The 72,089-nt window shown below is 38.9% G+C and overlaps 2 long non-coding RNA genes across 2 annotated transcripts; both read right to left on the minus strand.

Moving 5' to 3' along the window:
- Positions 1–31,202: 31,202 nt before the first annotated feature.
- LOC109277896 (uncharacterized) lies at positions 31,203–40,597 on the minus strand. Its single transcript, XR_002085376.2, has 4 exons — positions 40,296–40,597; positions 39,604–39,747; positions 31,833–32,192; positions 31,203–31,684 (listed from the first exon to the last, which is right to left on the minus strand). It is a non-coding gene; the product is annotated as an uncharacterized LOC109277896 (long non-coding RNA).
- A 3,032-nt stretch (positions 40,598–43,629) lies between these two features.
- On the minus strand, positions 43,630–59,886 carry LOC128777404 (uncharacterized). Its single transcript, XR_008422668.1, has 3 exons — positions 59,500–59,886; positions 44,810–45,145; positions 43,630–44,022 (listed from the first exon to the last, which is right to left on the minus strand). It is a non-coding gene; the product is annotated as an uncharacterized LOC128777404 (long non-coding RNA).
- Positions 59,887–72,089: the final 12,203 nt, after the last annotated feature.

The following is a 72,089-nucleotide window of genomic DNA, read 5'->3' on the forward strand; positions in this document are numbered from 1 at the left end:
CTAGGAATAGTGCCCCCTAGGTTTGGCGCTATGTTCATACTGTGAACCCTAGGAAAAAATACTAAAATGCAACAGAAGGATAGGTTACAGTATCATTATTCTTTGATTTGATTTTGCAAACAGTCCTCTTGAATACAGAGAAAAACTAAAACCTGCACCTGGTAAAAAATGAAACAATTTGATAAGGGATGAAAAGAGGTTTCTTCTACTGGATGCAAAAGAAAGGGGCAGAGAACATATAATAAAGGCAGTCACGTCCTGACAGTCTAAGAGAGCGTAATTGACTCCTTGGCACCATGAGACAGACTCTGCCTGTATGTGGTTCACTGCCAGTAAAGGACAAGCCTGGAACCTCTGGCCAAGAAGAATTACAGGCATTTGCTGTTACTTTAAAATATTCATGTTCCAGCTACAACACCACACATTTGCAATTGACAGCTATGGAAAAAAGAAAAAAACAAAACAAAACAAACTTTTTTCCTCCCTTTCCTGGCAAAAGAACCCTATGTAATTAACTCTTTCATTTAACAAAACTGATAGTCCCCTTACAAATATGGATTTTATCTTGATATCAACATATTACATGAGTTGTTTTGTTTTTTTACTCACCTTTGGAGATTGAATTTACCCACTTAAATCTGATTGACACACATTAGTGCATTTTGATTAAAAACTGAACTCTGATGTTTCAGAGATGAAAACCATGGAACTGGCAGAAGGAACAGCCTATCCAGGCTCACTCCCTGCTAGGTTGGAAATAAAAAATGCACAGAAACCAGTGGTCAGAACTTTGAAGGCTCAAGAGACTCGAAACCCAAGCCTGCTGACAGATCTTAAAAACAAAGGATATGATCCGGATGCAAAATAAAGATGACAATATAGAATTTATACACATCTAAGCAAAAACCAGGCTTAGATATGTTCTTCTTTCATTTTTCTTCCTATGGAAAGGAATTTCCTTCCGCTTTTCAATAAAAACTGAAATAGCTTTCATTTCACAAGAGCCAGATGTAATTAATGCACCTCTAAGACTCAGCATTAAGGAAGAAAAGGAAAAAATTGGGGCTCCTGGGTGGCTCAGTCGGTTAAGTGTCCGACTTCAGCTCAGGTCACGATCTCGCAGTCTGTGAGTTCGAGCCCCGCGTCGGGCTCTGGACTGACGGCTCAGAGCCTGGAGCCTGCTTCCGATTCTGTGTCTCCCTCTCTCTCTCTCTGCCCCTCCCCCGTTCATGCTCTGTCTCTCTCTGTCTCAAAAATCAATAAACGTTGAAAAAAAAAAAAAAGGAAAGGAAAAAGTTATGTAATGGGAGTTTTTGGTTAGGTTACTAGTTCATCACTATTGATACCAGGTGCTTTGGGGATCAAGACTCAAGGAACAAAAAATCTCTGTTTGCTTCATGAACTCTGCATTTGAAGAGTGGGCTTATAATTGGCAACATTGTCTCTGGAGTGGGCATATAAGGATGATATTCCACTATTTTCTAATAAGGCTCTCCATCTCAGTCTCTGAATTCATTCCCTTTATCTTCAGCTTCAGGTTAATCACTTGGGCTCTTTCATCTGCAGGCCCCTACAAACAAAACCGGTATTTCTTATGGATGCCTTTGTCATGACACCATACTTAATGATATGTTCTATTGTTAAAAATACTAGGCATAAACATTCAGGAAATGTTGGTTTTGTTTTTTTTAACTTACGTGGTTATTACTTCCTTTCAATGAACTGCACATGATTTAAAGTCAAAATGTTATCGGTCACTTAGAGTAGACAACAATAATAACAATTGACTTAGAAAAAAGTAATAATTGACTTAGCATTTTGGTAGAACTCGAAAGTTTTCAAGGTTTCATGGAGATTACCTCCTTTGATGTTCCTAAAAGCCACTTATAATATATGTAACACCAACATGATCTCCATTTAAAGAGGAAATCAGATATTCTAGTGGATTATACAATAACTATTATAATGGACTATACATTAGCTATACATTCTAGTGGACTATCTAATAACTATATACCTTAATTTATTTGTGCAAAATGAAAGGGAAATTTACACTTTAAAAATTGTTATCTGGGGGACCCCTGGGTGACTCAGTCGTTTAAGTGTCCAACCTCGACTCAGGTCATGATCTCGCGGTTCGGGACCTGGAGCCCTGCGTCGGGCTTTGTGCTGACGGCTCGGAGCCTGGAGCCTGCTTCGGATTCTGTGTCTCCCTCTCTGCCCTTCCCCCGCTCATGCTGTGTCTCTCTCACTCTCAAAAATGAATAAATGTTAAATTTTTTTTAAAAAAAATTGTTATCTGGGAGTACCTGGATGGGTCAGTCGGTTAAGTGGCCGACTTCATCGCAGGTCATGATCTCACGGTTTGTGAGTTCAAGCCACGCATCAGGGTGCTTGTGGTGGCGGAGCCTGCTCCAGATTCTGTCTCCCTCTGTCTCTGCCCCTCCCGTGCTCACACTCTGTCTCTTTCTCTAAAAACTAAATAAACATTAAAAAATTTTGTTTAATTGGTATCTGAATTTACCTGTATTTTAACGAAACGTGATACTCTCCACTCCTCACAAAAACTTTGTGATTTTTTTTTTTAAGAGAAGAGGTCTCGACCTCAAACAAGACAAAGTTTCGGGTAATGGTTAGCCTATGCTTTCTCCTATGGAAGATCACAAACACTGGGAAACAAGGGCATATATTCTAAGGGGAAGGGGAGGGGTAATAAGTTCTATGAAGTTTGTATTTTATTTTTTCCAAGTTTTATTTAAATTCTAGTTAGTTAACATACAGTGTACTATTGGCTTCAGGTGCACAATTTAGTGGTTCAACACTTACATACGACGCCCAGTGCTCATCACAGCAAGTGCACTCCTTAACGCCCATCACCTGTTTAATCCATTCCCCCTCTGGTAACCATCAGTTTGTTCTCTATAGTTAAGAGTCTGTTTCTTGGTTTACCTCTCTTTTTACCCCCATGTTCATTTGTTTTGTTTCTTAACTTCCACATATGAGTGAAATAATATGGTGTTTGTCTTTCTCTGACAGACTTATTTCACTTAGCATAACGCACTCTAGTTCTATCCATGTCGTTGCAAATGGCAAGATTTCATTCTTTTTGATGGATGAGTAATACTCCACCGTGTATATATACCTATCCATTCATCAGTCGATGGACATTTGGGCTCTTTCCACTTTGGAAAAGAGTATGGGTTTTCCTCAAAAAGTCAAAAATAGAACTACCCTACGACCTAGCAATTCCAGTCCTAGGTATTTACCCAAAGGATACAAAAGTATTGACGTGAAGGGATACATATACCCTGGTGTTTACAACAGCATTATCAACGATAGTCAAATTATGAAGTTTTTAATTCCAGATTTTCATTTCACTGGCTATCTCTCACAATCATTTTGCAGGTTATAAACACATAACCTTCCTCGTTTGAAGGAAGAATTTACAATTTAAAGCTTCTGTTTTTGTCAGCTCCTCTGCCATAACAAAGTACCCTAAACTTGGCTTAAACAACAGAAAGTAATTTTCTCGCTGTTCTGAAGGCTACATGTCCAAGATTAAGGTGCAGACCTATTGAATTCCTAGTAAGAGTTCTCTTTAGTTGCCAATGACCATGTTCTCCCTATTTTCCCATGGCCTTCTCTCAGTGCTTCTACACAGAGAAGGAGTTCTCTGGTGTTTCTTCTTATAAGGACAGTAATCCTATGAGATGAGGGCCCCACCTTTATGACCACACTTAGCTTTATTATTTTCTTAGTGGCCCCATCTCCAAATACAGCCACGCTGGGGGTAGGAACTTCAATATATGAATTTGGTGGAAGACACAACCATTCAGTCCATAAAAGCTTCTTTCGTAGAATGTGACTTTAGGTTTTGAAGTAATTGTTTTTCAAAATGAGGACTTAAAACAATTTTTATGTTGTTCCAAAATAAAACAATTTTTCCTCTAATAAGTTTTTGTATATTATTTAAATGTGATAAAAAAGGGGTTATTTTATTGATGTTTTCACGGTATGAACTATAGCATAGTGGCTAAGAGTATAGATACTTAGAGTCTGCCTATCTGATTTTAAACCCTAGCTCCATCAGTTCCCGTGTGTTGTGGGCAACTTACCTAATTATCTTAGTTTTCTCATCTATAAAATAAAAACAATAGAAATAATCTGTATTAAGGTAATTGTAATAATTAAATGAAATAATACTTAAAAAGGATTTAGCAAAGTGCCTTGGCATATTCTAAAGCACATAATACACATTATTAATAATATTTTTATCAAAATGATCCTAACATTTACCCTAAAAGCATAGCAACAGGTTTGTAGCACACAAGCATGGTCACCTCAATTAGCCAAAATTTCATTTTTACTTTCCCTAACTAATGTGTTCACTCTCCATTGATTCTCCATTGGAAATTATTCTTCATCAATCCCATTTATAGGCTTGTTCTCTTAAGTAATGACTGCTTTTGGTAGATGAAGTTGTTTCTTATCTAAGTAACTATATTATGCCCCTAAATATTCTTGTTTTGATATCTGGCTTTTCAAATATATCTACATCAAGATGATTGGACATACTCCCAAGAATTTATGGAATGACTTGAAATTTTCCCAATCTATGACTAAGTAGCAAAAATAGGCTAAAACATATGAAAACCCCCTGAGTTTGGCATCATGTGAGTAACATTACTATTTGGGGGTCTTAGTGCAACACTGTAGACATTCAGTAAGAATATTCAAACACTAGCTACTTTAAAAGATTACTAAGCACATTCTTCCAATTAAGCGTTGAGAATGATTTTGTATAGTAGCCATACTTTAGTCTAAATATTTTAATCAGGGCTTTGTTTAGTGTGTGGATATTAAGAATATTCTTTAGCATATCACATTCTTAGCAAATCAAAGGCATCTGTCATACAATTATTTGACGTTTGAGTCGCCTTTCTCTAAGCATGGAAATACCTATCTACTACCTATCTACTCACTTATCTTAGAGTTTCCTTCTGTCTCCTATCTCTATTGTAAGAAGACAAGTGGATTAGATCTGACAGAATAGCTTTGAGGTAGTTGTATAAAAGAGTCCAGTGGGTTTATGTGGTCCATATGCTAATGTTTATCCAGTGTTGAATTTTATCTTCTCTCTAGGATACTGTTATTACCTAGGAGATAGAAAGATGCGTGATTCTCCTTTATGCACTACATACCTAACATTCATGGTCATTTTTTTTTTCCTAACACTGTCTCCAATTTTCATGCCAAAATCTCATAGGAAATGCTGTCAAATAATTTATCCTCTGACAAAGCTTTCCATATGTGCTTCGTTCTTTGCAGTCTGGCATGCCAAGTGTACAATGAGGTATGTACCCCAAGTCTCTATCAGGTGAAAGAATGTGACCTGGAGACTATAAAGCATGGAGACATATCTTAGGCATGTCTAGTTATTATGCATGGATTCACATGGTTAAAATAAGAAGAACTTCTTTATTTATCTAATATTTGAATTTTCTTCAATTTGGTGGAAATTACCCCTTAGGCTCTCTGCAACCGTAATAGACCAAGGGCGTCCATCATAAATTTCTCTTGAATTTCTCTTCATGAATCTCCTCTCTGCTGTCCTCTTCTATTGGCCCTTCTCTCGCTTGTTAAGAATTCCCCAATCTTTTTAGAATTCTGCTTTGTAGACACTGCTGAATGCCGGAGACCTGAGTTCCAGTTTCCTCTATATCCTTTATTAGCATATGAGCCTAGGTAAATTATTCAATATCATCAGAGCTTGGTGGTCTCATCCACGAAAGGAGACTACTTTATTTGCCTAAAAATAGCACCAAATAATTATTGGTCTCTCTTTGATCTAACATATTTCAGTTATCTGTTCCCCACATAGCGATTCTCTATCTTCAGGCATCTTTGCTCTAGTGGATTTATATCTCTATTTGCATCATCTGCTTCTCCAAATTATCTAGTGATCTCATCTCTGACAAAATTGCATTGAAAACCTATATACCAAGATTAAGTATTCAAAGACATATGAGAAATCATTTCTTCCCCCAGAGGACCATGAATTCTACTTAAAGGTAAACTATAAATAGTTTTAAAAAGATAAATATCAGTACTAAGTGGCATGTGTTTTGTCCCAGTTAGTGACAGAGCATTTTATGCCTTAAGACTTCAGAGGGCTGGGCTGATATTAGAAAGCTTCCAGAGGAGGTGCGATATGAGCTAGGCATATGCGATATGGAATGACCTAGAGAAATGGACAAACTATAAGTGCATGTCTGACTTCTGGGAGAACAGTCACAACAGAGTTCAGAAGCAGAAAGGTAGTTCTTTGCTAGTTTGACTAGAGTGTCATGTAAGAAAAGTGATACAGATATAGACTTAACGGTTTAGAACTGGGCTGTCCATTATAGTATCTCCTGGCTCCATTTGGCTATATAAATTTAAATGTTAAATAATTAAAATGAAATAAAACTTAAAATTTACTTCTTCAATCATGTTAGCCACATTTAAATTACTCAATAGCTACATGTGACTAGTGGCTACCCTATTGGATAATGCAGATAAAGAACATTTGCATCACCCCAGAAAGTTCCGTTGGACAGTGCCATAGTAGACTTTTAAAACACCTGAACTTTTATTTGTGCACAGACAACTTTTCTTCCCATTGAGGGAGAATAACTATCTCTTTATATCTGTAAGACTAAGGAATTTTCAAATTGCTTTAAAGACCCTAAACCTATATTTGTAAAATTTCCTTTTGGGATGCCTGTCTTATACATATCCTATCTTTGGAAATCTCTTTCTCCTTGTTCTCCAAAAGAGTAGGTCAAGGGTGTTCTCGCTTTAGAGGATCTTTTGCATTCCTTCTATTTTTGGGGGGGAATAGAAATGGATACCTGGACCCTGGCCAATCAGACTAACTCTCCTAGGTATTTTGCATGGGGACACTTAGACATGTGACAGTTGTTGGGGCTCTGCATGTGGGATTTTGCAACCTAAAGCTAGTCTACCACTTTCCAATTTATACAGAAATAAAAAGGAGGGGAGTAAATAATAGCACTTCTTAACCTGACGCCAGGTATCTGGATTCAGGAATAGAATTCAGGGTGCTCATGAACTTGGAAGGGAAAAAATTACATTGATATTCACAACCTCTAACTATATTATAAATTTAGACAAAACTATAGCAGAATTAGCATTACCTATGATTTTATTTCCAGTAGAAATTACAGAGATTTTTAGATTAGAATCCTCAAAAAAGTTATACCTATTTTGGAATTATGGTACTTACTGACATACTGCCAGATCTTCTAATTGACTGTATTTTAAAGAAGCACAGATATTAATAAATTGCAAAAAATTAAATTAAGAAATCAAATCATATTCAATATCAATATTTTGTAATTGTGTTCTAATATATTTGGTTTCCTTTTTTTTCCCTTTTTTTTCTTTTACTTTTTAATCTTTATTTATTTTGAGAGAGCTAGAGAGCAAGCAGGGGAGGGGCAGAGAGAAGGAGACAGAGAATCCCCAGCAGGCTATGCACTGCCAGCACAGAGCCTGATGTGGGGCTAGAACTCATGAACCCTGAGATCATGACCTGAGCCCAAATCAAGAGTTGGAGGCTCAACCAACTGAACCACCCAGGCACCCCATATATTTGGTTTCCGTTCTTTCTTTCACATTTTTTTTAATGTTTACGTAGTTTTGAAGGAGAGAGAGACAGAGCGTGAATGGGGGAAGGACAGAGAGAGAGGGAGACACAGAATCCGAAGCAGGCTCCAGGCTCTGAGCTGTCAGCACAGAGCCCCAGGTGGGGCTGGAACCCATGAGCCATGTGATCATGACCTGAGGTGAAGGCGGACACTTAACCGACTGAGCCACCCAGGCATCCCTATTTGGTTTCCTTTCTAATCCTACATAAGGTTTTTTTTATAAATTGAAAACATTTTCTGAGAAGGCTCCCCTAGGTGTCCTCAAAGGGCCAAGGGCATCCATAGCACAAAAAAGGCTAGTAACCCTTGGTTCACATAGAGAAGAAAGATGAGATAGACATAAAGAGGCAGAGATGAAAGATTGTACCTCAGGGGAAAAAAGCTTCTGGTGAATTTCTACTTTCCATTTTCAATATGGTCCTCATTTTGCTGTAGCTAGGCTGAATCCATCTTTGAGATGCCTTTATACCACCAGTGTCAGTAACGTCATAATTAGCCCAGTCCTTTCATTGTTGTTCAGTGAACATGTTTATCAAGCAAAAGAAATGAATTCATTCAGATAAAGCCAGGTACAGATTCGACTACCACGCCATTACAGTTCTGCCAGACTAAGTAGTAAATCATCACTTCTTAAGTAACCCCAACTCTTTTTAGACCAGTTCCTTGGGCTATAAAAACAACCCCCAAGAGAAAAATAAACGCAATGGAGTAGGCGGAAGGCCAATATCTATTATGTTTGCTGAAATGCAGAGCTACTCCGAGCTTCCCTGTTTTGTTTGGTTTGTTTGGTTTGTTGTTTTTTTTTGTTTTTTTTTTTTTTTGTATCACACAAGCCCATAGAACTTGATTGACTTTTATAGACTCCCTTCTTTGTTACATATGCATCATTATCCTCTGTCTTCTAATACTATGACTGTTGAGTTTTCTCTTTAGACTAGTACAGAATCTTACCTCCCTTTTTAAGAACAAAAATTGTTTGTGATGTTTTTCTATTCAGTCATAAATATTCTCCTAAATTTCTGTTTTTCATCTAACACAGCCGAGTCATCGGTTGCTCAACACCTATGCTACAATCCAAAAGGCATTTGACTTTACAATGAGTCAGAGTTGACTACCTACACCTCCAGACAAAAATCATCTTTGGAAAATTAGGAGAGAAGAAAGACAAGAGGGTAGAGGCAATTCACTTTTTCATTTTGACACATTTAAATACTGAATTCCACTTTCCTGTATTAGCGCCTACTTCCCAGTAATGTGTGTGCTGGTCTAAATTAATCTGTCACATACCTTCTGTTTGAGCTGGCACAGCAAGGTAAGCCTTGAACTGCCTGTACCTCCCATAATAAGCACTTCTGCTCTTTTTTCTCTTTTTCCAGAAAACTGAAAACACTACCAGGGTCTCTCCTTATTCAAGATTCAGCTTAATTTCTACTGAGCCTGGAGAAGAGGAATTTGATCCCTGATCAAAGAGGCAAAGTGGAGATGCACACTGATCATACCAGCGGCAGTAGAATTTGGGCTCGCGAGCTTCCCTTTTAAACAAGAAAATCTGTCTCGTTCATACCATGGTGTTAATACATTTAACTTGTTAAGGTCAAGACTCTAAAAACATTGTCTTGGTGTTGAAAAGATCAGGAAGATTTTGTGGGAGGGAGGGATATGGAGAAGGAAGATGGAAAAGACAGAGGAGGGAAGGACTCTCAGCAACAGAGCAAAGGCACTGACTATCTGGGGGTGAGAGATAAGGCACAAGATAAGATTGAGAAGGGAATGTGGATAGGCAAACTTTGTTTAGTTTGCAAGTTTACCAAGAGCTTTACCTGGCAGAGCGCGTATACTGTTGCAAAAGAAGTAGGTTACTAATTTGGAATATTGCCATGTGATGAGATAGTACTGTTCTTCCTCTGAAAGAAAGAAGGGAAGCAGCATGAATCCAGAATCCAAGTCTGAGTTAATCACCACTAAATCCACAGCAAGGGGCATAGGTCTTGACATGTTATGGGTGCTCTGATGCTGACTAAATGAGAACCACGTCAGTTTTACCTTTCTCCTCTTCGTTACTTTGACCCTAGAACACAGTATAATGAGGGAGATGGTCTGTGTCGTAGGTCATCGCCAAAGCTGTGGTCTTTCGCCCAAATCTAGCCTGCCATCTGTTTTTGTAAATAAAGTTTTATTGAAACACAGCTGTGCTCATTTGTTTACATATTGTCTGTGGCGGCTTTCACACTACAACTTGCACACCGAGTAGTTGCAACAGAGACCGCCTGGCCAGGAGAGGTGAAAACATTTACTGAAAAAACATTTGCTGAATCCTTAAGGGACTGGGAGTTTTCTTTGAGGTTAAGATAATTTGGGAATCAGAAGAGCTTTGGAATGCTTCAGGATAGTGTTTAGAACAGAATGAGGGCTCTGGTTCTCACTGGGGGGGTCGAAAATGGAGACCAAGGAGGGAGACCTTCTGTGCATGCGGAGAGGTGGCTGGAGACACAGTAACTGAGATGGAAGGTTGTCAAAGTTCCCTCCCTTTGCTCTTACTAAAATAAAAAAATAAATAAAAAATAAAAAAAAACAAACCTCTGGTTGACCTGTTCTCCACAAACTCTAGGTATCCATACTCTAAGGATTAAGAGAAAATACTACTAAGTTCCTTGAAAGAAAGAACCCTAGCTAGTGACAGGTTCAGGCAACTGCTTTCTAATTAAATTAACCTGCCCTAAAAGAGAAGTGGATTTGATTTGAGTCCCTGCTGTATCTTATATTGCAACACATAGACTTTATTATCAAGGGACTCTGATAGGAAAGTAGAAAAATGAAATTTTGTAGCCTTCAGTTTCCCAAATCCAGAGAGTGAATGACAGATCCAGAAAGAAATCTTAGCAACTCCTTACCATGCTCTCCTCTTTTCTCCCTTCCTCCTAGCTGCCAAAAATACCAAGGATGGCTATGTTTAAAAGTCGTGCTAATTTCAGTCATTTATGTGCACTGCTTGTCTGTTATGCCTTTATTATCATGTAGCACACTTACAATTAGTAATACTATTAAAGATGTATCCATTAAATTGCCAATGATTTTATTTTCCATTTCTGTGGAAAAGCTCAGCAATATGCAGAGTTGTAAATGCATCGCAGTAAAGTAGTAAGTCAAAGACCTCTATTAAAGTCATGATTATTTCGTTTAATCATGTGTGATCCTCGTAAATTAACTTTAGTTCTAGTTTCTTCAACTCTAAAATGAGGGTCATAATATCTTACCAAATTCACAGGGTTGCTGTAGTTATTAGAGGAGATGATATAAGAGGTGACAAATATGAGGTTAGTGATATTCTGTTCTTAGAAACTGGGGGGTGGGGGGGAGGCGTTCCTCCTAAATATATATATGTGTGTATATATATATGTATATACACACATATATATATATACATATATATACACACATATATACATATATATATATATACATATACATATATATATATGTATATATATATATATATATTTCTTGTGAATTGGTAGAATCTAGTTGGAAATATTCTCTTGCCTTCTTCTCCCTCCCACCTACCATCACTCCTTCCTTTCACCTTCTGCTGAAACCACTCCCAGAGTGGAGAAGGGCTATGTGGTGGAGACACTCCAATCCCTCTCTACCAAACTCCAATCACCACTTCAGGAAAAGATTTAAAAACAATTGAATACGATGAAAGATTATATTTTACAAATGACTGTCGGCCAATTCTTAGACAATTAATCAACGTCAACGTGTATATGCTGATCTAGAGGGAAATGGCTCTAGGAGGGGAGATGAACAGTTGACTTTGAAATGAGAACATCCATAAAATAAGGTTGCTTAAAAATCTTAAGGATATATTTTATTTATTCCAGCACCAGTTTTTAGCTTTCAGGTGTTGTTGTTGTTTTAACGTAAGAACTACAATGATACTGAAAAACACTTTTATAAAAATCGGACTTTTATAAGTAACTTCTAATAATAAAACTCCAAGTCATTCCATTTCATGTATTAATTAACTTTAAGTTTTTGAGAGGAGACTTTTAAAACTTGGTATCTTAAGAGTTATGCAAGTTTTAAATTCAAACTAGTAAAAATTTTTCTGCATATTTCTGGAAGTAGTCAACCCTGTTAACTTCCACTTAAAGCCCAATTATTCAAGAACGTTATAGATGACTATGGGTCTTTGGGGAAAAATCAGCAAGACTTTAAGTGCCCATTAGCTAAAGCTAAATGATAGTGAAACACCTAGAAAAGTGCATGCGGTATCTATCCATGTGAACACTAAATTAATTCAGCATACTCGCTCAGCTAAGATAAAATATTAACAAAACATTTCCTATGGCATGAAAAAAAGATTGAAAGTTGAAATATAAAAGCGGTTAGGCTATACCACTTGCCAAAGAAAAGTACGTTTAAGAACATTTACTGAATGTTAATGAAATACCAAAGATTACTTAAAATGTTTATGTTATTGAGAAGTGTCCATTCTATAACAGGATAGGCAACTATCATGTAAGTCTTTTTTTTTTTAATGTTTTTTATTTATTTTTGAGAGACAGAGTCGGGGTGGGGGCGGGCAGAGAGGGAGGGAGACGCAGAATCTGAAGCAGGATCCAGGCTCCGAGCTGTCAGCTCAGAGCCCAATGCAGGGCTCCAACTCACAAACCGTGAGATCATGGCCTGGGCCGAAGTTGGACGCCTAACTGACTGAGCCCCCCAAGGGCCCCTCATATTACAGAAGTCTTTAATTGTAGTGTTCTTAATGAGCTTCATTTTAACATGAAGAAGAGCAGATAATTAAATTCCAATAACACTAAAAATATATATTCATCACGTTTCAAGATCAAGAACTGGGTTTAAGGTTTATTTGTTTTTGAAGGAGAGGGAGACAGAGTGTGAGTGGGGAAGAGGCAGAGAAAGAGGGAGACACAGAGTCCGAAGCAGGCTCCAGGCTCCGAACTGTCAGCACAGAGCCCGTCATGGGGCTCGAACTCAAAAACTGTGAGATCATAACCTGAGCTGAAGTCAGACGCTCAATCGACTGAGCCACCCAGAAGCCCCATCAAGAACTATTCTTAACGCTCCAAGCACATTTAACAAAACATGTAAGATTTTTTCTCCCCTTCAGGATTCATACAATCTGGTTGGGAGGGGGTAAATACATATACATATGAGAGAGCAGGAGAAATCGTACCCTATAAAGGTGTAAAAATAACTGCTAGCATTTGTATTAGGTCCTCACTACAAACCAAGCACTGAACCAAGTTCATGGAATCCTCTTATTCATCCTTCATAGGAATCGATGAGGGAAGTTCATCCCTTCCCTTGCATTGAGGGAAGTGCAATCCTTCCCATTTTACAGATAAGCAAACTGATGATTACAGAGATCACACATCCACCCCACATCCCCCACCTCGCTGGAAACCACAGAGCCAAGATTCATGTCCAAGTCTATCGATACCACTCTTTCCGCATTTTACAAATTCAGAGGCGTGGTTAAGACTGTGGGCTGGGTGCCAGGTTTTGCATTGTAATTTTTCCCATTCCTTGCTTGGTGACCTGCAGAGAACGTTTTAACCTCTAATGTTAGTAATAGGTTCAGATGGTCAGAGGTGAGTAGGAGAGTACAAGCATGGCCCCAGGAGTGGAGACAGGAGGAATGCATGTCCCAGGGATTTTGGCTGGAGTGAAGACTAGATACTTCAGCGCCATGGGAACTAAGTCTGGAATTAGGGAGAAAGCGGAGCGTGCTGGGTCTTAAAAGGAAAGGCATGGGATTCTCATTTCATGCTGTTAGCAACTGGGAAGCACTCGAGGTTGAAAATAAGAGCTTGAGCTAATATGTTCTGTATTACTTTTCTATGATCAGGCCTGAACAAAAGTATGACCCTCAAACGTCCTGGGTCCGTGTCTCAAGAGATTTATTTTAAATGCATCCACACAATGCAAGGTAAATATTTCTGTGTTTATTGTATATTTCTATACATTATTAGTTCAAGGCGGGTGCTAAAGATCTAGTGAATGAAGTAGTTCACATTTCAAAAACAATAAAAAAACATTTTCACACACTGTACCTGCTCCCTTGACCCCTAGTAAATGACGGGAGGAAAATACCCAGTGATGTAAATTGTCAGTATAATCTTATTGAACTACTTGTTATATTCTAAAGTATGTGTTATTTTCCAAGCTAGTTAATTTGATTAATAGTCAGTAGACATAGGAAGATAATCTTTGGCAGGCACCTCAGTATCCCAAGAAATGTATTTTCCATGCTATCCCATATATAGCAGTTAAGTAAATACATTTTTACCTCTCCCACGAGACTAGCCTTTGAAAAGGAACTCAATGTATTTAGGTTGTGAGAAAATAAACTGTCTATATTCTCATGGTTTTTACATCATTCATCCCTCAGATGTCTTCTCTATTTTTCAGCCATTGTAAAATGCTGATTGTCTCTCTAAATTCTATAATGCAACCTGAAATAGGGAATCAAACCTCTAAGCTCCATCTCAGATTTGAAGAAAACATGAATCCTACTACAATTTGGTCTTTTAAGAAATTGTTTTTTTTTTTAATGTTTATTTATTTTTGAAAGAGAGAGGATGAGTGAGAGAAGGGCAGAGACGGGGGGGCAGAGGATCTGAAGCAGGCTCCATGCTGACAGCACAGAGCCTGATGTGGGGCTTGAACTCACAAACTCTGAGATCATGACCTGAGCCAAAGTTGCGCCGCTCAACTGACTGAGCCACCCAGGTGCCCCCAGTTTGGTCTTTTTAATCATGCAAAGTATTACATGCCATTTGCTAAAGTCATTTCTGAAAAAAGAAATGATCTTGTTTTAAGGTGTTTGCATTGTTTTCCTTGTATTTTATACCACATCAGTACAGTTTAATGATAACTGAAATATCCTCAAAACAATAAGTTGAGGAAAATATTACACGTATTACAGATTGCTGCACAAGAACTGAAGACGTTTTATGATTTCCACTCTAGGCAACAATACAATGGCCAGAATTTCACCTCTCCTCCTTTTTTGCTCTATCCTCTTGCTTCTGAAATCCTACTAAAAATTTTCAGGGTAAAAAACCCTAATGATAAGTTAAGAGAAAGTTTCTCACATTATGCTTCTATTTGGTTTTATGGCGGCAGGAGTAGGAGGGAAGAGTAGAGAAACAAATTTAAGATAAATTCAAAATAAATTTGAGAAAGCTTTTTTTCTAGTAAAACAAAGCTTTTAATCTGTTCTTATACGTTTGGGAATTTAAGTGGTAAAGTATCAGTAGTAGCATTTTTAAAATTTATTTTACCGCAGGATCCTCCTTTCACAGACCACCTGGTGGAACCAGGGTTCCAAGGAATGCACTTTGACAAGTGCTGACGTGGAGCCATAGAGGACACACCCATTTTCTCTCAGGGATATAGAGGAGGCCGACTTGAGGGAGAACTGGTTTCCTGAACTGATATTCTTTCTTAATGTGACCCATGGTAACCCAAGGAACAACCTCCTATCAAAGAACAGCATCTTCCCTTTCCGGTTTTTCAAAACAAATGTCAAGACCACAGTACAACTAGGGCCTTGCTCCAACAGACCTCTTCAGTAGGCTTTGTTCTGAACGATTTCAGAAACGGAACCCCCGCCATCTGCTGAGATGCCAGTCATTGCTTGAAGAAGGGACAGAGCAGTTAATCCAGTTAATAAGGGGAAGGTTCCTCCCGGCATTGACCCAGAACCTGTCTCCTTGGTGATTCTGTGGGCCTTTCAGCTGAGCAAAGGCCACTGAACTCCCCCGCTGGATCCTCTGTCAGCATTTTACTTGGGATTCAGTTCCAGAAGAAGAGAAGGAGCCAAGACGTCTTACAAAGTGTTTCTTAACAGGGAAGAAAAATTGACATCTCAGGTGCTTAGTTAGGAATGAAAAAGGCTGTGAGTCATACCTTCTTCCACGTTGCTACATTTTGCTAACTAGGTTGCTTCACCCATTTAGCTTTAATTTCCCAAATATTAAAATGAAAAAAAATAAAAGTAAAGAAACAACCACCATTCTTCATCTCCTGCTGTGAGGATTTAATGAGGTAATAATATTTGTTACAATTTAAGCTTCTCGTTGCTATAAGTTTATATCTTGAGGCAAATCACTTAACCTCTCTGGGCCTCACTTTCCTGCAAAATGGTAACAGTAACGCTTTTCCAAGCTGCTTTTTAAGGCTATAGTGAGGAGCTAAGGAAGTGAATGTCCTTGAAAATTTATATATTCGTGGACATCTTTGAGGAATTTTTAAAAAATCAGAACACATTAAAAAAAAAAAAAGCAAAAGAAAATCCTCCTTTACAGCATTTAGGGTAATAATCTGAGTCCTTTTGGCTGACCTCCCATAGAGTTTGGCTGCATATCACTGTCAAAAGAAAAATAAAGTTTATACGGAATTTTTAAAATTTAAGTATATATGCATATATCAAAGCAATTGTTTTCTGGAAGTTTTCGTTTCTTGATTCTCTTTGTTTTCTGTTTATTTATGGAAAGATGCAACAGTGAAGGCCAGGATCACCGCACCTTCAGACGTGGGTCACTGTGTTCCACAGGTCGTGGAAGCTGATGTGATGTGAACACACATCTCTCGGGCTGAAATGTTCTCGGCTATCCCTGATTCAGGTTCCTCCATTCCTGCCCAGAGCTGCTTAATGTTCTTTTTTGGTGTCACTGCTCCTTCTGATACTCTGCTGGTGTGTGTGTGTGTGTGTGTGTGTGTGTGTGTGTGTGTGTGTGTCGCAGACTGGATCACCACAAGCCTGCGTTCGTCTCACGTTTCCCTGAGATGTGACTTGCATCGGACTTGTGGCTCTGGGAAAGGTTTGCCTCAAGACAATATTCCAACATTAGCCCACTGAACCAAAGACCCTGCACAGACTTGGAGGAGGCGGAGGGTGGTGGATGGCAGAAGGGATGACTTCCCCGGGCATGAGTGTCAAGTGAAGGGACATGCACTCACTTCCTACGGCTGCAGTAACAAATTACCACAACCTTGGTGGCTTATCACAACATACTTTTATTATCTTATAGTGCTGGAGGTAAGAAGTCTGTAAAGGGTCTTACGGGCTAACATCAAGATGTTGGTGCAACTGCATTCCCTCTGGAGATTCTAGGGGAGGCTTCTTCAGCTTCTGAAATCTGCCCACACTTCTTGGATCGTAGCCGTGTCACAATTCTGTTTCTGTCAGCAGGTCTCTGACCCTCCTACCTCCCTCTTTCCTTTATAAGGCCACTTGCGATTACGTTGGGCTTAACTGGAGAACCCAGGATAATCTCTCCATCTGAAGATCCTCAATTTAAATCACATCAGCCATATCCCTTTTGCCACGCAAAGGTAACATATTCACAAGTTCAAAGGATTACGATGTGGACATCTTGGGGGAGGGGGAGTGCATTACTCGGATGCAAAAAAGAGCTAAAAGTGGGAAAAGAGAACTCAAGACACCTCAGGACCCAACCAACCACAGAAGAGATAGCAGAACTGATACCCTCTGAATGAGTTTTTCCTCCCGGGGGCCCGACTGCCCCCCTTCCCGGGCTCTGCCTAGCTTTGTACTCTGTGATCTCATCCTCTTTTTCCCACTGAACGGAAATTGTTCTGAAGTTCATCTCAAAGATAATGAGCTAATCTAGGCTAATGTGCTCTTCAGGCAGAGCAGCATTATCACCAAGACTTTCTATAGAAGAAGATGCTCCACTTTTATTGACCTCACCACTTAGTGAGTTGACTGTTGAGGATTTGTGGCCAGACAGAAAGGGAAGGAGACCCCACTGGGAAGATGTTTTGCTGAGAAATCCTCTCAAGTCACTGCAGGCAAGGAGTTGCCTTAATAGGCTTCCTCTTATGGAGGCCTGGCTCTGAAGACAAAATTGTTCTTCCTACTGAGCAGAAAGATACTCCCAGGCTTTTTCTGACTACGACTTCCTCATATGTTCATGAGGAAAATCATTCCCATTGGTGTCAGCTAGTGACTTAAGGATCCCCAAAAACTTCAGCCACAACACTTGACTCAGAACATAGAAACTGAGTTCTCGGCAATTTCTCATATACACTAAATGATCCAGATATGGAAAATTATCTATAATTCCCTGTAAACTTGGTTCTTTCACATGGCTTCTGGCAATGCTGTTCCCTCTAAATGCAATGGTTTTTCACCTGACTTTTGCTTTTTTAATCCATAGTCATCATGGTCACAGGGAAAGTTGCCTTGACTTCCTTGTTCTGGAAGCTTGGATTAGATCCAATGCTTATTTGTATACTGGCACACATCACATTATTATTTGCATGTAAGACTTCTGCTGAACGGTAAAGTCCCAAAGACAAGTCATGTGCTTCAGCTATCTGGAGATCCTCATCGGTGCTCCATAATGGCTTGATGAACAGGTAGATAAAGGAGCCCTCCCAGAACTGGCGGTGAGTTGCAGCTGTAGAAAGACAGAGACATGGGGCAACCCACAAAATAGCACTGGGAATCTGTGAAGAGCACCAAAGAGAGTAAGGAAAATTCCAAAAGTGATCAGAGAGGCACAGATCTGGGAAATAGGTTCCCAGTGCTTTTGCTTTGAAATATTTTAATGAGATACTACATGTACTATCCTACATGTGCTTGCTATCTTCCCCATTCAAGCTCCCACCAAATGCCTGGCATACAGTAAGACTTAATATGTGTTTAGTGATTGGTTTCCTATTTCTGGCTCAACATGACCCAAGAGGTAAAGACTAAGTCAAGAATTATATAAAATAAAGCTAAAAATTGCATTATTCTAAGGCCATATAATCAACATGATAATAGATAATGAGCATTTTTTGGTTTCCTACAGTGAGGAGTCCTTCGTTGTAGCTGGCTAGCATCAATAACAAAAGTATAAAATAGATGAAATCTGCCCTCAAGCTTTGCACTGTTTACAGAGGAAACAGGAAAAATAGATACAGTAAAAATGATGCAACAATATATAATAGAAGTTATTCTGACCTTGAGGATACTGGGAAATATGCCCAATTGGCCTCCTGGAGTCTAGATCAGACCATGGCAAACCTGGGTCATGGGAAGAAGAGATTGCATAGATTCCTTCCCGAAATTCCTTCAGGTTTCCTTCATTGGGTAACACTCATGAAATACAGCTCATGCAGTTGTTCCAAGAATGGATCCACCCTCCCTATTAGAGGGTGGCCCAAAGAAATCAAAGCCAGGAATTCTGTTCAATGGATGTAACAAAGCAGCATATAACTCCTGATGTTGTTCATGGCTGTCTTGCAACTATGGAGAAACCTAAAGATGAAGCCAACACAGAAGGAGCAGAACCAAGAAAATCACAAAGAAATGGAACAAGAAATCCAGGTGCACTATGTCTGAAGTCTTCTCTACTCAGGGCTTTTTAAAATCCTTTTATCCAGTTCGAGCTGGGTTTCTGTTGCTTGCTACAAGTTTAGGAAAGGGAATCTATATCCATCCTTATATGTCCTCTAGTTGATCTAGTATACAGAAATGTGTGGGGAGCCTTTTGAAGCCACCCTGCCACAGAAAATATTAAAAGTATTAAATGTCCATAAGAAAAAAATACAACACGTGGAAGAGACAGTAACATTGGTGTAGAATACCAGATATGAATATTGCTGAAATGCAAGAGACGCTATAACAAAGTCAGGTGAAATATACGGGGGAAAAAACACTCTTCTATAAGAATCGTCTGATTCTTCGTCTGAGGGTTGAAAGTGATCTCTGTCTGGTTGTTCCTAAAGAACTCAAAATGCAATCACATACTTACGGGAGAGGACAGGAGCATTTAAGGGTCAGTGAAGGTTGAATTGTTTCTCTGTATCCTTCAATCAGTGATCATCACTGACAGGATAGTTGTAGAATTTTTACTAAAGAATACTTTTCATTGAAAACAAAGATGATTCACTAGATAAATATAAAAAAAGAAACAACAGGTGGTGAATACAACTCAAGACATTAAATTTCCATGAGTCACTGAAGCCAGATGGCATGCATTTGAGAATTCTAAAAAAATTTAAGATCAAAGCATTTTGGATACTAACAATATGGGCAATTTATCATATAAAACAACTATCAGACTTAGGGAGATTGCCAACTGTATTATATGACACTATTAGGAGAGCACAAATTGTTCATTCAATTCAATTAAATGCAATGAAACTTAACAGGTTTATTGGCCACCACCAAGTGCAAAGCACTGTTCTAGGCCCTGGGCACTCAAAGGAGTTTAAAACAAGGTCATGTCTGCTTTAATCCCACAACTGAGAAGACAGCACATTGTCAGTAACAGTCAACAATGCAGAATGTCAAACATACGTAATGATTTTATAAGAACAGTATTTAAAGAATTCTCATATAAAGTCTCTTTCCATTTGAAAGGTGAATTAGACATCAGATGAAGATAACTGGTACCATTTCCAGGTAGGTTAAAAAAAGAAGATCTTGGTGCTTTAAGATTTGTAGAAAGATGGAGGAATGGACCCTAAATTTCCTCCCAGAACAACATTATTGGTACTTCCATGGGAGACAAGGCCTCTGTGATGGTCAAGAGATTGGAGAAGCAGAAGGCTGCTAGCTCCAGAGCCACTCTGCTACCTCTTCCACAACCTCTGCCAGCACACCGAATGTCCCCACACTGCCTTTCAACACCGTCAGGCTAAAGACTGGACATTGACAACTCTACTATAGCTGCCCCAGAAGTAACAAACACCCAAGGTCATGGTTGCCAGTGGAAACAGCTGGTATCCACCTCAGGATGTCCACTTCCACCTTCCAAAACTCAGGGGTGTACGTTTGATGAATATCTGCAAGGAAGTCTGGGAAAGGTAGATTTTTAGCACTATTGCATCGTAGCACAGTATGGGATATAGGACAGCTAGACACGTTGAAAAGGGCTGGAATGGAGGCTGATTGAACTAATCCGTATTCTACCACAAAAGACCAGATTCTTGGCCTCCCTGCTTACAACCTGGTATTTCTCTATGTACTTCCACTTACGAACTCACCCCCAAGCAATGCCTTTCCTTGACTCTCCTGTTTATTATCTTCAGCATTGGCCCAAATGACTGAGACAGAGAAGTCTTGGAGTTGGCCTCAGCTGCTCCCTCATTCACTGGACTATCAGTCGTGTGGTCAGTAAATGCTGTTAGTTCTCTTTCAAGTGCCACCGTCTTCGTCCAAGCCCTGTTCACCTTCTCAACAGAGTATTATTAAGTTTCTTTACCAATAATCAGGCAGGTTGTTCCCTTTAAAGAAATCTTCCATGTGAGCTAACTTTCAGAATTGTCTTTCTCTTTAAAAAATATATATTTTTTAGTTTATTTATTTACTAAGAAAGAAAGAGAGAGAGAAGGTGGGACAGAGGTGGAAGGGGGAGAGAAGAGCAAACAAGTAGCGCAGAGCCTGATGCGGGGCTCAAACTCACGAACTCTGAGATCATGGCCGGAGCCGAAACTAACACTCCGACACTCAACTGACTGAGTCACCCAGGCGCCCCCAGAATTATCTTTCTAAGATCAAACTTTCATCATGTCCCTCCTTTGTGTAAAACTCTCCCAAAGCTCCCAATTTCTTGCACAGTGAGATTTAAGCTTCTTGGCAGGGCGATCAGATTCCTCCCAAGTAGACACTTGGCCCACGTCTTCGACCTCTCTATTTCCAGTTCTATAGGCTTTTTACCCTGTCTGGTAATTCTATACTTCTTACTACTCCCCAAGTACACTGGACCCATCCATGACTCTGCTCCCCCAAATATATTGTGGTTTTTTTTTGCATCCTGGATTGTCTTTTTCCACAGTTAATGGGTATAAATGCTACTTCTGCAAAACTTTCCCAGGCAGAGTTCATTTTCTCTCCTCTTCACCGTTATCACATATTTCTCACGCTGCTACTTGAGTGTGTTTCATTATACATACATTTCTCTCATGCTGCATACCCTCCACTAAACCGAGAGCGCCTTTAAGGCCAGGGAAGGATCTCAACTAGATTTCCATATCATTCTCCATCCCAGACCTGCTTCAGGTGTTGATACATCAGAACATTTATGTATTGAATGACCAGATGACGAAAATATAAAGGCAGTTATAAAGAACTTTTAAAAGAAAACTCAAAGACTTAAAAATATAACAACCCTATTGTGATAAAATAGTATTCATCTTCTCTTATCTGACTCCAAGAGAAAAATATAAAGATGTTAAGGGAATAGGTGTAGTGCTCTTTTTAAGATTTGCTCAGTCTCTAAAAGATGTAAACTTGGCAGCCTGACTTGAAAGAGTCAAAACGAGTACACGGGAGTTTCTGACAGGCAGCACTGGCTCTTGACCCAGAATGAGCCAGCAAAATTCCAGAAGCCTATATACAGTTTTTCTTGGACTATGGATATGTTTATATTATAGTAGCTGGATGGCTCCAGGGAAAGTTATGGACTTTCATGCAAAACGCAAAAGAAAGATATCTGCTCAAATGCAGAAAGAACTTATGTCAACAACTAAGCTCATTTTGTAACAATGAAAATAATGATGAGGCAATCACAACTTGTAAATACAACCAGGAGGGCTCGTAGACCTACATCTGTCCCCCAAAGGAGAAGCAACAATGGGGGTGCCTGGGTGGCTCAGTTGGTTGAGCATCAGACTTCAGCTCAGGTCATGATTTCATAGTTCGAGAGTTGGAGCCCGGCATTGGGCTCACTCCTCTCAGTGCAGAGTCCACTTCAGATGCTCTGTCCCATCCCCCCACTTCCCCTGCCCCCTCTGCCCTTCCCTACTCGTGCTCTCTCTCTCACAAAAATAAACAAACATTAAAAAATATTTTTTAAAAACCCAACAAAGTTTGATTATTATTCTTATAAGCATTAGTTTTATTTTTTTAATTAAAAAAATGTTTATTTTTGACAGAGAGACACAGAGAGAGAGAGAGAGAGAGAGAGAGAGAGACCATGAGTGGGGGAGGGGCAGAGAGAGGGAGACAGGATTCAAGATGGGCTCTGCGCTGAGAGAGGAGTGCCCGATGTGGGGCTCAAATTCAGGAACCATGAGATCATGGTCTGAAATCATGGTCTGAAATCGGTGGCTTAACGGACGGAGCCACCCAGGTTCCCCTTGTAAGCATTAGTTTTAAAGCATAGTTTCTTAAAGTGTATGCTAAAGAACACTAGCTAGGGAGTTTGTGGTTGAGAGTACAGGAAATGAACATACTATATTGTCTTCTGGGAACATCGCAAAGACGCTTGGCATAGGAAGCCTCTGAGAAGTCTGGTAAGTGTCCTTTAGATCTAATGTTTCTCAAACATATTTAGTTACTCTTGTTTTCATTTAACAACTTACCAGCATCCAGCAGAGAGCCACCACTTGATATGATGCAGGGAATGGAGAGGACAATGACATAAAGTTAAAGTGGACAGTCCTTTATGATGAAAACTATTTGTTTGGAGAGGAGTAGCCCCCTGACTGCAGAGACACAGGAGGAATAAGACGAACTCTAGCGTGCTTAAAATAAGGATGCCCCCCTGCAGTGGCTCCCAGGAAGACATGCCCACATCTTAATCCCTGGGTCCTGTGAATATTAATATTACCATATATGGCAAAAGGTGCGATTAAGTTAAGAATCTCAGAGGCAGAGCTCAGCCTGGGTTACATATATAATCTCATGTATCTTTGTAAGACAGACACACAGCGGAGAATGTGTTGTGAAGACAGAAGCAGAGTTGGGAATACCAAGGCAAGCACCAGAAGCCGAAAGAGGAATGGATTCCTCCCTGGAGTCCCTGGAAGGACCATGCCCTGTCGATACAATACTTTGATTTCAGACTTCCGGCCTCCCGAAGTGTGAGACAATAAATTTCTGTTGTTTTAAGCCACCAAGTCTGTGGTAATTTGTTACAGCAGCCACTGAAAACTAATACACCCCAGTTAAGCACTTCTACGACTGAGGCACTAAGCAATGTTCCGCCAACCTCCACAATGTTCCCGAAGGTAAGAGATGAGCCTGCCACTTTTGCCTCTGGCATCCCAATTTTGTTTAATAACCTGCTATAGTCCTTCTTGAGCCTATTTATATATAATAGCCAATATAATACCTTGAGGCAATGAGTTTCATAAATTTACTACCCACTGTGAATAGCATCTTGGTGTATGGACTTTTTTATGGCACAGTGCATTTTCATGATGAATCCATTTGTCCCTTTTTTCAACTTTTGCTTAATGCTTCTATCATTAGCTTAAATAAATGTGGAAGACAATTGAACTCCACTAAATAGGACAAAGGTCGGAGAGGAGAGCTTGGAACGGTTAGACCATATTCATGAGACACATAAAAGGCAGTTCCTTCTGAACTTGAAGGCTTCTGTGCAAAGTGCCGTGGCTGTTTGGAGGGCCGATGTTCGATGTTCGTGCTGGCGGTGCTATCAGAAGAGGGCCTTGAGGCAAATATTCATCTTGGAAACATTTCCACAGGAGATGGCCCAGAGACAAAATCATGCAGAGACACAGAAATTAAGCTCAGCACAGAAATCCACCTCTGCTGAGCTATAGGACACATTTCCTTTTGGTCTTTAAGAGGAAAATAACCATATCATTAGACCAGCATTGCACAAACCCCGATAAGGTTGGTGGAACAGTCTTAAGGATTAAACCCATAAACACGTCTTCCTGCTTTTTTAGACCCTTGCATTCCACCTGCCACCAAAAGAGTCTAATTTGTAAAAAGGAACAAATAAATTTACTATAAAGAATTGGAACTTGGAATTTATGTATTTAAGTGTCAAATAGATATTATAAAGCAGAACATATAAAACTTTGATTACTCAGCATTAGTTCAATGTAAAATTCAAAGACATTTAGTCCAAATTTTCTTATGCATGAGAATCACCACTTAGCAAGTTAAAGTGTAGGTTCCTGGGCTTACCACCCCCACCCCCCACCCCCCATTTTTCCTGATTCGGCAGCTGAAGGGAAAACATGAGTGATGTACAGAGTGCCATGTGTTGAGAAATGTTGTTTTAGAATGGGTGTGTGTGTGTGTGTGTGTGTGTGTGTGTTAAATTTAATAGTGTAGTGGTCAGCCCCCTCCTCTTTCTATACATGCTACTATTTGCCTTGGGGGTAAGACAAAAGGGCAGAAGAATATATATATTCTTAGAGGGAAAATTCAAACACCTGGTACCAACACACAGCTATGACAAAAATTAAATACATAAATCTGTTCAAACTATCATCTTAATCATCTTGAAAACAATTGCATTAGACACTCAAATGACACCTCTTTTATAAATCGTTATACTGTTGCAAGAGATTTATAGGCTCAGAAAGAATAAAAGTAATGGCTAACATTTAGTGAGGACTTTCTGCATGCCAACACTGTTCCAAGTTCTCCGTGCCCTGTAACATTTTTAATTCTCGTAGGAATGCAGAAAAAGAGGTGCCATGTTTTCTCCTCTCTTATAGATGAAGAAACAGAGGCCAGAGTTTTGATGGTGCCCCCAGGGTCACATTACTTCTGAGCAGTAGAATAGCTGTCTCAATTCAAGCAGAATATAAGCATCCTTTAAACATTTGCTTTCCCTGGTTTAATTTATTGAATTTCAAACCTTTGTATATCATTTTGTCATTGAAGGAATTCTACACCGCTATTTCAGTTTTCTTTATTATTTTTAGCCACATTTGATTCCCTCTCTTGTGACCTCCCAAGTTTGCATTACTACATAGTACTGTGTTGAGACTCCAGAGTACAAGGGGACAATTGTCACATTTCCTACAATCAAGCCTGCCAGGAACTTGAATGTCAAAGACACCTTCATCCCATGTGAGGTGGATGGTCAGGGTGCATTCTGGAATGCTACAACTCCATCTTTTCTGGGGTCTTTTAACATACAGCACTAAGAAATCTCTTACAGTTAAAACAGCATGGGTCCCAAACTACAAGGTTATAAATATCTTTAAGACCACCCATCCCTTTCATTAGCAAGAAGGGATAATATCTCTATGACAGATTAAAAACACACCCACATGAACTTCCCTTCACAGAATTACTGGTCCAACCTTTGGATTTTTTTCTGACTTCCCTCTCACTTTTCAACTTACATTACTTCCTTTCTGAAGCCTTTTTTTTTTTTTCACACTGACCTAGTGCAGAGGAGTGATCTTATTTTAATGGGAATAAAAATAGTGTCCCTCTCCAAAGCAAAGCTGGTAAGTGTTGATAAATGATGTCTTTCCCTCCCTTCGCTCCCTGTTTTATTTCTTAATGTATATTTCCATTTCATCCCCTCCATTTTCACTCTCTCAAAGCCTCTCTCACATTTTGTTTTATATCACACCTTTAATACAGATTCCATAAGCATCACGTCACTAAACAATAGTCACCTAACTTTTGGAATAGGGATTCCACACTCTCAGAAGCCATCTAGCACTTGCCAGAATAAGGGTACATAGTACTTCTTGATGGTACCAGGTTTACACTAAGCAAAAACATCAAGGAATCCAAGGTCTCCAATGGCCAGATGGATCCCTTTCTGCTTGAAGGATCATCCTGGTGGGAATACAAACAATTGAAATGATAATGACCCTGTCCTCACAGCCTTTACAATTTAATCAGGAGAGAGAATCATGCAGAAAGTACAGTTACAAAGGCAACCAGATGTCAGAGGATAAAGTCCAACCTCCTCAGACTTTACACAATCCCTTTGGGATATAAACCTCTGTGCCTCTGAAGCCTCCTCTGTGACTAATCCTGACCCAAGTTCCTGTGTTCTCAAGGGCATGAAGACACTTCCTGCTTCTACACTTTGTATCTGTACCTCTTTCACTTGGAGAGCCACCCACTCCCTCATTGGCCTGACAAGCTCCTTCTTCTCATTTCAGATTCAGATCTGTCACCTTCTTTGGTGAGTCTTCCTTATTTACCTAGGTAATGCAACACATTTCACCATTTATCTCTTTGCCCATGGGGGCAGGCTGGAACTCCATTCTTACTGTCTCCAGCATTTAGTCTGGCCCCTACTAGGTGTTTAATGAGGGTTAGGTATTAAAGTAGCCAGAAGCACAACAGAGTAATTAAATGCTTATGTTCTGCTTTTAGATAAATCTGAGTTCACATTCAACCCTATACTTATTACTTAGGTGACCTTATGGAATTGCCTGAAACTTCAGTTTTCTCCTCTATAAAAGAAATAATATCTGTATCAGAAAGCTGTTACTATGGCAAAAAGTGACATGTGAAGGAATGCGGTGAGACTTGGAAAATGGAAGTTAATATTGTCATTATTTTTAAATAGCTTAAATCTAATATAGTTAAATTTCACATACCTATGAATAAAGTAAAATTTCATATATTTGTATTGAGGATGTAATGAATAGGAAGAGGATGGGTCACATGTAAATAAACCAAGTCAGAGTTTCTGGAGGAAGGGGATTTTAAAGTTTAATGGTGTCATGCAAATGGAGGTCATGGAATGAAGGGGAAAAATTACTGGAGGTAAAAATAATGATACCAGGAGTAGATAAGTAACATTGAAACATATTGAAGGAGAGTATGTTGAGAAATAATAATAATGCTGAGAAATAATGGTGAGAAAATGACCAAGGTGGAACATGGTCCCCAGTGAAAGCTCTTGAGTCATGAAATGAAGTGAGTTTTGACGATTTCAAACACAGTTATGTATAGGTTCTATTGAATCAGGAAGAAATTTGAAGGCAGAGAGAACAAATAAAAGACCATAGTATCCGGGAACCCCATGTGGATGCCAAAGGGTTGTCCCTAACAAATGCTAAATGAGTTCACGTTGGCGATTTTGGGTGGAGGGTTTTTCACACTTGCTGACGAAAAGCCACTTATTGACTGAAGTTGAAGCAACCAGAAAAACAGTTTTATTTGAGAATGCCTCCAAGTGAGTTAATGGCCAATCCCAAGGGGAGGAGAGTAAGCACTTTTCAAGCATTTGCTGATCAAGACTTTTGCATATCTGAGCTCCTGCACATCAAAGAGGACTGCCCGCTGGGTTTGCTTACCCCTTTAACTAAGTACTTGAATTTAAGGACAGAAGTTCCTATAAATGGAGAATTTCCAATAGTCAGAAATTACATTCAGACCAGTATAGCAGTTCTTCCTGTTAGAAAATGGCACAGCTGGTGTTATTAATCAAGCAAAAATACTGCCCACTTAGAACCCAGTGACCTTCACCGGGTGGTTGCAAAATTGGCAGGTTTCAGATTTCAAATGAGAACTGCCTCCTAGCTATCCTGAAAGACTGGGATCCAAAGGTCAGAAGTTCCTTTACCAAGAGGTCAGGTCACTAGGGTCGGGATGTCCAGGGCTGTGTCCCAAAGGTCAGAATGCTCTGCCAACAAGACTTCAACCAGAGTGTGGAACTGGAAGAAACCCATGCGTGAGAGTGTAGCAAGAGAAAGATCAATAGGCTGATTTGCCAAGGTTAAAGAAATATGGGCCATGGAATCTGGCAAACCTAAATGTGTTGGGAAACATGCCTTTAAGTTTAAGCTGGGTTCATAAGAATTTGACTTATTTCAGAGCAATAAATGTGTGCTGGTCTTATCTAAAGACCAAGGTGTCAATTTTATTGCTTGTTGCACACAGTCATGACCACTCGTGCCATTTTCTCTGTGTTGTGCTTCGAAATGATTATATTTGTTAGAAGCTGATGACATTAAGACTCGGGGTGCCGACAATTTCCTAGCGTTGTGTGCCATATATTTACAGAGATCAAAATGAGGCATTAACGACCTTACGGTATTACCTTTAAATATGTATAAAGTACATTTTAAGCAGTTTATGCCTGAGTTTTTAGTTGTGTTTACCTTTCTTTCCAAGTTATTTTGAAGGGAAAAAAAATAAAGTATCAATAAAGTATCTTAATTTTAAGTCTTTTTTATTTCACTTCATATTTTATTGTGAAAGCTGTAGCACCAATAGATTGGATAAAGACAATAATTTGGAATAACTCATTAAAATAGCCAAACGAAAATTTACAAGAAAAAAATACCACATGTATACCACATTTTTCACTTAAGACACACGAGTCCAAGAAAGCGGTTATTATGAAAACCTTGTATTTTGTTCTGTGCTTTTTAATTCACAGAACATTTTAATATATATCGTTCCATTTGATACCCACTAGGCACCAAATATAATATATAAGTAATCAAGTTAATTGTGAAAAATTTTGGTATTAAATGGCGCTTGGACAAGTTAAAGACAATGAACTATAGTTCCCTTTTTGGCATGTGATTTCAATTAGCTCTAATAAGATTATATATTTTATCCAATGTGCATTGTGTAAAAAATAAATTCATATGACCTAATGTCATTAAAATGTTATCATCTTTGGCTCTTCTCTCCTCTGGAATGTGCTAGGCATCATGCAGAATATTGCAAGTTTGCATAATACAGGACAGCAGCATAAATGTTGAGATGTAATTCTGTTGTCTTTTCAAGATATACTGCAGCACGACTAATGACTATACATCTCAGCTTTAGCAAGATCCAATTTTCTCTTCTAAACTAAAAAGTCACTCCCAAGATTTAGGCTTTCGTTTGACAAAATCGTTCTCTTAAAAATACAGAAGAAACGCCAAGACTGTAAACTAACAAAAATGTGTGGTGACAGACAGTTGGTGCCTCATAATGCACTGGTGTTTCATTAATCACTGTCACAAAGTGTACATTCCGATGTGTATGTGACTTCCAGGGTAATATATTGAGTAGTGAAAGTTGCATGTGATGATCAATTTAATATTTCAGGACAAGGGGAAAAGTTTGTATTTGTAAGGACGGATTATACCTGATCAGATATTAAGATAATGTTCTTATCTTGACAGTCCCTTCTCCAAATGACCTGGAAGACTCCTAAAATCCAGGCTGTTATCCTAAGAAACATGTTTAAAATACTTCCCTTTAGTCAGATTCTGAGGTTTCTTGGGAGTAGAACCAAACGTTTGATAAGTACCTTTGTTTTGTTTCAAAATCTCTTTTGGGGTCAGATGTCTCCACTCATAATGTTTAATTCACTTGAGATAATGTGCCACCAAAGCATTTATCATGATTATGGTGTTTAACCCAAATTAGTGAGTGAAAGGATTTAAAATGATATCATTTGCTAGAAATTTGTGGGATTTTTCTTAAAGAAAGAAGTCTAACTCAGCCAATCAAATACATTCAATGTTCTCCTAAACTCATATTTAATCTTACATACATTTAAATTGTTTCATCTTCTTAAAGTAAGTTCTTAACTTTTCAACTAAGTAAATCTTCCCCAGAGGTAAAATCCCAATTCAGTGCCCATTTCTCTTAGGAAGTCTTACCTAACTGCTCACTTCCACTTAAAATATAGTTTGTACCACCTGTATTAATCATATTTCACTAGTTTATGTATATGTCACATATGTTGGTCATGCTTCCCCAACTAGATCTTAATTCATAAAGGAGAACAAGGAAGAGAATCAGTACTAATTGACCTGTTATAAACAATGGAATGTGCTACGTATTTTGTATATGTGATCCCAGATTACAAGATCAAGGTTTTACACTTCTTGTTGAATTCCAAAATACAGGGCAAAACTGGTATTCAAGAAATGCTTGTTCATTTAAAATCAGTCTTTAAAGTTATTTCCTCCCAAAGATGTTATTAATGCTAGTTCATTCTATTAGCCATTAGTAAAGGTCTTTCTAAGATTAGCCAATTTTCATATTCATAAGAATTTTAGTCTCATTTTTATAAAAGCTAACAACTCAGAGGAGGTATCATGAAGTGAGACAACGACAATAACTTTAATGTGTTTTATGATCTTTTTCTCTTCCTTCCGTCCCTTTCAAGGACTTAATGTGGAAGAAACGTTTACGACACATTCTCAACACAACTGTTAAATTATAAACTCTTGACTAAAAATGCCTGGGTTCAAATTCTGACTCCACCATCATGAGCAAATTATTTAAACAGTGTACAGCCAGTTTCCTTTATCTGTAAAGTAGCGATAACAGCACATTGTCAGAGGTCTCTGTGAGGATTAAATAAGATATTGTGTACCAAATGGCTGGCCCTTAATAAGCACTCAATAAATATTAACTATTTTGTATTGTTACAAATTGTCTTTCCTCATTTCCCCATCTAAAGACTTGAGGAAAATAAAATCACACCTTATCCAAATAAGTCAGTGAAAATGTAATAAATACCTCAGATGCTTCATTCTCATCAAGCTAATATGAAAAATGGAGTGAGGGGCACCTGGGTGGCTCAGTTGATTAAATATCAGACTCTTGATTTCAGCTCAGTTCATGATCTCATAGTTGTGACATCGAGCCCCGAGTTGGGCACTGTACTGAGTGTGGAGCTTGCTTGAGATTCTCTCTCTCTCTCTCTCTCTCTCTCTATCTGTCTCCCTGTGCCCATCTCCCTCAGCTGTGCTCTCTCCCTCTCTCTAAATAAATTAAAAAAAAAAAAAAATGGAGTGAGGTAAAGTTTATCAGACCAAAGATTAAACTTATACAGTATATGTCAATTTATCCCATACCTCACTTTGATCCTCTTGTCTGGTATAACCTATTTCTCATACTTGGTTGACTCTGGTCCAATTTACTAATATCGATAAATCACTCATATGAATGTTCCCCGCCATTGTCTCATTCCTGCTTGCTGGAGAGGATTTGCCATTTCTTTCTGAGTGTCTCCCAATGCCTTCTGCCATCTGAGGAAAAGCCTCTTTTTCCAGATTGTTTCTTCTGAACTTCTGTCATGCACATTCAGAAGCAAAGTGGTAGAAATAAAACAAACAAACAAACAAACAAAAACAGGGCCCAGACTGGGTCTGGGGAAAGCTCTCAGGAAGCTTCGGAAATGAGAAACACGGGGGAAACCACAGTGTGTGAAACTAGAGTAGAACTGGATTTAAAAAGTCATGCCGTAGACTTGTGTTCTCTTTGTGGTGTTCTAGAAAAAGAAATAAAGATATTTGATTATTTTGAAATGACTTTTTAGTTTCTGAGTTTTTCTTTAACGACGGTACATTCTGAGACTGGACCACAGGCTTCGTGGCTTTATAACTATTACCCAAGTTAAGCTCATGGCTAAAACTTACCATAAAGTGTAGGAAGAAAAATTTGAGGGCACACATTGTTGTAGTCGTGTAATAAGACGATTCACGTTGCTCAGCTTGGCTAAATAGCTTTCAGCCCTGGGCTCAAGCAAGCAGCAATCAATCACTCCTCTCCACCATCTTAAACAGCTGCATTCACTGAGTCACTTTATCCATCTGCATGTTTAATTTTTCGTACAAATTTCAAAAACACTTAATATTTCTCTTCCTTTGTATTTCAGCTCACGTGTTTCTGCTTCTGTATATTTAAGATGATCTTTAAATCCATAAGCACTTTTGCGAAGGTAGTCTTTTTCCACACCAATCATTGTTAGCCTTTTGAGTCTTGAGAATAAATGGTTCCTAAGAAACACACACAGAGTATAGGTGCATTATTATCTTGAGAATTCTAAACTGGATGTCTCCCCATTCTCCTTCTAGTGCTTTCTCCACAAATCCTGCAGTTCATCATCCTAAAAATGAATTTGATTGCTAAAGGGTAGCAGACTATGCCACCTCAGAATATGCCACTTTGGTATAAAGATTGTTTTGAGCTGAGGACAATTGAGAAAAAGCAGATACAAGAAAAGCTCTATGCCCTCCCCCTATTTATCTAAAAGCAGGACATAAATTGTAAATATGTCTCTCCTCTCCTCTCCACCAGGAAGGACAGAAGTTAATCACTAGAGACAACTCTAGATCCTTATCAGCCCAGAGATGGCACCAGATGAACCCACATAACAAATGTGTCCAACTAGCCTTTATCTTCCATTAGTTCCCCAATACATTTGCCTTCCCCCAATATGCTTCCCTAAAAGCCCAAAGTTGTTTGTCCTTTGTCTTGTCATTTCTCCAAAAATGCATTGTTCTTCTGGTAAGATGTCATATAAGCCCAAGCTCTAATCACCCCTTTGAGTTACTCATCCCTGGGTACTTCCATGTGTAAGCACACATGAATACACTTCTGTTTGCTTTTTTCTTGTTAATTTGTCTTTTGTTAGTCCAATTTACAAGGCCTCAGCCAGTGAAACTAAGCTAGGTAGAGGGAAAAGTTTTCCTCCCCGACATCACCATACTCATGCTTAAAACCCCTGTTGGCTTCCTATACTTATGGAATAACCCATCTCTGCAGATGACCCTTCACAATGAGCCCCAACCTGTCTCCCCAACCACTCTTTTCCAGCACTTTCTGTAGGGGGCCACACAAAACTTTTCCCTACTGCTTGAAGACACTTTACCTGGAAACTGGGGAGGAGCTGCTCTCATATAAACTGTTTCTTGTTTCTAAAATGTTCTTCTGGGAAAATGTATACTGCTAATTACGCATGACTCACTCAACACTTGACTCAGTTCAAGTGTCCTGTCAGTGGTGGCTTTTCCTCAACTTCTCCAGGTAGTGTTAATATTCCTGGGGCACCAATTTTTTATTATCTCCTTTAACCATGACAAGAAACAAAGAGAAATTCTTATTAGCCTCATTGTACAAATAATAAACTGGGACTATAGAATGTAAAGGACTTGTTTTGAGGGTACAACTGGCAAATTTGCCCCCATTGCCCTCACAGCCAAGGAGCTGTCCCTCCTCTGTGCTCTTGTAAATTTCTTTTGCAGTCTTTAGCAGGAAGTATTGAAAATATCTATCTCAGTCTGTTTCCTCTGCAGTTCTAACTGGATTCCTTCCTGAAGTTAAGACGTCCATAGTCCCAGGACTACCTATAGTTTTTGGTGTTCATCTGTTTCTTGAGGCAGTGCAGCAATCAATCAATGAAACCTTTTCTAATTGAAGAACGAAAGGAAACATGAGCTGATAGTTTAATGAGCACCTATGCTATTTACCAGGCATTATGCTGATTCTACAAAGCTCATTCAAACTATTTAATGAGTTTTATCAAAAGTCCACTTTTTTATCAAAACTTATTTATATTACATAAAATATAACACAAATTTCTAACACTTTAACCAGATGAAGTAAATCTGCTAAACTTTCAGGAATTAGAGGCTTGCTTAGGACTTATGCAAATTGTTGAAGATGCATTTCTTATGTGTTAATAAAGAACAAAATCAGTGAAAGCCAACTAAGAACCAGAGCAAAAAAAGTGCATTCAATTTGTTCTCTTTACACAGATGTAAACCCATCAGCCTCCATTTCTTTTTCATTTATTCACGTAGTGGCAGTAAACAGGCAACCCAGTCTTCTGTGTGTTCTGTTGTATTTTAGGCTCTTTTGGTGACAAGTGAAAGACCAGTTCAACCAGCCTAAGCGAAAAGGAGATTTAATTATAAGAATTCAAGAGGGTCTCACAAATTCTACCCCTCTAAAGGAATTGGACTCAGAAATAAAAGCTGCTAGGCAGTGACTCTCTCTCTCTCTCTCTCTCTCTCTCTCTCTCTCTCCATGGTCTCTTATCTCCACAATTCTCTTTGCTGGTTTCCATCATTGCTTTTTGTCATTTCTCTGTTTCTCTTTCTACATAGTGGAAGATGGATAGCTCACCCAGGGATATTTTACATGTTGTGTGTCTCTAGCCATGTTTATAGACTAATGAGATGCCTCTGAGAATCAGTTTCTTAGAGAATCTGATTGGCTCAGCATGGTCAGGTGTCCACTCTGGGCCAGTTGCTAGCAGTCAAAGCAACACACACAAAGAAAGAATAACCTAGGGGTGAATTTCTCAGAGAAAACGAGTCAGTGTTAACTGAGCAGATGCCCCAATAATTGTCCATTCCATACATGTTCTTATCCAGCTTTCTTCTGGCACGGAAACCAGTTAGAATGTCTGTATGTTACAATTTTGCCAAATACTCAAAATACACAACATTGAGGCATCAATTTCTCAATTTGTAGTAGATTCAATCCTAAAAATTTAGACCACTATTTTCTAGCCACTATAAAATCATTAGGAATGATTGAATCCATACCTTATCTGGTTGTTAGGTAATTGTCTCCACTTTCCCAAGTAGATGGATGTTTTCAGTTCAATGTAACTACAACTAAAGAAAATGTGCGGAGGAAATGTCTTTTCTTATTACATTATAATCGTGTTTGTGTCATAACAGAGTGGCTAAATGAAAGGGACATACTCAAATCACTGCAGGACCAAATTAGCAAATTGAATAGTTTTGGTGTGTTCACAGAATAACCGATTAAACCATGTAACCTCGAGAGAGGCAGTTTCCAATACACAGAAACATCGAATAGGAGGGGCCTCTGCTCTGAAGATGTAATTGGACATGGATGAAGGGGTAAGTCAGAAAATGCTCACCTAAATCCCTCCCTAATTTTGCCTAGTTCAAAATGATTAGCCCCTAGCCTTTAAATACAGAAATGAGTATTATCGACTTGTTGTTTTTCACAAAAGTAAATTTGTATAAATAAAATTGCTCCCCAAATTACCAAGTTTCCAGTCTCCAAATCACCACAATTGCTGACGAATAACTCCTATGACTAGGCAATAAACTGAGTGCACGATGTCATCTCCGCCCCCGCCCCCCCCCCCCCGCCATTGAAATGACAGTAAGGTGTTTAAAAAGGAATGAATTGGTAACATCATAAATGGGGGGTTATAGAAAGTGCAAGAGGTGGCCTAATTAGGAAATGAAAGCAGATGGGGATCGCAGGGAAGTGTACCCCCAGGGTGAAGGAAGCCACACACTCAACGGTAATATACACTTGTTGAAGGATGCTGTATTTCAGGGAGGACCCTTCTTAGGTGAAGTTCTGGAAAAACTCTAAAGAATCAACAGATTAGAGGGAAGCAAAGGGCTGTGGAATAATGCCAGTCAGTGTCTAACCAGAAAAATAAAAACCTTGGGGCACCTGGGTGGCTCAGTCAGTTAAGCATTCAACTCTTGATTTTTGGCTTAGGTCATGAGCTCCCGGTTTGCGGGTTCAAACCCTGCATCAGACTCCGGCTGACAGTGTGGAGCCTGCTTGGGACTGTCTCACCCTCTCTCTGCCCCTCCCCTGCTTTTGCACTCTCTCTCTCTCTCAAACACAAACAAACAAACAAGAAAAACCTTAAAATGAATATAATAAAAGGGGTGGGTTTTCTCTGCCTGGAATTGTGTGGCAATTAAAGAAAACCTTTAAAAGTTATCCTAAACTAGAGAAATCAACTGCTACAGAGAATGGGTTATCCTGATCATGGGAAGAACTGGAAATGCCCAAGATCTTGAGACGGTGATGCAACTCAGAGATTGGCAATTGCAGTAAGCCTCTACCATCCCCAAGGGCTAGAAGAGCCAAAGGACAAGGGAGTGTTAACAGAGCCCAAAGCTATCGCCTTCTAGCAGAAGTTGAAATGGCCGCAAGCCTGCGCGGTTGAAGCTGAGACCATAGAAGAAAGGACGGATTGGCAGGAGAGGTATGAAGAAGGCACTGCCACTTCTGCAAATTCTGCCTGCGATACTACAGCTGCCTGGGACACACAAACAGTGATAAATACCCTGGTTTCTCTTTTTCTTCCCACCCTCCAGTCTTCCACCTGTACTTTCAGCTGGAAGAATCTATCCAATTGACAAGGAAGCCTAAGAAATAAGGCTCAGGTGCCTGGGTAGCTCAGTTGGTTAAATGTCCAACTCTTGGTTTCAGCTCAGGTCGTGATCTCATAGTTCGTGAGTTTGAGTCCCGCATGGGGCTCTGTGCTGACAGTACAGAGCCTGCTTAAGATTCTCTCTCTCCCCTTCTCTCTTTGCCCCTCCCCCACTTGTTCCCTCTCTCTCTGTCTCTCTCTCAAAATAAGTAAATAAACTTAAAAATTAAAAAAAAAAGAAAAAGAAGTAAGGCTTCTGTTCTGTGGAGCAGGGCAGGAGGAGACTGAGGAATACCTTTGAGATCATATAGCCATATGGCAATCTAGGGACAGTTTTCAGGTAAATGCTTTCCAAAGGAACTAACTCCCTAACAAGACAGAATTCGGGACCCCAGTGGGAGTTAATACCCTAGAGCAAAGCCTCGTTCTCATTATTATTTTTTTCCAGGAGTGGGGAGGAGGTCTACCCCTAAATGGTAAAGTGCACCTGCTGTTTTTTACACACACAAAATTCCTGGCAGAGAAAACCCTCCCCTGTTATTACATTCATTAATTGAACCTTTTACTCACAACTTCGAGTGGACAAACCGAAGAATACTACTTATTTGAGGAAAACCAGGGGGTCAAAAAAAGGGGGCTTGAACAGAAGCAAGTGACCCCTGAGAAACAAATAATCCATGGAATGGAATTAGTCTTTCAGAGAGATTCAAGAATATGTTGCTCACAAAAAAATAAATAAATAAAATAAAACCAAAAACCAAAACCAAACAAACAAACAAAAAAAACCCTAGCACATCAAGAAGAGATCACTATGAAAAAATACACAAATAGAAAATGAGCATTCTTGGAAATTAGATGTACGAATGGCAAATTTTTAAAAATAATATAAGTCAAAATAATTCTAATTTGAAACCCAGTGCCAAAGCCTCAAAGATTAAATATATAGGTTATATATGTTGAACGGTAAACTGAGGCACATTAAAATTTACACTACTTTCTTTGCACAGACATCCATTCAAATTAGGCAGCACCGAACAAAGTTAAGAGTGTTCCCCTGACAAGCTGGGAAAGGCTTTTGCAGATGGAAGCAAAGTAAGGGAATTATTTGATTGGCTACCGCTTAATCAGTTGCCCAATTTGTGGAAGCCTAGTTGGATGTTTGCAATTAGATGTTCTTAAGTTTCATTTTCTCGGATTCAAGTTCATTGACCCTGACTTAGGTTTCAGTGTGTTATACAGGCTACCGAGATCTTAGACCACCTCAGTTTAAGTTTCCTTGTACATATGTGATTAATATATATGTAGCTTTGTATAGAAATTTATACATGTAATATATTTAAATGCATATAAAATGCATGTTAATTTATAATATATAACTTTTTAAGATATACTTTGTGTTATATATTATATATATTTGTATTATATATTATACATATATATGTAAAGAAAAATTAATAGACATGGAGACTTAATCAAGAGGTTCAATATCCTAAGAGAAATTCCCAACAAAGAGAACAGAAGTGGGAGACATTAAGCAGGAGGCAGAGAAGAAGAAGCAAATTTGCAGGAGCTCAAGAAATGCCCGAGTGCCAACTGGGCATAGGATGAGGTATTCATATCTATACCAACAGGAACTAGTTATATCCTTCAGCGTTCTCAGTCTGAGGACAATTAAAAATGTGAGGGTATAAAATAAAGACATTTTTGAACACACAATGAGTTATCTTCATTTACCTTTTCTTATAAAAAAAAAAAACCAGCTGTGGTTTCTTTTCAAAACAACAGAAAAGAAATTGAAAAAAGGGAAGCCATGAGATCCAAGAAATAGTACACCCAACACAGAACTACAGTGAAAAGAGACTCCTTCAAAGCAGGCTCTGTGGAAAGTGAGAAGAAACAATGGTCAAACTTGGCAAATGAATATGGAAGGTTTTAACCACAATGTTTTCATGTTGACATATAATGCAGCTAAAAGGCAGGATCTTTGTGGGGCTGAAATAAAGGTTTATGCTGCCTCTTTAAATAAACGAAAGTAACAGAAAATTAGAAGCTCACGGAAGATCAAAGAACTCTATAAGGAAGCCTTGGACTAAACATGAAGAAAGGTGCAATGTGGAATAACTTTGAGGTCCTCATGGAGTGGAAGGAAAGAGATCCACTTGACCTTCACGATTAAAGTGGCCCATGTTTAGTGAGATAAAATTATATCATTCTACCATGTTCCATGGTGGTTAATAATTGCTGCAATTAGAATATTGAAAACACTTATTGGGTCTGAATTCTAGCGTATAAAGTATAGATAAATGGCTAAATATTTGATTAATTATAACGGTAATGCAGAATTTAAATAGTACGAATTTGGTCAGTGAAAAATAATGACATAGTTTACAGAGCTAAGTAAGTATAGAGAAAAAGTAGGAAAAATTGTGTAAAGAAGCACTAATGTTTCTATCTTAATAATGGGACCTACGGAGTAATGAATATCAATTTTGATGAATAAAACATGAAGTTTAGTAATCACGTGACAAAAATTTAAGGGGGCGGAAGTCCACTGGAAGTTAAGAGAGTATAAGTTAGCTAATTCATCAGCTTCCATATAGAAAAATAAATATTTTAAGGTATAAATTTGAGGGTTTATAATTGTTAAATAATTTTAAGCAGTTAGTGTAAAATAGAGGTATGAATGTGCAGTTTAGCAGAGGAGTTCCAAGTTGATGGCCCATAAGCTAATTCTGCAAGAATCCATTTTTGCTGTTGTTGTTTATTTCCCATATAATGTTTGTAAAACTTGAGAAGCTTAACCAAAACATTCAGATTTCTAATTTATCTTTAAAAAAAAAAAAGAATGTAAGAAAGATCTAGCAACACTGAAATTGCATTCCTCCGTGGGAGCAATCGGCCAGAGCTAGCAAACAGGCTTCCCTTAGATGGAGCCTGTGCTATGCCTTTGGCAACATTCTACAGGCTTCCAGGTATGTTACTTATGCCCTGCTTTCTTTGTTTACACCAACTGCCTAGCTTCTGTGAGAGTGAAATCTTTGACCCCTCACTGAGAGTTACAGAGTTAAATATCGGAAGAACTATACCTGCCTCAAGGTTGGTACCTCTGGGGAAATGAGATCAAGGGTGGAAAGATTTTAGTTTGGGAGATAATAATCTTTCATTTAAGGACAGTTTTAACCAGCTCTTTTATTTCTATGTCTATTTGTCCATGTATTTCTATGTCTATGCCTATATCTTACCTGGCTCTAGTCTGGCCACAGACTGAGTCAGAGATAATAAAGTTTCAGAAGAAAATGAAGAGACCTTATGCTTATTGAAGGGTCAACTGTAAGTAGGAAGATGGCTTTCAAGGCAATGGTTCAGTATCTGGGGGTTCACGGATACTATAAAAAATAAAATAAAAAAAAATTAGAACAACCTATCTGCCTAGTGGAAGTAATATACTGTTTCTCTGATTTTGCTTGTGGCCAACTGTTAACTCTCACAAATAACCATGTGCCCCTCTACATTTCCCAGCCGTCCTTGTAGGATGTTGCAATTATGTGACTAGACTCTAGCCGACAGGATGTGGGCAGATGTGATGTAAGCCGCTCCCAAACCTGGCCCATAAACTCTTCCCAAGCAATCTTACATATATCTTTCCCTTCCTCAGCAATTTGGAAGCCAGGTGTTCAAGATGTCTCAGCTGCAAGACAGAGGGAGCCTATCTGACCCATATTGGACTGTGATGTGAACAAGAAATAAGCCTTGTTGTGTTAAGCAATTGAGATTTGGGGATTGACTGTTCCAGTAGTTATTGTTAATTACCCAAACCAGTGACTCTCAAACTTAGCATGTTTCAAAATCACCAGAAGAGCTTGTTACAATACAGACTGCTCACAGGTGACTTAATATGAAGTCTCCTACATATTAGCATTGAAGCAATACTTACAATAACATGAGTCCACTGAAATGAAGACGTAGGATGAATGGACGATGCCAGATTTCCGAGATCAGCATAATGGTGCTTGTATCTACACTGAGGTGTTACAGGCAGTCTGGAACATGATGACTTCAAGTTACCATGAAGCACAATTTCAATTACAGCATAATTATGATCTGGGAAACCAGAAGGCAGATGGATCAGCCTCCTGTGAGGTCACCTCTGTTAGGGAAAAGCCCAGGTCAGACTACAGGTGAAAAGTATAGAAGAGAAAATGTAAGCAGACACTGCAAACACATACCACGGGGAAGTCACATATTGGAGTCATGATCAGTGTCACAACCTCATACCTACATGTCAATCTCTAACAGTTCCAAACAGGACCTTTTCATTTCTGACTAGGAGCAATCATAAAAAGTTTCCTGCCAGGGGAAGGAAAATACCCAATAGGAATCCCATGATTTTATGTCAAGAACACTGGCAGAAAACAAATGAATTTCTAATGACCTAGGAGCGACAGACTCAACCTTAGAGGTTAAAAGCAGTGATTAGACAAAATTCAATTTTCTTCTTTTCTTTTTTCAGATATACAAAATGTGCGCCTATGCGGTGGGTATTTCTACAGTACTTTTCACAACATTGATTTGATTATGTTGCCTAATTTGTCACTGTTCCTTCCCAAAAAGATAGTTTTCCATCAGCCTCTTCAATAACTTCATATTCTTCTTGGATCCCCTGCCATGAGCCACACAGGCTAGTCTTTCTACTTATACAGAGAGATAATAAAACTCATTTTTCTTTTTGTCTTTGACTTACTAATATTTAATTTGATAATTATCTCACCATAATATGATAATAAATTATCCATGTTTTCCAGACACTACTTTTTCTGTTTCATTTCTTTCCCTTGGTTTCTTGCATAGATCTGATCACAGAAATTCCTGCTTGGACAATGCTGTTAATATTCTTGAAGAGAACTTTGTTACTGCAAGTTATTAATGGAGAGTCAAATGAGAACGGTATGATTACACTATTTGATTTTTCCCATTCTATTTGCAATCCAATGGGATATTCACTCTTGATGTTATTAACTCTTCACATTTAAATTTTAATCCTCATTTATAAGCCATCTGTTGTCCTTAACTCTACAGGTCAAAAAAAAAAAAAAAAGAAATTAGATTTTTCTCTGTCCTCTTGAGAAATGTGACTACAGGAAATGATGAGCAAAAATGAATTTTATTGCAGTCTTGACATTCAAAAATTTTAAATGTCTCAAAATATTCAGAAAAAGGTAGACTTTAATTCTACTTCATTCATACTGTCTTCACAATAAGTATTATTAACCATCTGCTCTCTACAAAGCTTTGTGCTAGGTGTTAAGGAAGATCCAAACATCAACGAGACACAATCTCCTGTATCTTCTTAGAACTTAAAAGTAATATACATTCATAAGTAGTGATGGTCTTGATAGTAAATGTTAAAATCTTTAAGAAAAGGAGAACTTAAAAGCTATATATCAGAAGGTAGATTATTTGGAAGAGGAATCAGTGACAGTTGCATGGACATCTGAACTAGTTCTTGAAGAATTGTAGGATAGTGATTGTACAGGAAGAAAGTGTAGATGGGAGAAGGCAGTACTATATGGAGTATGTTTGGGAATGGGGTAACTTCGGAGGAGGCTATCAAGACAGCATAAGGTATCATTAAGAATAAGGTTGACAAGAGGCAAACTGGTACCAGATTACAGATGTTTAAATGTAACATTCAGGAATTTAGAAGTCACCCTGTGGTCCTGAAGGGCGTGACAGAGTGTATGAGAGTGACAGTTTTGTTTTCAGAAGATTGATCTGGTAACAGGCGTGTAAAATCTGAAAATCAGATTCGAGAGATATTGATGGAAGACAAATTGTGTGGGTCAAGCAGACAGAGAAATCACAGATGACTCTGAAGTTGAGAGCCTGACTGACTGGGTGGGTGGTGACTACGCGCAGCAAAAAGCAAGTCAGAAGAAGCAGCTTGTCTGGGGAAAGGTGTTACTACAGAATAGCTGAGTTGAAAATGCCGGTTGGGAACCCAGACAAGGCCAGTGCAGAAATAGAGCTGAAGCTCGAAAGAGGGCTGGTTGTTAGTGTTGAAGATTTGGAAAGAGATTAAGACCAAGGGAGGGGAGAGGCGGTAATTAAAATCACCGAATGAAAGAATACGGTGACAGAAACGTAGAGAGCTAATAATTATCTGGGACTAGCATTACCCGATTTACTTCATTCACTCACACTAAATTCAGAACAGCTCCTAGAACGTCCATCATAGAGAGAACGGTCAACAATGTTGAATGTTACAGTAAAAGGTAGATCTGTGGATTTCTGTTTGCATTTGTGATTAAAGTCATGATTCTGAGAATCTACATAAGCAGTCTTTTTATTTCCTCCCGTCAAGTGTAGAATTTGGCAGTTAGGTAGGTCATTTGACATAGTCAGAAATCTAACTGGGTAACTCCTAACTCACCTAACTGGAGTTTGAATCATTCATTTGGATTTTCTAGAAGTGAACACATTGTTTTCTAACTCTGTGTCTTCTGGCTACACTCTAAGCTCCTTAAAGGTAGGGCTTGGGTCTTGCAAGGGCAAGGCCCTTGAAGGAAGCTTGATACTTGCTTTTGTTACGTATAGTAGTAGAATAAAAATTGGCCTCTACTCTGTGAAATCTTCAGCCATTTGCAGGAGTAATTAAGAATAAAAGAAGAGAACCAAGGATTCAGCATAATGTGTGTGCCAGGACCAGTAGAATGCTAAAGAATGGAGAGTTAACAAAGGTAAAGATGACCCTCGAATTTAACAGGAAGTCAGACTTCCCCTAGCTACTGGAAAGACATTCTTTATGGATTAAAAAATAACTATTATTTTCAATTTACAAATGAGTTTATAGAGGCAGACAGGTTAAGTCACTTCTGGAAGATCCTAATGTGTCAGCAGGAAATCAAAGCCTGAAGTTCAGAACTTGCTTACCACTAAAGGGCTCTGAGCTGTAACCTAATAGAGAGGTTCCAAACTTTCCTAAAACTTCGCTTCTCAGGTCATGGGTCGTTATGCTTTTCCCCCCGAGGTTAGTTTTACATGAAGAATTCAGGGGAAACCTGCACTGTTAAGTGACAGAGAATTACAAATGCTATTATCTTTTTAGAAATCATATGGGGCTTCCTTTCTCAAAGCCGAAGTGGGAATAATCCATGGGAAGATAAAACATCCTCCCCACTACCATCCTCCTCCAAAATAAACATTTACTGCATAATGAACAAATGTGGGACAAATACATTTACTTGCAAAATGATGAAGCCGATTGTTGCTTCCCTTGGAAGAGGTTTATTAGATATTGGTTGAAAAGGTTCATCTCTTGAATAATAACCAGGCATAAACTGTGTCCATGTTACCGTGCAGCTTCTTTTCATTTTTAGCCTCACTGCAATCTTGAAAGAGGGCAGGGAAGAGTTAACCTCAGGCCCAGACAGTCCCCTGCTGATCTGTAATGAGTGAGAGCTGAAGCTGAATGTCAATAGCTCCTTGTGAACTTGGGTAACCCAGCTGAGCCCTCTGCTTGCCAGAGCTGGAGGAGGTAATCAGCTTGACCTGTGTGACCTTCCTGAGGCTGTGCTCTGTCCTGCATCGAGAAGCTTCTTTGCATATGATTCCTACATGCTACTCAGTTGAACTTCTTTTAGGAGAACTGATCCTGAGTCAGCCTTAAGAGGAAACAAAATATAAATTAGTCAATGCTGGTTGCAGGTTGCACAATATAGTAGATGCTTTAAAAAAAAAAAAAAAGTAATAGGAACACATCCTGGAAACCTCAAAAAGATTTCCAGGAACAGCTATGACATCTGCCCTTCCAGCGTTATTAAAATAAATTGAAGGTTATGTAACAGTTCTATCAGCACTTCAGATTTCTTGTGGAGTTGTGTTTCATCAAGTGCTTTCACCTTTCTGGGTTTGGTAAGTGGATTTACTTTTGTTTTATTGTTTACTCATCACTGTTTTCATTGCATAGTCCCAAGGATGCCGTACACACAGGGTTTACAGTATAGACTCTAAGTATACTTCATAAGATTTTCTTTGAATTTCTAACAGCATTTTGTCCTTATTCTGTTCAATAAATGAAACTTGAACAATAACTCAACTTCTATCTGGGTCTAAATATGCTGTTATTAGAAGAATATTATTCACTGAGAGAATGAATGTAATTCTGCTGCTAAACTGTGTAACTTACATAACCATATCGAAAATGGCACAGTACTTCCCATAAAAGTAAGAGCGATTTGAATCACAAAGTTTAACCTATCATAGACTATACAAATCCATACGTAAGTCCCATAACAAATACAGAGTTTATATTCCCAAGAAAATGGGGCTTAAATGTAACAAAAATGTTCAGTTAACTTATGCTCATAGGGGTGTCCAAGTATTCCAAATCAAAGGCACATTATTCCTCGAGGAGCTAGAAGCTTTACTCCTACCCTAAAGCAAACTTACCTCCAAGTATATCTATTATGCATATTCAGTCTTTAGAACTGAGGAATCCTTCATCATGACAAATGAATTTTGCCTGGAAAAAATAAATGTGTAAGCTGTAGTTTTCCCTAGTTTTTATAATAATGAAGTTTAAAATTCTTAGTAAAGAATTGCTCCAGAAAGGTGATATCTTTATCAAATACAATCAGCCACCGTCATAACTTTGCAGGTTAAAGGAACGCAGAAGATACTGCTGCTGGGTGGGCAAAGGAAGCCAGTAAAGTGGGAAGTCACAATCTGTCGTCAAATATTGTAAAATACTTTGTCGCCTTCTTTGGACAAATGCACATGGTGAAACTGTGGAATGGGGGGGGGAGAAAAAAGCCTCCAAACAGTTCTATATTAAGCTTAACATTATACTCTCAGCTTGGTCCTAAGAGAAACAACACAATTATGAACCCTCAGATGAGCCGAGGCAACAGATGATAAAGATTACTTGAGGGAAATGACACCTATATTTTTGACCAAAACTGTCAAACACACACACACACAGAAAAACTACATAACCACTGCACTTTACCCAGACTTGCCCATTTCTGGCTCAAGCGTCGTGTTCACTGACAGCTTGCACATCTCTGGATAAATATCTTAAGAGGACAATTCCCAAAGGAGGTTGATTTTTCAAAACACATGCCACGTGCCCAAGTAAATCATGTATTGAGACTGGACTCTGACAGCCAACTTAAACGAATGAAATATATTTTCCTTGCCGATTTTTAAAAGCTTGTCAAGATTGGCTTGCATGATAACTTGTTATTTTAAGCAAAGTCTAAATTTGTATATAGAGTTGGCCTCTAGAAAGTATCACGTTTGTTTTGCCCCTAGAATATTTTCTTATTACAAAGATGTGTGGAATTAATCTCTGTGAAAGTAAATGTAAAAAGCAAATCTTCTTTATCTCATGGAATCGCATTATAACTGCACAGGAGCACTTCGCTGCTTTATTTGGAGTGACGTTTTTTTGCTCCCCTGTCCCATGTCACCAGCTCTACCACCCACACCTCCCTGAAGGGAGAAGAGCTCTGTCAAAAGACTGCCTGGTAAATCAAAGACCGCTTTGTGGACAGTCATACTGTGTGTTGCACCAGAATGAGCCCTAGTTATGCAGCATTCTCCAAATGACTTTCTGCTGGCTCTCTCTTCAATCAAATGCCTGATACCTGAAATGAATGAGGAGACTTCGGAAATTGCTCCAGTAGCTAGGTTAAGCTAAACAAATACACTTAAGTTTTGCCTAGTTCCATAGTTCTATAGCCAAATGTGATTTGCACAGATTAGCTGCCAAAATATACTTTTCAAGCGATCTTTACTGAGCTCACAAACATGACCATTGTGCTAGGTACTAAGCAACATGAAGACTGATAATGCTACCATCCCTCAGACATTTTTAAGGGCCGTACATGATGGAGACTCTGTCACACTGTGATGAGTAAGGGGAAAGAAAGACAATTAAGATACGATGTCCAATCTACAGGAGTTTCCATTCAAGCAAGAGGAAAAGAGAAGTAATAATTATAATAAATTGTACACAAACCATAAAAGAATTATAAGTCATGTACTGAGTACCCAAAGATGGGAGAAATCGTTGTTGTTTGTTTGTTTGTTTTTTCTGAGCCACTCAGCAGAGGTGGCCTGAGTGAGGCCTTCAAAGATGGCTTTGAACTAGGAACTGGAGATGCCCAATGCTACTTGAGGATCCATATATTAGTAGGTAGCCCAATACTGGAAGTGCTGAGACTCACCCTGGGTAAAGGGGAAGAACAACAAAAGCTAGAAGACAGGGCAACCAATTTTTATACTGTGTTTATTATGAAAGATTCCTAACATTCACAAAAGGGAGAGAATAATAAAATGATCCCTCAAATAAATGCCCATCACCCACATTTAAAGATTATCAAATTGGTGGCACATTTGTTTTATCTACCTTGTTTTCTTTTCTTCCTGAGTTTTTAAAAAAAAATTTTAAGTGTTTTTTATTTATTCTTGAGAGAGAGAGAGAGAGAGAGAGAAAGCATGAGCGGGGGAGAAGCAGAGCAAGAGAGGGACACAGAATCCAAAGCAGGCTCCAAGCTCTGAGCTAGTAGCACAGAGCCCAACGCAGGGCTCGAACTCACAAGCCATGAGACTGTCACCTGAGCTGAAGTCGGATGCTCAACTGACTGAGCCACCCAGATGCTCCTCTTCCTGAGTTTTTTGGGGTTTTTAAATTTTTTTTTTTTTAATTTTTTTACCATTTATTTATTTTTGAGACAGAGAGAGACAGAGCATGAACGGGGGAGGGGCAGAGAGAGAGAGGGAGACACAGAATCGGAAGCAGGCTCCAGGCTCTGAGCCATCAGCCCAGAGCCTGACGCGGGGCTCGAGCTCACGGACTGCGAGATCGTGACCTGAGCCGAAGTCGGACGCTCAACCGACTGAGCCACCCAGGCGCCCCTTCCTGAGTTTTTTAAAAAGGATATCCCAGACATCTATCAGTTCACCTCTTCTGATTTCAGTATGTGTCTCTAAAATGGATGGGCATTATCTTATATAATCACAATGCGGTTATCATGAACAAAATTAGTGATAATTCTGAAGTATCACCTAATACTAGGGCCATATTAAATTTCCCCATTTTCCTCAAAACTGTCTTTTTACATGGCTAATATTAAGTTGGTGATGGGTTTTGTTTTCTTAAGCTCAAATGCCATCCCATGGAGTTGGGTAGTATCTCATAGGCAGTGGGATTTGCTGGAGGGCCTGGACTATATCTAAATCCTTATTGAATTGCCCTGTACCTAGCACAGTTCCCAGCCCAGGATTAACCCTACACAAATGTTTGCTGAACTGCACTGACTTGAACTGAATAAAGCTTTTAAGTAGATTGGCATCTCATCAATACTCAGTTTTAACACAGTGTTAGTGGCGCTAGGAAGGGGCATTGGAAAGCCTGTCCTCACAAAAACTCTGTACGCTCAAGGAGGTGGTAAGACATGTGGTCAAATTGTAGGTGTCAAAGTCCTACAAACCATAAACTGGAACTTCATAGAACAGAAATTTCTCAGTTTATAGATTTTCTGAAATGACAAGTCTTTGTGCCTTCTGGGTAGAGGCCATACTTTACTTACCCTTGCATACCTGAATAGACTAATATCCGAACAAACTAATATCAAAGATAGATGTTCCTCAACCAGACCAAAATATTTCCTTCTGATGATTAAAATTTTAAAAATATTTCTTTCAACAATATTTCGGGTGGGTTTTTCTTGGACTAGCCTGTGTATTCTTAGTACCTAAGTAAAGAAACCACCTGAAGAGAGAGAACTCTATCCAGGAAGAATGGTACTGATCACTGTAGCAAAGTTTCATTGCCTTATACTTTGACACACACTTATACATTTCTTATCCCATTGTTTTGCTTTGTTACTCACAATTAGTGGAATATATAAATAGTATAGTATTGTCTAACATTTAATAGGTAAGTAAACTGAGGTCCAGAGTAAAGGAGTGCTGTAGTCAAGGCCTTGAAGCTATTTGTTGGTGGAGGCAATTTGAAGTCAAGTCTTTGGATACCAAGAACAGTGCTGGTGGTTTTATGTTTCAACAATTTTCTTGATTTTAATTTTCCATTCTTAGCATTGTTTTGATTTCAACTGTTCGATGGCACCAAATCTATTGAGCAGAAGAAGCTGGAAGGCAGCGAAGGCTCCCTGTCTTTGTGGGTGAAACAAATAAATAAACTTTAAGCAGTTTGAAGTATCTTTGATAGCTGACAATGTCATCTTCATATAATTTTTATAGATTCTTCAGGATCCATTATTATTTTTGAAGCTCTCTTCCAAGAAATAAACAGAATCCTATTTCCCCAATACAGTAGGCCTCTACTTGTAATTAGTGATGTGTTTAATTTGTTCATAGTATCCATAATATATGTATTGTATGAATAGATAATCAGATATTAATACTGCATTGACTTGACATTAAATTTTACTATGAAAATCTTTATAAGATCGGGTTATAGTATTAAAATAAAATGCAGAGAGCAACAATTAGTTCTGGTTCAGTTATTCCATGGCAAATTATCTTCAATTATTATGAATAAATGTATATGGATCTTGCATTATTAATATGCAAACTATGAGTTCTGCATTCAGCTTGGTATTGTTGTTCCTTGTATGACATCCATTTTGGTCAGCTCGTATTCTTATTTCCAGTGCTACCTGAGTTTCCAATTTTTAAAAAAAATTTCCCTTGAGGTATTTTATTTTAGAAGGTTTTCCCAATTTTTGAAAATGGAATTGTTTTGCACAAGTACCTGTAGAAAAGACTGTGTAATTGTCAAGTGCTGTGATTTCTAAAACCTAAAGAGATTGGTGTAAGATATGAATAAAGATTATTTTGGATTTTCTTTTATCTAAAAAGCCCTAGAAATTTAATTGTAAGATCAATTGTCTCCACTTATGAGTCAAGTCTGCTTATGGGGGCTATATTTAGTTCCAAAATCTCATTGCAGAAGCTTCTGATTGAGATCACACTCTGTATTTTCACACAGTGATTTCTCAGGACACTCCACCGAGATAGGTGCTAATTTCTATTCTTCTTCATTTCCTACAAGTGGAATTAGAGTGAGAATGTTCAACCAGCCTTTTTTTTTTTTTTTTTTTTCCTTTTAAATTAACTTTTATCACTTGGAACATTCTTGGAAATGAAGGAAATTCATCCACCTAGATCAGGGAGGTGTGCAGATTTACAAGACTGAAGTTTTTTTCCTCATTTTGTTACAGGATTTGTTACTGATGGGTACCAGGGGAGATGTCCATTGACACTGAAAATATTCTTTAAGGAAGGGGAAGGATGGATGCTATTTAACTTATCAGAGTTGTTGCATTTTGAAACAAAAGAAAAGATTTTCTAGAAGAGTGGAGTTAAGTTGTACACAAAACGTATATTATACACAGTATGGGTGGGGGGGGGGTCCTCTGGTAAGGTTCAGGCAGTAGGAAGTTTATCTTACAAAAAAGATGGTATTTGGGAGGGATGCTGAGAGGCTTACAGTGACTATGTTTCATCTCTTTCTGTCTTGACCACAGCACTGAACCAGAGGCCTTGCATAAAGTAGGTGTTCAATTAAAGCTTGCTGCATGAATAAATGCATGAGCCCAGGTTTATTCTGAAAGAAAATTTACATTCATATGACATAGTATCTATTGGAAGCTCTCAATTTCAACCCCTATCTCCTCTGGATATCTAGAAGATGCCAGTGTGAGCTTTCTAAAATGCAAACCTGGTCCTGTCATTCTTTTCGGTGATCACCTTCAGTGGCTCACATTTGCCCGTAAGAATCAACCCGAATCTCACAGTGTGACATGGGAAACCCTTGCCTGGGACTCCAGCTTCATCTCTTACTCCCCCTTCCCCACATTCCACCCCCCCCGCCCCTGCAAATAAATTAGATGCATTGACTTGTATTCTCTTTCTGTGTTTTCGTGTATGCTGTTCCCAGCTTTCATATTTTTAAGGTACCTGGCTAATCACTACCTATCTTTTAGTGTCAGTTCAAAGCTCACCTCTTCTGAGAAGGTCTCCCTGAAACCCTACTTCCTACGGCCTGGCTGTCTCTCTGTCTAGCTATGGAGAAGGTTCTCTGTATCCAGTGGGGTTCTCCATATCTAGTGCGGCTTCCTGTCCTGGGTCTCTCCCTGATTTGCTCTCTGAATAACCCAGGTCTTTTCACCTTTAAATTCAAGGCACTCGGCATTATAATACCAGGTATACAGTAGGAGCTCAAACATGTTGGAGAAAAAAAAAAGGGAGCATGGGAAAGAGAAAAAGGAAGAATGTGAGAAGGTGGGGGAAGGGAAGGAGGAAGGGAGAGGGGGAAAAAATTACTATTTGTTCAGACCATTTTTCTAGGCTCTCTAAGCCAGAAATGAGCTCTAAGTGGAAAACAATGCCCAAAATTAAAACAAACAAACAAACAAACAAACAAAACTTCTAAACATAAAACATACATTTTAAAGAATTAGCTCTTATATTTTGTAACTTGTTCATAAGGCTTAAAAGCAATAGTTTTGATACAATTCCTCTTGAGTGGCTACATGATTTAAAAAACAAAAGCAATAATTTTCTCATTAAAGCCTGCACTTTGAAATCAAAGAAAGCATAATTATTTTCAAGTTTATTTGACTCCGATGTTAAGACATAAAAACAATTCAGAAATAACCGAATTCTCACTCTAAAATAGTTTGCTTAAATACCAAGTAAAAAGTCAATTAGTTTGCAGTATCCGGTGTGTTTTGGGGTCATGAGATCAGTCCATTTTACTTCCTCTTTAACATGGGCTGGAGGCTCTTAACTATTTATGGATTTCACTGATCAGCAGGCTCGGCGAAACTCCAAGTAGCTCCGTATTTTAATAGAAGTGGGGTTTTCTTTAAACAGGGGTGCATTTAAAAAGAACTTCAGATAGGTCTGAATATTTTCCTTTATGATATGTAAACGTGCTATCATTTTGAGAAAAATACGCAAAACTAGTCTTGCTAATTATAAAATCTAACACTACAATATGAATTCCTAAGGAAAAATTAAGACCTGGTGCTGGGCGTGGGGCGAGAGTATGCGCAAAACACTGAACACTGGCAGACTGTGAGTAGATGACCCCATTTGCTCCTCACGCACACTCCTACCCGTCTCCAAACTGCCGAGATTATCAGAGACCTCAACAAAACAAACAAACAAACACATACACTGTACAGGGCCGAGAGGATTGGGGTTTGACTTTAAATGTGCCGGTGAAGGTAAAACTCCTTGGACTGATTGTTCATGTATGACAATCTTGCTTTGGTTCTAATACTGCCCTTCACCCCTTTGCCACCTGTCCGCTTACAAACATTGAGCCCGGCAGTCGGGAAATCTGCCTATCTCTCAGATCAAGAAACCCTGCCCAAATCCATCCAGCCCAAGGCCGTTCAGTGCAGAACAGCAAGTCTACGGCAAAACTGAGAACCCAGGCCCTGGATTCCCAGTTGGTCGGACCACTAGACCACATTGCACCATCGGAGCAAAGACAAACATGAATTGTTCCAGGGCCGCCTCTGTTTGTTTATGAATGTGTTTGCAGCCGTTCTGAAGCTCTGTTGTCCTCATTTCTCTTTCCTGTTTGCAATTTGTAAGCATTTCTGTCTTCCTTTCCCCTTACCTAACCTATTTCTATGATACCTAACCTATTTCTATGATCACTTTCATTCTTCTGTTTTAAATGGATTATGGAGCAAGTGAAGAATAAACTAGAACCCAGTAACAGGTTCTGGTTGTCTGGACATTTCTACCAGGGCATTGATACCTATCTTTCTACGGATGATGTTAAGGAAGTGCATCAGTACCAAAGAGTATCTTACAAAACAAATAAAAAAATAAAAGGTGCTTAGAGCAAAAAGCAATCTCCAACTTTCTCTACACTTTGCGAGTCAAAGAAACTCAAGGCAGTGAGGAGGTGATGGAAGTTAGATCATCGATTATTCTTCTTTTAACCCAAATGCAATGGTGAATTTACCCAAACTTATAATGATGTAAATGAAACCTTTCTTTTCAAAGTGCCTATTTAAACACACAGGGTGTATCCAGTATCTGGAAAGATAGACCCACAGGCAAGTTGCAGCTTAAAAAAACATGACCAATGAGACAAAACTGAAAAGCCTCGAAATAAAGTAGGGGGAAAAAATTTAGCACATCATGATTGCTAACACTTGAGGGAAAAGCAGACACGTTTTAGAGGAGGTCAAGAAGGTAGACAAATTGCCGTTGAACTTTGAAAGTGAACCCTAAGCGTCCAGGAGATTTTCAGCTTAGAGACACTGGTTTTATTTATATCTAATTTCATCTGACTTTATTCCTTGATAAAGGAATTACAGGTTTATCTGAACACTGTAATTAAAAGCCATGGTCAGGTCAATATTGGGCTCATGAATGTAACGAATATATAATATTTCTATCAGAAATCAAAAACATTCTCGTAAAGGCAAAATTGTTTTCTCTAGTCTGTAAATCTTAGAGCACTTTTCTTATTCTCTCTTGGTTTCTAAGGTCTCTTTCTATTTCTCTTGGTTTCAAAATCTGTGTTTCTGGCCTTGAACCCAGGAGCACGTGAGGAGGGCCGCTCAGTCATTGAAGCATCCATCTGGTCACCATGACAAACTGGTCCTATAACTAATAGAGCCGGACCCCTAGGTCTTTGCCCTTGTGTATCTGTAATCTGTGGCTAGTGGCTTCAGCCTGGGCTGAGTGGCAGCAGACAGCCACAGTGACCTCTTATGAGTAACCTGGCCAATAGCCCTGACCCAAGGGTGGGGCTGGAGCATTTCAGTCACGTCCATTGCCTAATCCTCCCAACTCCAGCAGAACCTAAAAGAAGCAGGAATGGGGATGACTCTTACCTCAAAAATGGGTGTAGAAGGAAGAAGGAATATGGCCAAGTAGCCCTAGGGGGTTAGAGGTTCCTGGCCTCCATGTCTTCCCTCTTGGGACAGGCAGGACACTTCAGCTCTAACCGATGGTTAAAGAGGATAAGACCTTTGGAACTGGGAGCTAATGGCCAGATTATTCATTTGTCTTAAAGGAAACAATTTAATTAGGAGCTAAACCACTCCTGATATCCACTCCTGAGAGGAAAGGGGCTCTCAGGATCCCTAGGAACAGAAAGAAGAATGAAATTCCACAGTTGGTTAAAGATTTTAGGAAGCCAGTGCTCCCTGTGACACACCCTGGTTATGATAAAATTGTCAGCCTAATTCCTTGTAGTGGGAAAGCTAGAAAGAGACCAGAGAGCAGTATGCTGGTTTACTAATTACCATGAGAAGTTTTTGGTCCCTTTCGTGTTCCTGATGGCTCCCTGAAATATTTTCACAGTTTGGTCTTTGATGATCTTATCTGGTCCTGGAGAGAAGTCCCAACAATTGCACATAAAAGAAATCTCATGAAACCTTGCTATCATAGAATATTCTTTTGTGTCCTGGTGTCCTTGGTGTTTGGAATCCCAGTAACTACACAATTATGAGCAGAAATTCCCCCACTCAAATTATCCTGGTCATGGCCGTCCAGAATGGACACACCTGGAAGAACCAGCTAGTAGAGCTCTGAGTTCTCAGTGGGCATGAAGAGAAATAGAGAGACAGTGCTATTTTGCTAACAGAATTCCCCTGAGGCTCACTTCTTGGTGACTTCCAGCAGACCTCTATCAAATTCTCTGATGTAGCTACCCAGCCCAATTCCTTGATGTCACATATGGTCTGGAGGAAGCTAGTGCTATCCCAAATAAAAGGGGAGGAAGATTCACTCATTCATCCTCTTGACTCAAATGCCTAAAGAAAGAAGAAGCCCTTCTAAGGTCGTAACCCCATTCCGTCTTTGCTTTCTCCTCTTCCCTGGGCTTCAGCTCCATTTCCAAATAAAGACAAGTTGGAGAATCTGGTACTTTTTCATTTCTTTCCTAGAATCTAAGGACATGAAGAACCCATAGAGACTGATTAACTGCTTGTTCAATTAATTCATTTATTCATTCATCCATTTAGCAGGCATCTCTTTAGGACTTGCTTTACCGTAGGCACTTTTGGGGGGGGGGGGAGGAGTGTGTTGAAAATGCAAAGACAAAAAATATCAGTTTTTGCCCTGGAGAAGCTCATATCCAGTGCCGGAGGCAGATATGGAAACAAATGCTTTGGGTGTGGCTCATGACTCACCAACTGAGGTGTATGTGCAATAAACATCATGTGTCTGTTTTTTCGTTTGTTTGCTTGTTTTGTTAAGGAGATTAAATGCTACTCTGAACTCTCATCTTACAGAGCATCTGAGAGGTTCAATTTCAGTCATCACTGAGGATCCCTTCCTGCTTTGTCCCTCTGTCACGCAAAGGTCCTGTGGTTTTTTTTTAGCCCAGAGCATGTGAGGAGATCCCCTGCAATCTGTCCACACAGACTATCCTGGATGCCCATGGTCTAAGCCTGGCTGGTTGCTTCAGGTCTAGAAGCCCCATTACTTCCATGGTACAGATAGGCTACTGGATCCTTGAGGACCTGGGAGCCAGATCCCTAAGACCAGGTTCTTAGATATGAAGGTAGCCACCCCTTCCCAAAATGTGGTTCTGCTATCTTGTAGGGGCCCTGCCAAGGTCCTGCTGCCCATAACACCATCCAGCTTTGCTCTCTTCCTTGTCTGGGGGCATAGTTTTCTCTGTCTCCCCCATCTGTATTTTCTCTACCCTCACCCTAACAGAATCTGCTCCAGGAGATGATATGTTCAAGGAATGAATAAAAAGTAAGAACTTAGAGATTATTCTGCCCCTGAAACCCAAGAGTGAGTGTCTCCTCAACTGTTCTGACCGTGGCTCATAGCCTCATCCTAGTCCAAGGCCAGTATCAGAGTATAAGCTTGAGTAAGTGATGCAGGAAGGGAGTAGCTACCTGTGGAGCATTTGGGACTCAGAGAAGTTGATGTTTCCTTGAAATATGCAAGGGCACGGGGATGGTATCTGGGGTCAAAGAACAGAATGTGGAAAATAAACAGAGATAAAAGAGCCTTGTGTATTCCAGCCAAGGTGAAAATACTTCTGTAGCTAGTGAGTGTGTCTACACGTGTATGTGTGTGTATGTGTGTGTGTATGTGGTGGGGGTGATAACAAGAAACGAGGCTAGAAAAAAAGGTTGTGACTAAATTCTTATGGTAAGTAAGGGGGTTTTCAAGGTGAGTTTCTAAGGTAAATAGTTTAGGGTCATTGCCTACACTACAGTATAGAGGGGAATCCGTGAACTTTGGAAGCTGTCAGATGTAGCTTGAAATCCAAGCTCCAGTGTTCTCCTGCCATCTGGCCTTGGGCAAGCCATTTAACCTGTGCTTCGATTTCTATGATCTGTCAAATGGGCATAGATGATGGTAACATCTACTTTCAAGGTTTTTTTGTGTGTGTGTGAGAATTGAACAAGACAGCATATGTAAAGCATCTGCATAGTCCTAGGCACATAGAAGTATTAAATAAATGTTAGCCCAGTAATATTACACTTGTAAAATTATTTTTATGCCACTAGATTCACAGCAACATGGAGAGGTAGGGCTGGCATGTATTACAGTACCATCAGGCAGCTTATAGAAGCATCCAGGGATCAGAATTTAAAGTGCTCATTGGACCAAACATACTGGCAGACATAAGATTTCATGTGACATTATGGATGACAATGGCCCCAAAGGTCAGAAGAGATGTACTTCAGGAGCAGCAGGTGGAGGGTGACGGAGGTGATGATTTCACCAGTGGAAAGGCAGTGTCTGGCACCCAGACACTACCCAAGTTGTTTTGAGATTCCCCAAAAGAACATGATAAAAACAAAAATGAGCAATCAAAAGATGGCAAGTGGTGTCTTCGTTTCCAAGGTCTGCTGTAACAAAGTACCACAAGTCAGATTTAAAACAGTAGGAACTGGGTGGCTCAGTCGGTGAAGCATCTGACTTCAGCTCAGGTCATGATCTCGCAGTTCGTGAGTTCGAGCCCCATGTCAGGCTCTGTGCTGACAGCTCAGAGCCTGGAGCCTGCTTTGGATTCTGTGTCTCCTTCTCTCTCTGCCCCTACCCCACTCACACTCTCTCTCTTTCTCAAAAATTAACATTAAAAAAAAATAGAAATGTATTCTCTCACAGCTCTGAGGGCTAAAAGTCCAATATTGAGTTGCCAAGAGGACCATGCTTCCTCTGAAATCCCGGGTAGAATCCTTTCGTGCCTCTTCCTAGCTTCTGGTGGGAGCCAACAATTCCTGGGACACCATGGATTGCCTCTATTGTTACATGGTGTTCCCCCGTGTGTCTGTCTCCATGTCTTTTTTCTTCTTCTTCTTTTAACGTTTATTTCTTTTTGAGGGAGGGAGAGCATGAGCAGAGAAGGTGCAGAGAAAGAGGGAGGACAGAGGATCTGAAGTGGGCTCCATGCTGACAGCACACAGCCCGATGTGGGGCTCAGACTCAGGAACTGTGAGATCATGACCTGAGCCAAAGTCAGATGCTTAACCAACTAATCCACCCAGGCACTCTTCTTTTCTTCTTCTTGTCATGACCTCAGTCATATTGGATTAAAGGTCCACCTGCTTCATAGGACCTCACTTTAACTTACGTCTTCATCATGTCTACAAAGACTTTTCCAAATAAGATCACATTCACAGATGCCAGGGCTGAGGACTTCAACAAATCTTTTTGGGGAACATAATTCAACCTACAAGTGATGTTATGGAAAGAGAACTGGGCTGAGAGCTGTGTCTGTGGTAAAGTTACCTCTTGGGGGTCAGGTGTATATTTGTGAAATTAGGAGTGGCTCTAAAATGCTGTGATTGTCTGAGCCTCTCTTGATCCTAAAAATGAAATACATCTAGAGGCAAAAACTGAAGTAACTAATTGAAACCATGTGTTCAAATCAAAACTGCAGTTTGAGGAACCAGGGATTACATAACTAATAACCTAAGCCCTTACTGACCCTGGCTACATTAGGAAGCAGTGCTTATGAAAGAATGCACTTCATTTGAACAATTTCTTCAGTCGGGCAGAGGATAGATTTTCTTGTGTAACTGACATTTCCCACCCCTCCCTTAAAATGTGCTTTGGTAAATACATTTGAAAGAAACAAATGAAGTGCAAGAAAATTTAATTTACTCTCTAAATCTCATCTTCCTATACAATGGAAGTATAGGAATTGTGAGTGTTGGAATAAAACTTTTTTCAACCCCCCCCCCCCACCTTAGGTTAATTGTGAAACAAAGACCACTGAAGACCTTCCATTCATCATTTACATCTGCCTTCTCACCTTCCTTAACTTTCATCCCCGATTACAGTAATATATACATAATATATATATATATATATATATATATATATATATATGTAGTTTTCTCAGTAGTACAACTGATGCGTGGGTCATGTTTTCCAGTGTGATTTTTGTCCTCCGAACATGCCACATTGTAATGGAATCTTGCCTATTGATATCCAGCCAACAATTCCCACATCATATTTTCTCATCATTACATGTTTTATGATTTGATTGTATATTTGAATAAGGGGCAACTGCTAGGATTCCATCTTGGGATGACACTTACCCAATCTTCCTAATAAGGATATAAAAGTTTGGTAGATCTTAAAAGGTAGTTCAAATGGGAAGAGAATTCTTTTAGGGGGATAGTTTGAGAAGAGACTTAGGGGCTGAAGAACATAGCACGTTTTTGAAGGAAATTGTTTTATTTCATTAGTGATCTAGTCTCAGATGAGCCTGTAAAAGGCATGGTGGGCCCCAATTACAAAAGGGCTTTGTCTGCAAGACTGAGAATGTTGGAATTTATTCTGTAGGCAGCAAAGAGCCCATGAAAGTTTTGGGGAAGGTGGTTAACATTTGAGTGTTTTAGGAGGCTATCCTGTTAGCAACACAGAAGGTGGGCTGGTGAGGGAGAATCTGCATTTGCAGAGACCATCTGTGAGGTCATTACAAAAGTCAAAGCAAGAGGTAATTCCAGCCTGCACCAAGCTAGTGATGTTGGGAGAGAAATGGAAGGTATAGATATAAGAGACAGGACAGACCCAGAAACAATTGGTCATTGGCACGAAAGTGGGACTTCTGGTCCTAGCAAACGGAGGAATGATGTGACCCCATGATGTGACCATGAATGTGTGAGAAGGACTGTGTTCTATTTTGGACGTGTTGAGTTTGAGGTGACTTCAGGACAACCAGTGAAGATGTTCCCTGGGAAGCATGAGGTCACTATCTCTGCTCTGGCATGTTTATAAAGAAGAATCCCAAGGGCACAGACTACAGCTCAGTGTCCTTTGCTGAATTCAGATGCCCTGCACTGTGTTTATTGAACACGTAGGGGTCACACAGAAAATCCAGGTTAAGATCTTTACACAGCATTTTTCATCGAACATGCAAGAAAGTCATTAGCAACCCCACCTATCTATTCAGCCATAGATGCAGAAAACTTGTAGTTCTAACATTCTTAGTGTAGCAACTTTTGAACAGGACATCCTTCTAAAATCAGCTTTTTACTGGGGAGTGAAAAGTGATGCAGGAATAGCCTGAAGTCACGTGTTCCATATCCCAAGAAATGGGAGTTGATTTCAGAAGCCTGAACTCCCAGATGCCTACTTTCATCAGGTTACTTTTTTTTTTTCCTTTGGTAGTTGATATATTAACATTATACATTACAGTAGTTTCAAGGATCCTGTTTGAGAAGAATGATGAGAAAAAGTGTTTTTTACCCATAAAATGGTGGTAAGAGGATGGGGGGAGAGAAGGGTAGGTTAGATGCCAAAAGCGATCATGTGTTCTAGATATGCCCTTGGTTGGTATGCTCATAAAAATAATTTACAGGGGGAAAGTTGACATGGGGCCACTTTGTGTCCTTACAAGCAGTGCCTTCTGACTTCAGTCAAGAGAAACAAAAATATGAATAGGGCAGAGGTAAAGAAACAACATGACATGCTGACATGTGGAGACGCAGCACCAAAAACAGTTATCTTGCCCCATTTGACAAAGGAAGTTCATTTGCTTTTCTGTCCACTCAGGCAGGATGGAATTGGAGAAGGTATTCTGCACCAGAAGCCAGGATCTCTGGGTTCCAGTTCTGACTGTGCCCCTAAAGAGAAGTTCTGCTACTCACCTTGGGTAAATCACGTCACCCTCTGCATGGTGGCAGTTTGGCTATAATTTTCTCTCCTTCACTCGTCACCTTCTCCATTGATTCTCCAACCCTTCAACCTTCTTTAAGTAATCACTCATGAGATACATAAAATACCTCTATATTTTTGGATGTTGTATATTTCCTACTGAGAGAAGCTCCTCTTCTTGTGGCGAATAATGAAAATTACAAGTGCCTGGCTCATTTGTGTCAAGATGATATGAGGAAACTGAAGGTCACTCTCAGCATACTTTACCATGCCTCCCAGGCATTGTTGATAAGAAAAAGACAGAAGGACAAAGACAAAATTAACTTTTAATTTCCCATCCAAGCTACAACTAACAGAAACAGAGAGACGGGGAAGACTGTCTTCTAATATACAAGGGAGAATTATATATTAAATATCTTATCTGATTTAACTTATCAGAGATAACCAAGCATGCGACTATTTAAATCTGTATTTATAGGGAAGGTCTCTAGCTCTGAGCTCCAATAAATTTCAGTGACACATTTTCATATCTAGTATCAGTCCAAAAATATTTTGGCCCTAAATTAGATGAATAAATAAACAAATCAGATACATTAATTTTCTCTTTGGAGTAGTTTTCTTTCTAAGCAATCACTCAAGTTATTTACATGCTGATAGAAGACATTACTTAACATAATGAGTAATTTTCTCACTCTGCAAGGTATTAGCCACCAAACAGGCTTCAGTAATTTTTTTTTTAATTCTATAGCCTCACCAGGTATCTTAGTAAAGAACCTGATTTTTTTTTGTATCTGACTTATTTTATGAAATTGGATCAATAATTATGACAGCTAAAGCATTAGCCATATAAGCCACCAGACAGTATGTCGAGGATATATATTAACTATGGGCAATGAATTAATTTTGCAGAATACCCAACCCATAAATGAGCTATGAAGCTTAAAGAAAAGGACTAGCACTTTCAAATGATAGATTTCAAGACAATTTTTGTGTGAGGTCTTCTTATAGAAACTTTTCATCTTCGCAAAGTGTGTCTTAATTCCACCCATTTTATGACCGCAAGCAAGGCACATCCTTGGCTTCAAAAAAGTCCAATTCAGCAACAAAGTTTAAACATATATATAAATGAATTAATTATCACTTTGTTGCTTACAGATTTATTCTTTATTTTACAAATGTACAGTTTACTCTATTGCATTTAAGTCTAATCTGATTTCTATAATACTGATTGCTCAGAAGCCTATTTATTGTATAAAACAGGTTTTACATTTGCTCTAACTTTTTCAATACTCAGGATTCCTACTGAATAACAATGCACCACTCAAGAAATATGTACGATACCAGCTTTAGATTTGACAAGCTCTGAAACTGGCAAAGGAATAAACATTCCTCCAAAGACAGTAGTCAAAAGCTACATGATAATTCTACTTTATCCTAAGTCAGTGCACTGTAGGAATTCACAGTGAAACAAGAACTCCAAGGGAAAATAATAATCTTGGACTCTATAGTCCAGGCAGTATACATAGCACATACAATCTGACTATCCAGAGTTTCAATCTTCAAACTTCCCCTTTGCTGAGAGAACGTTAAATATTCTTTTAGAAGTCCTAGGCTTAGTCTTAAACAGTAGAAATAGAGGTGATATTTAAATAGAGAACTATGCGAGGAATTAAAAGTATTTTCATTTTATGTTTAAACAAGGTGTGTAGGTTTCTGAAGCATGGAGTTTTACAAAATAACATTTAAAATTGTTATTAGTGGTAATAGTCCATCGTAGAAAATAACAGATAAGCAAAAAGAGTAAAATAAATGTCGTCCATAGTTCCAAAATTACTAATATACATACATTCTAAGTTGAGTTGTGTCCTCCCAAAATTCAAATGTTGAGGTCCTAACCCCCAGTACCTGAGAATGTTCCCTTCTTTGAGGTAGTCTTTACAGACACAGTCAAGTTAAAGTGAGGGTATTAGATTGGGTCCTAATCCAACATGACTTACAAAAAGAAGAAATTTGGTCACAGACCTACTGCACATAGGAGGAAGGCAATGTGGAGAGATATAGATAAAAAACACTGCCTACAACCCAGTGAGAGAGGCCTAGAACAGATCCTTCCCTCCCAGCCCTCACAAGGAACCAGTCTTGCTGACACATTAATTTTGGACCTATAGTCTCCAGAACTGTGAGACAACAAACTTACGTTGTTGAAGCCACCTGGTCCGTGGGGCTTTGTTATCGGCAGCTCTAGAAAACTAATACACTGTTCATCTTTTTGCTGAGTGTATATATATATATATATATATATATATACACACACACACAGACACACATACATACATGCATACACACATATGTATAAATATTTTTGAGTTAATAATTTAATACTGTTTTATAATTTTTTTTCATTTTACATGTAGGAACATCTCCCTATGTCTTAAGATATACCGATGATGATGATGATGATGATGATGATGATGTTGATGATGAAAAGGTTAACTTTGAACGAATATTTATTAGGAACCAGGCACTGTTCTAAGTATTTTAAGTCTACTATTTTAATCTTTATGGCTTCCAGAAGAACATAATTCTTATTGACTATATAGTATTCCATTATATGAACATATCTAGATATTTGAAGTGTATCTTATTATTAAATATTTAGATTTATTCCATATTTTGGCTTAAATAAACATCTCTACCATAAGCATTTTTATATCATAGTCAAGATGCATACATATTACCTTCTTGGGATGAGAGTCTATGGATTCATAAATTTAAAAGTAATTTAGCAAAATGTACATATTCAGATAATACATATTTTGTTTTAAATTATACGTAAATATAATATATACGTGTGTGTGTGTGTAGAGAGAGAGAAAGAAAGAAAGAAAGAAAAAAGAAAGAAAGAAAAAAGAAAAGAAAGAATTATCTTCTAGGATATTCATACAAATTTTACCAATTTTTATTCCCTCAGAAATAAAAGGAAGTACCTATTTCCCTTTATCCTCTTGTTCCTTAAAGCCCAGTCAATTTGTAGGTAAACAATTATCTTACTGCCTTAATTTGTGTGTTCCTGACTTCTAAAAACTTGAACTTTGAAAGTCTGTGCTTTAGTCCTTCCTTTTTTATTTTTTGGTGAATGTTTTGTTTGTTTACTTTTAGTCTGAAGTCACAGCAACAGTCTTTCTCTCTGGGTTATTTTTATGATCCTTCAATTTCCCAATGTCTTCTCTAGTTTAAGAGTTAACATCAGTCATTCTTTGGTCACTTCTAACCCACAATGCTTCTTGTCCATTCTAGGGTTTCTGACAACCTCAATCAAACAGAACACAAACACACACCAAGAGATAAAAAATAAAGGTCTCTACAATGAAGGAAAATGCAGTCATGAAGTTCACGCGTATTGCTCCAAAACAGACCCTTATAACAGAGTTTGTTTATGCAAATTTTCATGACAAAATAGAAGAATCCGAGAGAGAAAACGAATACATTCTGCATCATTTTGCTAAGATGACTCTGACGCTGGCTCACATTAAATGCAAACACTCTTACTTCTTGTCTGAAATTTTCTCTCTGCACCATCTCTTCTGTACCCTCACTTCATCTTTCTTACTCCCTTCTCCAGGATTCAAATGTTACTATAGAGATTTAAATATGATTTTTTCTGCACTGCCTTCATTGATTTTCTCCTCACGTGCTCTATGGTTCCTTTTTCAGATGCTAATATCACACTTTACATAAATCTCCCGTTGAATGTCCCTTAATTATTTACTTCTATACCTGTTTCCCACACTGGACTGTGAACATCTTTAGATCCTTGTGCCTTTCAGCTTTGTAGTTTTAGTGCCTGATCCCAGACAAAGGCTAGCATGGAATAACCACAGAACTGGTGATGTCATTCATGGTAGGGGTATATTTGGATTGAGGGTGGATCCAAATATTTACTCTTATGTCTAAAGCTAAATCGTAGCTTTGTTGAAATTTGTTGATGTGCAGAGTTACCTCTTTGGAAGGCCACAAACATACTAGCTTACGCACAAAAGAATGATATGTTCCCTAAAGGACTTAGTTATATATCCATCCATGCATATGTGACAATTATAAATATCACTGGTCTCCGTATCTCCCCTGGTCTTAGGCTTTTGTTGTTGTTGCTTCATCTGTAAAACAAGAGTGTTGTGACACGATCTCCAAGGGGCTCTGCAGTCCTAAAAGTCTGTGGTTCTCATTCTACTTAGGCAAGACTGGGTGTGAAGCGTCTTCGCTGCCATTTTGGGGGCAGGTTGAACCAGAGTCTCAGAGATAGCATCCTGTTTACACACAGCAGTGCTGCCCTGCCTCTGATAGCTGATCTTATCAGACGTGGTTACTTCCAACTGTCTTCAGGAGCAGACAGCTGCTGTGTCCAAATTTGCCTGCCTCACCACTGGAGAGTGTAGTAAGACGTCACATTCCTTTTTGGGCTCCTAGACTGCTAGCCAAAGACTTGAGAAAATGCGAACTCACAGGGACAGAGAACCACATGTGAGGGCTGACCTGGAACCCTGGCTGCTCTACATTTTCATGAAGTTTGCAAATTCGTTTGGCGGCCAGGTGGGGCCAGAATTGAAGGATATCGTCAAAGGCAATTAGAAACACATTTAGTAAGAACAAATGAGCCTAAAGAAATTGAGGATGTGGCACAAATTTATAATCTGATAATAATAATAACAATAATTATTATTATTTATAAGCATATAAAGTCTACAGATGGGGATTTAAAAAATTTTTTTTAATGTTTATTTATTTTTGAGAGAGGGATAAACAAAATCAAGTGGGGGAGGGGCAGAGAGACAGAGAGACAGAATCTGAAGCAGGCTCCAGGCTCTGAGCTGTCAGCACAGAGCCCGATGCAGGGCTTGTACTCACTAACTGTGAGATCATGACCTCAGCTGAAGTTGGACGCTTAACCAACTAAGCCACCCAAGTTCCCCCAGATGCGGGTTCTTTTTGGTAAATATGTAGATACAGTAGAGTAATGGTTCAAAGTGAATACCATAAGGAGCTGGAAAAAAGAGGGCAAAATACCCAATAATTTCGAGGCACCCTGCATCCTTCTACTGCTCTGCATGCAGTGCTGGCTAGATACTTTCAAGGTCTGGGTACTCTTCTTAGTGCTAAAGCTTGGGCCAAACATTAAAGACTTAAAAATGAGTAGAAGAAAATGATACTGCCAGTTGGAAATGGCGAAGACTTATTAATCATATTATCAAAGTGATTTTCACTTACAAGGAAGCTCTGAGATGCATGTTGATGTTCAAGTTGACAGTTTTGAAGATGGAATCAAGGCATCTATCTTGCCCGGAGCAAAGCTGAGTGACACCACGTTAAAAAGTGATCACTTCCACCCCAACCTGGGTTGAGTCCCTGGGGCCAAAGGAGCCTTGAATCTGACTGGGCCTTCCTGAACAGCTTCTATTATGTGTCTCCCTGCAGTAGGACTGTTTGCAAAGGGAGTGACAGGACCTGAACCGAAATGACCTTGTTTCCAAAGGAATACCAACAGCTCCCTGAGAGAAAAAGATTTCCCTGATTTATGTTGAATTAAGAAGTTTAGATGTTAGCTTCTTGCCGTGGCTCCAAGGCCATAAAGAATTTCTTTACATGGATTCCGGCAATACAACAGATTTAATTATACAGATTATTTTAAATGGCTTTTGTGATGGGCAAAGAGTTGTGTTTGGCATGGCAGAGGACTCTAAGGCCTCTGGGAAGTCTCCGTAAAGAAGTCGCCCATGACCTAACCTTCCAGAGGAAAGAATTACTTTGGGTAAAACACACATGTCGTAAAAATTTATCACAGACGTGAAACCCAAGTCATTGGAATTTCTCTAAAGTTTCATTAAATAAATTTGAATGGTATTGAATTTTCATAATAAGGTCTAGTAAGAAAAAGAATATTTGGGTATCTCCATTGAAAATAATTTCCTTGTTCATATTCTGTTTTTTTAATTTTTTTTAAAGTTTATTTATTTACTTATTTGGAGAGAAAGAGAGACAGAACAAGCAGGGGAGGGGCAGAAAGGGAGGGGGACAGAGGACCAGAGGCAGGCTCTGTACTGACAGCAGACAGCCTGATGCAGAGCTCGAACTCATGAACCTGAGTTCAGATCATGACCTGAGCCGAAGTCAGATGCTTAGCCAACTGAGCCACCCAAGTGCCCCTCTTTGTTCATATTCTTGGGCAATGTTTTACAAGGTCATAGATAATGGGAAACATATTACAAAGAGATCAAGTCCTTGATTTTTAATAAGCACTTACAATAGGTATATAAGCTAATGATGGAGTCTTACTTGGTTATAAACGATTGCAGGATATTTTGTAATAACAACCACACCATCATCTTAGTATGTCTGCCAAGTACCATGAAGCATCTATCAAATATATTTCCAGCCTGAAGTTGTTGGGAAAATGTAGTTATTTTTAGAGACCCTTGAGAAATTTATTTTCTCAGATACTAGTTTTCTAGCACTTGGGGAAAACCTTAACTAAACCACTTGGTACGGAAATTACTAAAATGGAAGAGACGCCACAGTGCTATGCTGCCCTTTCTGTTTTTAAAAACCTATCTCAGTGCTATTCACTGAGATAGGGCAGGACATATCTCTTGAACAAAGTTTATCGCCTGAAATGCAAAAGCATTTTTTTCCTTAAATATTGACATTGACCTTTTTGTCTTTCCTATGGCAAAGTACATAATCATTAACACTTTATTAAGTGCGAGAAACTGTGTTAAATATGTTGTATACCTAATGCTGAAAAAAAGATCCCATTATATGAATGATAACATTTGGCCCATTTTTACAGCTGGGGAGACTGACGCACAGGGTGTGAAGTAACTGACCCAAGGTCATTCAGGTGATTAGTGGTAAGACAAACAGCATCCCAAACCCAGGCAACTGGATTCAGAGTCTGAATGCATCACCACTATATTGTTTGCCTCATCGATACAATCAGCAAAAGTTATAAGGATTCAGGTGTTTATGTGTATGTAGGGATGTGTTAACTATTAAGGATTCTATTTAAGGCCTAATTCATAGAAAATAGGCTGCCACTTTGCTACCTTATCACTCACACTGCTAAAGATGAAAATCCTGGTGCCGTATTTTAGCTAACTTAAAAAGGTTTAAGTCCTGTTTCAACTGGGAAAAGTAAAAACTTGAACTGTATTTGAAATAAAAATGTAAGGTGAACACAGCTTGAAACATTAAAGGATAATCCATTGTCTCCAATTAGGGTTTTTTTGTTTGTTTGTTTGTTTTAATTTGCAAGCTTACAGAAAAGCTGAGAGATTGGTATATGAAATAGCCATAGAACCTTCATCAAAAAGGTTAATATTTTGTCACATTAATGCTAAATATTTGAGTAGATATCACAGAAAAAATAAGAACAATTTTCCAATTTCTCACAAAACTTTCTCCCAAAGATTCTCCTAAATCTTGATATTATCACATTTAGGAAAATTAGAGTAATTATAATTCCTTAATATCATCTAATAGTTAAGCTGAATTCAAATTTTCTGCAATTGTGCAAGACAGATATTTTACAGCTATTTTTTCCAAGCCAGGTCAAAACAAGTTCTGCTCATTGCATTGGCTTGTTGTAACTCTTGTCTCTTTTTCTAATTTACTTTTTTGGTTTTTTTTGTTTTTGTTTTTGTTTTTTTTGAGAGAGACAGAGAGAGAGAGAGACCCTGCATGCACATGGGGAAGGGGCAAAGAGAGAGGGAGAGAGAATCCTAAGCAGGCTCCACAAAAAGCATGGAGCCTGAGATGGGGCTTGAACTCCACCGTGAGATTATGACCTGAACTGAAATCAAGAGTCAGATGCTTAACCAACTGAGCCACCCAGGTACCTGTCTAATTTACTTTTGAAATTGCTTCATTGGACTTCTATAAAGCACTTCTTAAATATCCCTTAGAATAAATGAGTGTTTTTTTTAAGTCAAAAGCAAAGAATGCATTTAGAATTGTTATCCTTTTTAGAGAAATTAAAACAAATAAAAGATGGCCATCTGTCTTATAATTATCTTTTAGACATCCTTTAGAAATTATCTAGTACAATGACTTTTGCTAGCCTCTTACCATGGTCTCATCTTTTCCAGCCTATGTCTAAGATGGAAACTAATGAAACAAAGTTAATACTTTGGAAATTCAGAGCTGAAAGATCAAAAACATTGGTTGGAGATCAAACTATGTGACCACCGCACTTAACACATAAGAATCAAGTTCCAAAGAGGTGACATAAATTGCCCTCAGTCACAATTACAAATTAGCAGAAAATGGAACAAGAACAGAAGTCCAGACCACTTTCCAGCAATACCACAGTAGAAGAAGATCATATTACCTGGCCCCTGTCCTTTGAAAATATTGCAGAACAAATGACTTTTCAGATCCTATGCTCTGGCACAAAATCAATAAAGCTCTTCTTGATATTCCAATCTGCATCTGTGACAGCACATTTTATCAAATGAGTCTGCAGTTAAGCTCCAAAGACCCAGTCAAACCTGTGGACTGACCCAGTTCACCTGCATACCTGATAAAGCTCCATACAGGACTACGGCCCCCAGTAGAACCTTGCAAAGTCAGCCACTAAAAAAAAGGCTTAAGGAGACCCAGTGCAACATCCACCCCCAGTCTGTTTCGTAAACCCAGCTTTTCTTCTTTCATTGGGGAAGTATTTCTTCTCTTTCCGTGTTTCCTGTGGTGGTCCCACACTGCCAATCAGGACTTGTCTCCACCCAAAGGAAAATCATAATCGAACTTAGCTAATCATGGAACTTCATTCCCCTATTCACAATGATTTACAGGGTGCATGCGTGACTCAAGCAGAGCCAACTCAACATATGGGAATTGGGAGTAAGGCTATTCTCTTCCTTTTGGATCATATCCTGTAAGGGTAGGGGTTTGACAACCTTTCCTGCCACATGGTGAGAAACTTTAGGTCAACACTGGAAGAAAAAGCAATTCATACAAATCTGAGGTAAAGAAAAAGAACCTTAATCACACCCCTTAGGACTACTTGGAATTTTAAGTTAACTAAATTAACAAATTCACTTTTTTCCTCTGTGAGATGTTAGATTTCTGTCATTTACCTCCAAAAAGGGTCCTTATGAGTACAAAGTTCTGCTTTACAGAGAATTGTGAAGCCCTGAGGTTTCAAGGCATCTAAAGATAGTGGTTTGTACCCTGATATATCTATTTATAATTTTGAAAGCAGAAGCTACATATGTACAGGGTTGCTCTACCCAGCAGTGACCAATCGGAAAAAAAAAAAAAAAATTGTGTTTATCCTTTTTTTTAGAGACAGAAGTGCCAAAGCCTTCATAATTTAAGCCAGGATGAAAAATCACCTTGGAGTCACAGAAATCAGCCTGATTTAGATATGGCACCTTGAAATTACTTGGGGACCTCCGTTAGAAGGATATATCACCTTGGCTAAATCACTGAGGATTGCTCCTCCTGAGAAATGTGGGCATGAGATAAATCTAAAAGGGTCCAGTCAAGATCAGTTACTCCTCCTTGGGTAAGTCTGAAGAGAAATAGGGATTGGGGCGACAAGAATGCAAGGCTCAGGAGTTAGTTCACATAAGGATTGATCTGCCCTGCCTCACTCCCTCAGAACTAGTTTGCCTTTAAAAACTCGGATTGCTGATGGGGCACCTGCATGGCTCAGTCTGTTAAGTGTCCGACTTCTGCTCAGGTCATGATCTCATGGTTCATGGTTCACAAGTTCAAGCCCTGTACTGGGCTCTGTGCTGACAGCTTAGAGCCTGGAGCCTGCTTCAGTTTCCGTGTCTCCCTCTCTCTCTGCCCCTCCCCTGCTCTCTCTCTCTCTCTTTCTCTCTCTCAAAATAAATAAATGTTGAAAAAAAATATTTTAAAAACTGGAATTGTTGGGGCTCTAAACCACCTTTGACCAAACTTAGAAGTGAAGAGGTAGAATGGCTGCAGCCTTCTGGTCTAGCAACCACTGCTCTAAATGTGTAGGGTGGTCTTCAACCATGAGAAGTAGCAGCAGATGCAGCAGCAAAGCACCGATCCCTTCCATTTCTCTCTCTAATTAACAGTACCTGGAGTTGCCCCTCTTTGGACTGGGTAGGGAGTTGGTAGGTAGAAGAAAGCAGAGAGACCTCAAGAGAAAAGTACCAGACCTCCAGTTAAGAAGGCATGTGGGTCCTACAGTAATTAATTGGAAATGAAAGAAGAATGGCTAAGTGACTGCCTTTGTATCTGGATTTGGGGAACAGTTTGCATTTGTTAGAGACATCCCTAGCTGCACCTCTATAAAAAGATATATCTAAGGGGTGCCTGAGTGGCTCAATCAGTTAAGCGTCCAACTTAATTTCGGCTCAGGTTTTGAGATGGAGCCCCACGTTGGGCTTTGTGCTGATAGCGTGGAACCTCCTTGGGATTCTCTCTCTTTCTCTCCCTCTCTGTTCCTCTCCCACTTATGCACCTTTTTCTCTCTCTCTCCCCTCTCTCAAAGTAAATAAATAAACTTAAAAAATTGTTAAAAATATGTATCTATGATAGATAGATAGACAGATAGATACAACATATAATCAATCCCATTTGCTAAAAAAAGATTTTGGGTATTCAAAGTTTAAACCACATTCTCTGATATTTGATCTGCCAACTATGAGGTGTTTAAGAGTGTATGGCCTCAATTGAGGCCAACACTGGGCTCTCTTTACTAGGTTCTGGGTAGCCCTTCTGCAATATATTTAGTGCAAATTTTTGTACACACACAGTTACAATCCCAAGGGAAGCAATTATAGTTTATAAACCAGAAGAGGGAAATAACAAATTATTTGTTTTTACCCATAGGCAGTAGATACCTCTAAGTAACTATATATAGGGAAGACAATACTGCTGCTACATTCTCATCTCAATGGATAAATTTTATTTAGAAACCAAGCTGTGAACGTCTCTCGACTATTGTTTTACATATTCCTCTTCTCGTTTACCTATGCCACTGTTCCATAGCCTGTGTCCTTTCTAATTTTTTAGGTACTTTTCACAATCTGTAACAAACTCCTATTGTCTGGTTTTTTTTTCCCTTTGTTATTCTATCTACCAGAAATGTTTATCAGGCTGCCCAAGTGAGCTCAATCTTTCTTCAGCCATCACTGTCAGACTCCCTAACAGAGATTTCTCATGTCACCCGCTGGGATCTTGCTTCACCCTCCAGTCTGAATGTTCTGGAAACAACATTATTTTTGGTTTCAACATATGCAATTAATCATGCACATTTATGACCCGTAATCTCCAAGAAGGCTTCAGCATGTACCCAATGAGAGGGTTCATGGACTAGCAGCCAAAATGCCAGTTCAGACTTCAGGATACTTGATACTCCAGTATTTCTAGCTCTAATACATATTGCCTGAATCTGTGTAAAAAGAGACACGGAAGCACTTTGCCTTTGGGGAAAGATAGGAAGCAGAGAGATATTTTTAGAGCACCCCGGCCCAAGCCCCCAATCATCTTCAATCTTTTTCATCCTGTTCCTTGGTATTGTTCCTTTCCCCCTTGACTACTCCAACCTGAAAGTTGGCTCAGCCTAGAAACAGTGCTGGGCACAAAAATCTTAATAGGGTGGATGGTCATGGGTAGAAAGGTGGTTGCAAAACATATTAAGGGGATGGGTTGGGGATAGGACCTGAAATCTGGGAGAGATTTCATTAGTCTAGTAACAGAAACAAATAGTGAGACAGAAACCAAAATCATTACTTATTATAAATTCAGATTCGAACTTGGTCCGGTAGTCATTTCCAAAGTTACTATTTTACAAGATTTTATCTCATAACTTTATTATTTTTCTTTTACAAATTATAAAAGCAATGCCCGTTCCTTATAACAAGATCACATAATACAAAAGTCTAAAAAATGCAGAACTTCCCAAATCTAATGCTCTGGAAGGAAAAATTGATTACAACTGGGTAATTTTTTATTGCCAACAAATATTTTCTTTATATACATGTATTTTTTCAATAGGTAATGCACACATATAAGGGTTTTTTACTGAAGTGGGGTTGGAACTGTTTTGTTCTTTTGCATGAGTGGGATAACAATAAACATATGCTTCAACATATTCCTTACTCTTATTCTAGTATGAACATCATAATTGTTCATTTTTCAGGTATACAGATTTGAAGTCTAATGGGTAACTCTCTACAGATTATTATTTATAATTGATTCAATATTTAATTAATTTGTCAAACAAACAGCAAATAAAAAGCATGATATGGGGCTTAAATTCTATTAGGGAAATAAAGCCAAGCCAAATAAATATGTAAACAGGAAAAATATCAGATAGCAATAACTGCTATTCAAATAATGAAAGTACATTGCTATCATAGAGTTACTGAGCAGCCCCTTTATATTTTTATGGTATCTCTTCAAAGTCTCATCCACCAGAAAAAAAAAAAGGTATGATTTTTATATCATAGTTTCGGTACAATTAAGTCCTCAGGGTTCAAAAATATCTTCCAAATGCTAATAATTGGTGCATAAACTCTAGTAGGCTTTGAGCAATGGTATCCTG

This window comes from Panthera pardus, unplaced genomic scaffold (genome assembly GCF_024362965.1).
Source record: "Panthera pardus isolate Hobbes unplaced genomic scaffold, ASM2436296v1 HiC_scaffold_16, whole genome shotgun sequence".
NCBI lineage: Eukaryota > Metazoa > Chordata > Mammalia > Carnivora > Felidae > Panthera > Panthera pardus.